This window comes from Gekko japonicus, unplaced genomic scaffold (assembly GCF_001447785.1).
Source record: "Gekko japonicus isolate JY-2015 unplaced genomic scaffold, Gekko_japonicus_V1.1 scaffold971, whole genome shotgun sequence".
Taxonomy (NCBI): domain Eukaryota; kingdom Metazoa; phylum Chordata; class Lepidosauria; order Squamata; family Gekkonidae; genus Gekko; species Gekko japonicus.
This window is the reverse complement of record NW_015173151.1, coordinates 472,899-544,987: the sequence shown is the minus strand read 5'-3', so window position 1 is coordinate 544,987 and position 72,089 is coordinate 472,899. Positions and strand designations below refer to the sequence as shown.

Sequence of the window (72,089 nt, the reverse complement as noted above, 5' to 3'; positions counted from 1 at the left end):
GTTCAGTATTGTCCCAAACAGTTCAATATTTCCATGGACTGTTCAGGACAAAATCTGAGAAAATACCAGATATAGAAATGCCCAGTACTTTTAGGGTCGAGAAGGAATTGGGCCTGGGAGGCACAGCCTTCAAGCAGTAATGGCAAAAGATGGCAAACTCTATCATCTGCTGGTACCTAGACCAGTCACAGAAGTAGAGTGTTCCACCTCCCTCCCCCTTCCTCCCTGTGCTTGCAAGTGAATGGAGGACTCATGGGAGGCTAAGAGCGTTCGCCAGAGGCTCTATTGCCAGCGCAAATAAAATAGGTGACAATGGGCAGCCCTGTCTTGTCCCCCTCCTTAATTCTATTGGTCTGCTTAACACGCTGTTTCTAAACATCCTGGCTGATGCGTTAGAGTATAATGCACGTATCGCATTTTGAAAATTTACACCAAAGTTCATCTTTATTAACACTTGTTGCAAGTAACTAACCTCCACACTGTCAAAAGCTTTTTCCAGACCCACCGTTAATATGATCGATTCTTGCTTTTGATGCTTACAGTATGATATTATGTTTAGTGTCCTGTGTATGTTGTCCATCATACTTCTGTGTGGGATGAAACCAGTCTGGTCAGGGTCGATGTATTCTGTTATAATTTTTTGCAATCTTTTGGCCAGCACCGTCAAAAATATTTTCGCATCACAGTTCAGTAGCGTGATCAGTCTGTAAGAGCCTGGGGATTCTTTATCTTTATTCTCCTTCGGGATGGTAATAATGAGTGCCCTACCCCATGAGGGCGGTATCTTTCCTTCTTGCAAGACGGCATTAAAGATTTTGGCCAGATGTCCTGACAAATCTGAACTGAAGACTTTGAAGAATTCCGGGGTGAAGCCTTCACAGCCTGGTGTGTTTGCTTTAAGATGTTTAATGGCTTCTGATATTTCCTTCAATGTGATGTCAGAGATGAGATTTCTTTGCACAGGTTCTTTTCCTTAAGGAGTCTTTGTATCTCTTGCACTGGAGGATTCTCTGTAACATGCTGGCAGAACAATATCTGGGAATGCTTTATTTATGGGCGTACCTCTTATAACTCTTCAGTCGTGCAATCAGAGAAATACCAAAAGTGGTTTCAGGCAGTATGGTTTCCTATTATTAGTTATTTAGAAAATAGTGAAACAGTTCCAAAAAACCCACTGTACAAGAAGTTGTTGTTCTTTTAACTGTTTGGTACTTAGTCTATACAAATGTTTGACTTTACTGTGATACTGTGGGAGTTATGTAAGAAAAGCTGTTTAATTGGCACAGCTGCTGGGGGTACCTAATGTCATGTCTTGTTCCTTAGTTGGGTGAGTGGTCAGAACCTGCTCCTGAGTGAATGAGGTGTGGCCTCCTCCTCCTCCTCCTCCTCCTCCTTTTTTTTTTTTTTTTGCTGCTGATCTTGTTGAGCTTTGCCTTTTGACCAGGATCCTTCTGGCTGGGAACTGAACCCACACCTCCACTTTGTCATATAGGCATTTTCGCTCAGTAGTGCGCTATTGACAGGACTGCCTTTTGTGAAGATGTAGTTGTGCTGCTGCTGCAGTGTCAGCATTCTCATCGTCTGGCAAAAGGCAGGTGTTCGTGAGCGCATCCTTCTCAAGAGCTGAACCCTGCCACTCATAGGTTAGGAATGGAATGATATGGAACATTAAAATGTTCTCCTACTGGGTTTTGAGCACTTCAGTTTTATTCTTTTGTGAAGGTATTGATCTGTTTGTCCAGTGTACAGAGGGAAAGTGCATTGCTGACACCAAAGATTGGCCCTGGAACTGACAATTTCAAACAGAGAAATATCAAAGGGAAATTGTGATGTGAGATTGCTGAACTCAAGTTAATTCATGAGTTCAGAACAATGGACTTCCCAGGGCTGAATAGGGACAGGATTTTAACCTCACTACAGATGCTAATTTTCTGCCCCCACTCCCATTTAATCACGACTTCCTTTCTCCAGAAGCGAAATCATCCTGGTTACTTAGAGACAAAGACAAACAAACTACCCTGCATGTGGCAAAATTTCTAGCAGCTGTTGTCAAATCAAACAACTTTTGCAGTAGCAACACTTAAAATCTTTCATGTTTTATTATGGGGTGAGGGTTTGCTATTTATCACTCCGGTCGCAAAAACAGTAAAGACAGTAAATAAACAATATTCTGCCCCCCCCGAATTTTTTTTGGGTGCTAATCAAGCTGATTACAATGTACATTGTACCTTTGCATCCTTTACAAACATCCTTTTCACCTTCTGGCTTGGATAAGAGCTCAGATCTCCACTTCTGTTCTACTGTGGCCCCGGTCACACGAGAGGTTTTGGCCTGGGAGAAGGACGGATCAGAGGCGGAGCAAACGGGCGTGAGCACACCGCAACATCTGGGAATTGGCGTGCACCCATCCCCGATCCGGCCCTTCAGGCCGAAAATGTGCATGGAAAAATAACAACCACCCCCAGAGGACTTACTAGATAAGCCGCAGCAAGCGCGGCCGTCAGATCGCTGGCGCACTCGTCTTCTGGAACAACCCAGGCTCCCGGCCGAACTGCGCTTGCTCACACATGCGCCGTTCGGCAGCCTCTCTCCCCCTTCCGTAGCTTCCCCCCGGCATCTGATCGTGCCGGGGAGAAACTGCGTAGCGGCTCAGGGGATCTATGTGATCCCGCCGCCGCGTGTTTCTTTTGGTGCGGCTTTAAAAAGCTGCACTTTGTCCATTCTTTTTCCCCACATGTGGCAGGGGCCTGTGTTTGACAAAAGGGACCTTTACTCTCCAAAGCTCATACCCTGAAAGTCTTGCTGGTCTCTGAGGTGCTACCAGAGTCCAATCTAACTGTTCTACTGCAGACCGACACAGCTACTCTCTGAAACAAAATATGACAATAAAAACAGGTGCAGAGGAGCCAATAAGCAGGTACAGATGAGTTGCAAAGAAAGCCAATCTCAACTCTTGACCTCTATTAAAAAGCAATTAATCTCATTTTTTTCTGCAGTTGTTTCAATTAACTGTCAAGGATTAAAATAACCTTAAGCAAATGGAGCTCACTGACAACTGAAGGGCGTGTGAACTCACAGTTAACATGCATAACCAGCCAGAAAAAGTGATGATGTAACCACATACCAGCGTTATACCCCTCTACCCATGACAAGCACACACGCAGCCCGGGTACTGCTTCTGCACCAAGCAGGGCTGGAGCAAGCATCACCAGCAAAGAAACCACTCATCTGAAGCAGGCAGGGGCAGCAGTATCTGCAACTTTCCAAGGGAAGGTCATTCCTTTGGCCATTTGCTGCCACTGCCACAGGAGGTGCCGCTCATAGAATCATAGAGTTGGAAGGGGCCTCCAGGGTCATCTAGTCCAACCTCCTGCACGATGCAGGAAATTCAGAAACACCTCCCCTTTGCAACCTTTGCGACCGCTGAGAAACATATAGGGGGCACTACCATTCAAGGGAAGTGCGGGGGGGGGAGTGCAGTCAAAGAAAAAATGAGAAGGAGGTCAGAGCCAGCTGCTGTGCTGGGCAAGAAGGCATGCACGCTGCATTCCAGGCAGGGCTGCAGCTTCAGCATTACTCATCCCTAGATGACCCTGGAGGCCCCTTCCAACTCTATGATTCTATGAGCGGCACCTCCTGTGGCAGTGGCAGCAAATGGCCAAAGGAATGACCTTCCCTTGGAAAGTTGCAGATACTGCTGCCCCTGCCTGCTTCAGATGAGTGGTTTCTTTGCTGGTGATGCTTGCTCCAGCCCTGCTTGGTGCAGAAGCAGTACCCGGGCTGCGTGTGTGCTTGTGCGGATTGGCTGGCTGACTTGCTATGCCCCACCTCCTCCTCCTCAGAGATGCAGTGTGAGTACAGCTCAGCCACAGGCAAGGAAGCGAAGGGAAAGGCTGCCGTAAACCTTGAAGAGGCCCTGACCCACTTCCTCGGGCTTTGCGACCTGCTTTTGGTCCCAAACAACAGGGTGAGAGACACTGCTCTAGATTTTGGGTGAATCCTAGAGCATCAGATCAATCCAATGGCATCATTTCCACTTTTGTGCCAGAAGTGGCACTGTGTGTTGGCACAGCACTGAATCACACATACCCCATCCCCCCCCCCTACATCCTGTTGACTAACAGTGGAGAATGGGAGGTGGGTGAGGTCAGGAGGTCTCCCACTACAGCAGGAGACCTGGCCTCTCTAGCTGCAGTCCAGTCCCCTCTCAAAATGTTGATCACGGGAGTCAGTAAACCTTCGGGAACGGAAGAGGAAGAAAAGATCTATGTCAGTTCCAGATGTCAGCACATTCAGTGGGGGCAGAAACTGCACCCTTTATATGCTCAGAGCCTTCTGTTTCATATATACCACAGCAGATCTCTGACACCAAAGACTGGTCCTGGATCTGAGCTCCGACTTTGATTAAGCATAACTATTCTTACACAATCCATGTGCAACAAACCTGAAGTCACTTAGGCGTTGGGATGGGCATTGTGGAAGTATTCTGGGGTGTGCACCCAAACCCCCAGGGTCTGAAAAGGCAGTGTGCGACTAGCCCGGAGATGGAATTCATCATGCTAACCTACTATTTATTGAACCTCATAAGAACATAAGAACATAAGAGATGCCAATGTTGGATCAGGCCAAAGGCCCATCCAGTCCAACACTCTGTATCACACAGTGGCCAGAAATACCAGGTGCCATCAGGAGGTCCACCAGTGGGACCAGGACATTAGAAGCCCTCCCACTGTTGACCCCCCCAAGCACCAAGATGACAGAGCATCACTTGCCCCAGAGTCCCTATCTATACCTTGTGGCTAATAGCCACTGATGGACCTCTGCTCCATATGCTTATCTAATTCCCTTTTGAAGCCGTCCATGCTTGTAGCCGCCACCACTTCCTGTGGCAGTGAATTCCAAGTGTTAATCACTCTTTGGGTGAAGAAGTACTTCCTTTTATCCGTTCTAACCCGACCGCTCAGCAATTTCATGGAGTGCGCATGAGTTCTTGTATTGTGAGAAAGGAAGAAAAGTACCTCTTTCTCTACCTGCTCTTTCCCATGCATAATCTTATAAACCTCAATCATGTCACCCCTCAGTTGTCGTTTCTCCAAGCTAAAGAGCCCTAAGCGCCTTAACCTTTCCTCATAGGGAAAGTTTTCCAACCCTTTTATCATTCGAGTTGCCCTTTTCTGCACTTTTTCCAAAGCTATAATATCCTTTTTAAGGTGTGGTGACCAGAACTGCACACAGTATTCCAGATGAGGTCGCACCATTGATTTATATAGCGGCATTATGATATTGGCTGATATGTTTACAATACCCTTCCTAATAATCCCCAGCATAGCATTGGCCTTCTTTATTGCAGTCACACACTGTCTCGACATCTTCAGTGAGTTATCTACTACAACTCCAAGATCTCTCTCTTGATCAGTCTCTGCCAGTTCAGACCCCATCAACGTGTATTTATATTTAGGATTTTTGGCTCCAATGTGCATCACCTTGCACTTGGCCACATTGAACCCCATTTGCCATGTTGACGCCCACTCGCCCATCCTTGACAGATCCCCTTGGAGTGCCTCACAATCCTCACTGGTTTTCACCACCCTGAACAACTTTGTATCATCCGCAAATTTAGCCACTTCACTGCTTACTCCCAACTCCAAATCATTAATGAACAAGTTAAAAAGCAGTGGACCAAGTACTGATCCCTGCGGTACCCCACTGCTTACCACCCTCCACTGAGAAAATTGCCCACCTACACTCACTCTCTGTTTTCTATGAACTAGCCAGTTTTTGATCCATAAAAGGACTTGTCCTTCTATCCCATGATTTTTGAGCTTACTTAGGAGCCTTTGATGAGGAACTTTATCAAAAGCTTTCTGGAAGTCAAGGTAAACAATATCTATTGGATCCCCCTTGTCCACATGTTTGTTCACCCCCTCAAAGAACATTAACAGGTTAGTGAGACAAGATCTTCCCTTACAGAACCCATGTTGAGTCTGCCTCAATAGGTTTTGTTCATCTATGTGCCTACTAATTCTTTCCTTAATAATGGTTTCCACCAATTTACCCGGTATCGACGTCAGACTGACAGGCCTGTAATTTCCCGGATCTCCTCTGGAACCCTTTTTAAAGATGGGAGTGACATTAGCTACCTTCCAATCCTCAGGAATGGAGGCAGATTTTAAGGAAAGATTACATATCTTTGTCAGGAGATCTACAAGTTCACATTTGAGTTCTTTCAGAACTCTCGGATGTATGCCATCTGGGCCTGGTGATTTATCAGTTTTTAAGTTGTCTATCAGTTTTAGGACCTCCTCTCTCGTCACCTCAATCTGACTCAGGTCTTTCAACACCCCTCCCGAACTCAGCGGCTCTGGAGTGGGCAAGCACCTCTCATCTTCCACAGTGAAGACGGAGGCAAAAAATGCATTTAGCTTCTCAGCCATTTCCCTATCATCCTTCAATACTCCTTTTACCCCTTGGTCGTCCAAGGGCCCCACTGCCTCCCTGGCTGGTTTCCTGCTTCTAATGTATTTGAAGAAAGTTTTATTGTTGGTTTTTACGTTTTTTGCTATATGCTCCTCATATTCCCTTTTTGCCTGCCTGACCTCAGACTTGCATTTTATTTGCCATAGCCTGTGTTCTGTTTTATCAGCCTCACTGTGACTAGCTTTCCACCGCTTAAAGGAATCCTTTTTACCTTTTACAGCTTCCATTACTTTGTTTGTTAACCATGTAGGCTTTTTCTTATACCTGTTTGTGCCTTTCCTAACCTGCGGAATATATTTTATTTGAGCTTCTAGAATTGTAGTTTTAAACAGTTTCCAAGCTTCCCCAATGGTTTTGACCCTTTCTACTTTTCCCTTCAGTTTCCTCCCCACATGTCCCCTCATATCAGAAAAATTACCCCTTTTAAAGTTAAAAGTGGTTGTGTGAGTCTTTTTGGCCAATTCCCTATTTGTACAAATGTTGAACTCAACAACATTATGATCACTGTTCCCAAGCGGTGCAATCACTTTTACATCTCTCACCAGGTCTTGAGTGTTACTTAGGACCAAATCAAGGATCGCCTCTCCCCTGGTAGGTTCCATGACCATCTGCTCCATAGCACAGTCATTTAGAGTGTCTAGAAACTCAATCTCTTTCTCTCGACTAGAACACATATTGACCCAATCAATGTGTGGGTAGTTAAAATCACCTATTACGACACAGTGTTTTTGTCTAGCTGCTATCTTTAATTCATTCATCATTTTATAATCCTCCTCTATCTTTTGATCCGGTGGGCGATAACAAACTCCCAGTGTTAAGTTTCCTTTTGGCCCCCCTATTTCAACCCACAGAACTTCAAGAAGCGAATCCAATTCTCTTAGCCTCTCGATCTTTCTGGACTTTATACCCTCTCTGACATACAGAGCCACCCCACCTCCAACCCTTCCCCCCCTATCCTTCCGATATAATATATAACCGGGAATCACCGTATCCCACTGATTTTCCTCATCCCACCAAGTTTCTGAAATACCCACAATGTCTATTTTTCCCTCTGACACCAAGCACTCCAACTCCCCGATTTTACCTCGGACACTTCGAGCATTTGTATAGAAACAGCTGTAATTTCCCATACTGGTTAAGCCTGCCACCTTCCTCTTGCAATCTCGAGACCTTGTCAGGCAGTCCATGTCACTAGCCATGGTCTCAGTGGACAATTTCAATCCACCTCCCTGTAGAAAAGCAACAGGTACCCCCTCATCTCTCTGAGATGAGCCAACCCGAACCAGAGACTTTTCATCTCCTGTCGGCTTTCCCCCAATATTCAGTTTAAAAACTGCTCTGCCACCTTTTTGATTTTAAGCGCCAGCAGCCTGGTTCCTTCTCGGGACAAGTGGAGACCGTCTCGCCTGTACAGCTCCCTCTTGTTCCAAAAAGAATCCCAGTGCCTAACAAACCTGAACCCTTCCCCTCTACACCATCGTCTCATCCACGCATTGAGACTCCTGATCTGTGCCTGTCTCTCCGGCCCTGCGCGTGGAACAGGTAGCACTTCTGAGAAGGCTACCTTGGAGGTCCTGGCCTTGAGTTTCCTGCCCAGCAGCCTAAATTTCTCCTCCAGGACCTCACGACTGCATTTCCCCACATCGTTGGTGCCGACATGCACCACGACCACTGGCTCCTCCCCAGCACTATCTACCAGCCTATCTAAAACACGCGTAATGTCCGCTACCTTTGCACCAGGCAGGCAAGTCACCATACGGTCAGTACGCGGGTTCGCCACCCAGCTGTCTACCTGCCTAAGGATCGAATCACCCACTACCAAGAGCCCCCCTCCCACCCTGCCCAGGGATGGTTCCTTGGTGCAAAAGGATAACCGCTCACCAGCTGGGGAAGAGGTCCCTTCTGAGGGCACATTCCCCTTATCCTCAGCACGGTGCCCTGTTTCCCCTAGACCCTCATGCTCCCTGACAGCAGCGGGGCTGCCAGATCCAGAGTGGGACGTAGCTAACAAGTCCCCGAGAGTCTTTTCTGTGCGCCTAGCTGACTGTCTCTGCTTCTCCAGGTCAGCCACCTTGGCCTCAAGGGAGCACACACGTTCCCTGAGAACCAGGAGCTCCTTGCACCGAGCACACACCCAAGACTTCTGCCCAGTGGGCAGATAGTCATACATGTGACACTCTGTGCAAAACACTGGATAGCCCCCAACCCCCTGCTGGCATTCTGGCTTCATAATTCTTTTAAAATAAGTAAATGTAATCCCCCTTTTAAATCCCTTTGTATTTATGTGTTTTTTTCTTGTCAAAGTCAAATTACTTTATGGGGAAAACAAGGAGCCTAGGGTTTTCACTTTCTGCCTCTTCTTGGGCGTCTCACAGAGCCCCTAGTCCAAGAGTCCCTGGGCTAAGAGCCACGGGCAAAGAGCCCTTTAGCTCGCCCTTCGGCTCGTGCCAGAGGCTCGTGCCTCTGGCAAGGTGCTTCCTTAAATAGAGGCCTCCCCCAGCAGAGTGCTGGCAGCAGCTATTCAAATGCACCCAGGCACTCAATCACATGCAAAACAATGCCCCTTCCTTTTCCTCTCAATTGCAGTCAATCACAGTCAAACAATGCCCTTTCCTCTCTCAAGCAGCCAGGAATCTGCAAAAACTCCAAGCGCTTCCACACACTCCCAGACCAGTTCTCCCACCAAAATCCTCAGCTGGATCCTCTCCGCTGAAAGCAAATAAAAAACCACTCACCCCTCTGTCTCCTGCTCCTGCTCCTGCTCAGAGCTCAGCTGGGTCTCCTCTGCCTCTGGCCAGGTGTTTCCTTAAATAGAGGGCCTTAACCTTTCCTCATAGGGAAAGTGTTCCAATCCTTTTATCATTCGAGTTGCCCTTTTCTGCACTTTTTCTAAAGCTATATCCTCAGCTGAATCCTCTCAGCTGAAAGCAAGTAAAAAACCACTCACCCCTCTGTCTCCTGCTCCTGCTCAGAGCTCAGCTGGGTCTCCTCTGCCTCTGGCAAGGTGCTTCCTTAAATAGAGGCCTCCCCCAGCAGAGGGCAGGCAGCAGCTATTCAAATGCACCCAGGCACTCAATCACATGCAAAACAATGCCCCTTCCTTTTCCTCTCAATTGCAGTCAATCACAGTCAAACAATGCCCTTTCCTCTCCCTCTCTCAAGCAGCCAGGAATCTGCAACAACTCCAAGTGCTTCCCCACATTCCCAGACCAGTTCTCCCACCAATATCCTCAGCTGAATCCTCTCAGCTGAAAGCAAGTAAAAAAACCACTCACCCCTCTGTCTCCTGCTCCTGCTCAGAGCTCAGCTGGGTCTCCCTCATAAAAAAGAAAAATAGAGTACAGACAACAAAATGGATCCAATATGTATTATAGTGCACTGGGGGGGGGGAACCCCTAAAAGAATGTTCACTGTCTGTTCACCAAAGTCTTCCCAAGAGGTATTGGTGAAGTAGCCCCGAACAGTGTAAGACCAGACAACATATCCTTCTGCTAACCTATAGGATTCAGTGCAAGATGCCACTCAGGTATGGGGTGGTCTCTGATAGAAACTTACTGATGGTAAAACTCCTTGTTCAGCTATGAACTTTTACCCAGATATATGTTTTTTCAGAGTCCTAGTTAGTATAGTGCCTCAGATTTTTAGACTGGGAGCTTGGAACGTGGAGGCCATGGAAGGCTCATGAACTCAAGCAAAGGTACATTCAAAGGGCAAGGCTTTAGCTTTCAAACATAGCTTAGAAACCAAGGACTTATGGGACCTCAGAACCAAGAAACCAAAGTCAATTATAACAAAACCTATGTAGCATAGATAAATAAAAAGGCCTTATGCTCAAACCCCAAATTCTGTCACAGGCATGAACCAAACCACAAAGCAAAATCCATGGTGAATTTTGCCCTGTTGATGGTTTCCGAACTGAAGTTCATGACAGGTCTACCATCACACAGTTCCATGAACTTTTAAGGCAGTTTGTGGCAGTTCATGCCAGTTCGTAGCTGGAGCAGAAAGCCTGAAAAGCAGCTTAGCAGTGGGGAGCGCTCCCCACCGCTCAGCTGTTTCAGGCTTTCTTGTTCAGTCACTTGAAAGTTTAAAGGGACTGCACAAGAAAATTCAGAACAGCTGAGCGGCGGGGAGTGCTCCCCACCACTCAGTTCTTTTTTAGGCTTTCTGCAAATACTGTTTAAAGGGCCTGCATTCCCTTTCAACTGAGTTTGCAGGGGTCATGAACCGGTTCAGTTTGCCAGATCCCCCAGTTTGTGGTTCGATTTGTGGTTCAGCCATGAACTGAAACGCAAAAATGCAGTTCATGCCCATCCCTCCTTAGGAGATCACAAAAGCAATTCTATTATGATCCCACTTACTTTGGTCTTCTCAAAGAGCCTTACTCCCAGGAAACTGTTTCTAGGATTGCACTCCACATCTCTGCCTGCTCATCTCCCTGAGAACTGCAGTCAAAATAGGCAGCAAATCTTGCAAAGTTCATTTTTATATATACTGATCGTGATATATATGATTTTAACTGTTGCTGCTTGTGCCATGCAGAGTAGAATTTTTCAAATGAAATCATAGGCATTTGAGGAAGCTGCAAGTTGTTTTAAAACATCACAAATGCAGTAAACAGAAAAGCCAGGCAGCTAGCGAAGCTAACCTTGATAAAGCTCCTCCCTCCCTGCTTCCACTGGCCCCTTCCCAGCATTTGCTTCCAGTCCCAACCTTTGGCCATGGCATTGACCTATGCAGGTGTCCCATCAGGACAAACTGCAGACAAAACACCCTGGCCTTGAGTATGTCGGTCTGTGTGAGGAATCTGCTCCTATTGAGTAGGATTGAGGATTGAGGCAACGTCTGCCTTCCCTTTCCCTTCCTTCGTGGGATCTCTGGGAAGAAGGCTGAGAGAAATGGCAGTGACCTTCCTTCTCCTGGCCAGTTTGGGGGGTAAGTGATCCTCCTGCTTTCAGCTAGGAACTAGAAAACATGTACTTTCTGCCCCTTCCTCCTCCTCCTGCTTCCACCTTATCTCACTGTTTCGTCGTTCCTTTTAAAGACCAGATCAGAGCCCTGCTGGGCAGCTTCAGGTGGATTTGCAAACAATATTGACAAAAGGTTGGACTTGATCCGATGCAGCCAGTCAGTTCTTTTGTTCTTTACCAACAGTATACTCAGGATCACAACATGGGGGTGGTCTTCGTGATTATGGGGCCCTAAGGAAAAGTTCAGGATGGCCCCCCCCATTGCCCGCCCCAGGGTCAAGCAAGAAGCAGCCTTCACTTCTTCTGAGATGGACGAGAGCTGTTGCTGGAAGCTGGCAGCCTCATACAGAGTATGTACAAGTGGATGCTCTGGTGAGCTGACTACCCAAGCCCCAGATGGGATGGGTACATGGCAAAGAAGGGAGCCTGCTCTTTTCTTTCTTTTCCCTCTTCCATCAGGGAGCCCAGCCATGGGCAGTTGGGAGTCGGGACAACCCCATCGGGGAGGCAGGACGTCCCTTTGCAGAAGCCATGCTGATTTTTCCTTAGCAGACTTTGTTTCTTGACATGCTTAAAAATTTTCTCTTTAATAACAGTCCGTACCCATTTACCTGGAGCAGATGTTAGGCTAACTGGCCTGCAATTTCCTGAATCCCCTCTGAACCCCTTTTTAAAGATTGGCGTGGCATGGAGGCTGATTATAGCAAGAACAGATACTTGTTAGTAGATCAATTACTTCACTTTTGAGTTCTTTGAGAACCCTTGGATGTATGTTGTCTGGATCTGCAGACTTTTTTTTTAGTTTTCAATCTGCCTGCTAATCCTAGTGTTGGAAATGCATGTGCTTACAAGGTCTGACAATCCAGTCATTATAGGGTTAACTTGTTTACCTAGTATTGCTATTGTTTAGACTGACCTGGAAGGGAAACCTGGCACAGAGCCAATGGGGAATTAGCCCGGGAAAAGTAACTTACATTGTGATACAGATTGGTTGTTTGTTTCAGCTGACTTCCTTTCTAGGGGTCGAGAAGAAGGACAGATTCTCCATTATCTGTGTGTAGTGTGTAACAATGATTTGAACTGTAAGCAGCTTAGAAAATGTAGCTCTTAGGAGTTTGTTATTTTGTAGGTTTCCTGTATACCTTTTACCCTTAGAAATAAAGGTTTTTCAATGCAAAGAAATCTCTTCTTTCCAATAGAGCAAGCTCCATTGATACTCTGAGTAATTTAAATACTTTTGACTATTTTACAACACCTAGAACTTCAGCTCTTGTCACCTCATTTTGACTCAGTTCTTCAGTGTTCCCTCTAAGCTGTGTTAGTGTGAGCTACTTCACAGTTTTTTAGCCTCCGGCTCACACATTTTTGTCTTGGCTCAGGAAGGATGGCTCAAGAGCAAACTAATTTATGCAGCAGCCAAATCACTTGCTCACAACTTTAGTGCTAGTAGCCTACAAGGTAGAATTTTTGCTCACAAGACTCCACACCTTATAGAGAGCATTGCTGTCATGCCCTATCCCTGAGCCAAGCCCTCAAATGTTGTTTTTTTAAAAAAAACCCTAAATCCTCCACCAAGGCACTCAGACTGAACTGGGGAGTCCCACTTCACCAACCCACCCTTCCCTTTATAACTCCCAGGACTCTCAGATGGGGTGTGGTGAAAGTATAGTATTGGAACCACCTGATCCTCACAGCGACAGAACTTATATCCACCAGGACATTCTCCCATATATTTATCTTATCTCTAGGCAGGTTGCAGTATTAAATGCAACACACATTTGACTCAGGAAAAAAACACAAAATAACAAGTTTATTTAACTGGCCAGAGTGTCTGATTCTTCTCCAAATCTCATCAGAGCTCAATGTCACAAAGTAAGAGAGAGCTGGGTCTTGAGAGTGTATGTTTTTACAATCTATATCCAGAGGTTGATTCGGGGGGGAACGTGGGGGATTGCCGTTCCCCCGGGTGAGGTGCAGGGGGCGGGGCACATGACGAAGCCCCGCCCCCTGCTTCCGGCCGCCCCGCTTCCGGCCCTCATTCAGCCAGGAGGAGGCAGGAGAAGAGGGAGGGTAAGTTGCTTCCTCCCCACCTCTGATGTCAGGGGGTGTGGCATATGCTAATGAGTTATGCTAATGAGTTCCCCTAGCTCTTTTTCTATGAAATGACCCCTGTCTATATCCTATTGGCCACCTGTGGCCCCCTTCTGCAGGCAGCTGAGTCTGTGAACTGGGGCCACAGGGAAGCCAAACAGATTTTTCAGCAAACTTGGGGCACTCCCCAGATTTTCAGGAAAAAAACTGAAATCTTTTAAAAACTCTGTTAGGGGGAGTAATTCCCCCAATCTCTCTCCAGAATTTGTTGGGAGCCTCACTGAGTCCAGTGGAGACGGTACAGCCAGGGAGTACTGCTGGGCCCAGCAGCAGTGGCTATGCAACCCAGGAGCCTTGCAGGGGATGCCACCACCCACAGCACATCCCATGAGTCACCCTGGGCCCAATGGTGGCTGCTGGGCCCGGTGCAAAAGGGGGGGTAGGAAATCCCCTGTGAGTCTTGCAACCCCACATTTGAGCAGCTCCCTAACGACACTGAGAGCAGGAGGGAGGAGAAAGCCTTGACAGGCCCATCCAGAACAGCTCTGGGAGAGCCGGTGAGACCAGAGAGTAGGTGAGGGAAGCCTCGAGAAGCCCATCCGAGGCACCTGCAGAGTGGTGGGGGGAGGTGGGGGGAGGTGGGGGGACTGGAGTCTGTAGGGGATCCTGAGGACCACATCAGGCCCCGTGAGAAAGTGTGGGGGGAGACGGGTTTCCCCCCACCCGAGTATTGCAGGCCCCCACTTGTTTAGTATATTTGAGAAGTTCAGGCTTGTAAAGGTAGAATACATATGAAACGAGCAAGAGACCAGTAGTACCTTAAAGACTAACAAAATATGTGGAAAACACTTTGCCAGAATCAAAGTATTTTCCTGGAGTGAACAATGATTCTCTACTGTTTAGGAAGGTCAATGTTTGTGTGGCTCTATCCTTCCACAGTGCAATAGCATTAAGCCTGTTGAGCTCCAAGATTAGAAGTGTAGTGTATCCAGCCTGACATGTCCGGACATGCCCGGACTGGCTCAGGCACAAACACCACTAGCTTCATGCCAAAAGACAATGGGCCAGTAGGATCCTAGCCAGGCCCAATGAAAGGGCTAGGTCCCCAGCTGGGAGTCCAATAGGTCTCTCGGTTACTGTAAATAGCCTATCAGGAGTGGGGTGTGTGTTTGGTGTGTTTGGTGGCGGGTTTTCTGAAGGAATATAAGCTGGCCTGCGAGCCAGCCAAGTGTCTTTGTTCCTGACTAAATAAAGGTATGCTTAGCTGAAATCACTCTCCGTCCGCATACTTTTCAAGAAAAAACCTGGAACCCAACAATCTATAAATCAATTGACTAAGGGAGGTTGGGCTTTCTGCTTAACCAGCCCAGAATCTGAGTGCTAAATGTAGGATGGGGGTGTTAAAATCCCTCCCCATGATATGAGATAGTTCAAGGGGACATTGAGGTTGGAGAACTAAGCCTGTCAATTGCCTGCCTGCAGCCGGCAACCCCGCACCCCACCTTCAGCCCCAATTTTCTTCCATTTAAAAACTGATGCACAGGTGACAAAATTCCAGAAAATGGCTTTGTCAAGGAGTCCAAGGCTGAACCCCATGGGTGGGAGCGGTGGCACAGGTGGTAAAACGCCTGCAGTAACATCAAGCAAGCAGCCGCTATGGCTGTTCGATACCCACCGTGGCTAGGGTGAGCTCCCGGCCCCAGTCCTAGCTTCCGCCCACCCAGCGGTTCGAAAGCAAAGTAAAGGAAAGCAAGTAGATAAATGGGTACCTACCCTTAGAAGGGGCACCCTCCTCCATCTGAGGTTGTGGTGGGAACATCAGCAGTGGCGGCAGCGGCAGCAACAGCGGCGACAGCAACAACAGCAACAACGGCATGGTGTGGCGATCCCTGGTGGCCAGAGAAACATCGACCAGTGGAGGTGAAAGGAGAGTCGTGGAGAGTTGCGGAGGAGCGCGGTGACGTAAAGGCGCAGGCTCGGCGGAGCCGGATGTGGATATAGCCGAGCCGGAACTGATACGGACCGTGCGCCAGAAACCTCCAAGCTAAGAAGACCTGCCCTGACACCAAGGAAATGCCGACCCCAAATGGACCGCTGGAGAAGCCAGAGCCGAAGAATAGCTACCCCCCACTTGGGTGCTGGTAGGCAGCCCCCACCCCCTATACTATGTGGCCTTAGTAAGGGACTTGAAACTTGCACTTGCAACCTGCCTGTAAACCGCTCTGAGACCTTCGGGTCAGAGTGGTATAAACTGAAACAAACAAACAAACAAATAAATAATGCTTTATTTAATTCCTGTCAAGACAAAAAGTTTAATCTATGAGGAACAGAACTCTCTAAAATCACATATCAAAAAACAAACAAGAAAACTAGCTTAACTATCTAACACATTTCAAGACCTGCATTAGATGCCACAAACCTTAAGTGCAAGAATCAAGGGCCACAGCTTATGCATTCTCTACAATGCTGTCTATTGCAATATAAGCATGGCATAGTCCAGGCCTTCAGTCCATCAGAATCCAAGCTAGCTTCTTTTCCCCCCCAAGCTCTTGACTCAATTATTTTTTTGACCAAGCAGCCTCAGATGATGATGACACCCAATCAGGACATGTTCTTGCTGGAACCCTGTATAAAATTACCTCATCACCCCTGATCCTTCCCTTCCCATCCTATGGGGCACAGATTCTCATGAGAAGCTAATTACCATATTTCCAATTCTGGCCTTGAAGGTGATAAGGCCTGTGTAGGCAGAGACACCAGTTAGCAGTACCTGCAGGATGGAACCAGCCCATTACTGTTCACATTAATCCTTGAGGGTGGTCAGGGGCAGTGTTCCCTCTAAGCTGAGTTAGTGTGAGCTAGCTCAAAGATTTTTAGCCTCCAGCTCACACATTTTTGTCTTAGCTCAGGAAGGATGGCTCCAGAGCAAACCAGTTTATCCAGCAGCCAAATCGCTCGCTCACACCTTTAATGCCAGTCGCTCACAAAGTAGAATTTTTGCTCACAAGACTCCACAGCTTAGAGGGAGCATTGGTCAGGGGTGCTTTTCCTCACAGGCTTCCATACTGCCACTCTAAGAATTTCCCCGTGTCTATATGGTCTTTGCCATAGGCATTAGGTGAAATCCCTATCATGTCACCTGGAAATAACATCACATCCTCCCCAAAGTCCACCCTCTCTAGACACCACCCTCAAAATATCTCAGAATTTGTTGAGGCAGTGTCGGCAATTTTGTGGGGAACACTTCTTTCTGACCACCATTTCTTGACTCTAATTGTGAAGAAGCTCAAGTATCGTCTTGTGTGGAAAGGGTGGAGAGATTAGAGGTTACTAAAATTATGGACAGAATGGAGAGAAGGGGGAATTTGTTTAGAATAGAAAGTTACTCTGTGAAGTTGACAGGCAATACATACATTCTCAACTGACAAAGAGATGAACCTCTTTTTTGTTTATTGTGTGTGTGTGTGTGTGTGTGTGTTTCTGTACCTTGCTTTTCTCCCCAGTGGGGACTCAAACCAGCTCAAAACATGGTTCTTCTACCTTCCATTTTATCCTTTGGCTGAGAGAGAGAGAGACTGGCCCCAGGTGGCCCAGTGAGCATCCATGACAAGATAGGAATTCTGACCTGGGCCTCAATGCACTACACTAGCCAAGGTCCTCTTCACACAAGCATAATTGTCAGATGTCTTCTTTAAAAGATGAGACAAACTACACATTCATGGAGGATGCTTGTTAATCATGATCGCTAACTGGAACCTTCAAGCACAGAGGCAATATCCCCTTAAATGCTAGATTCCTACAACAAAAAAATATGGAATGAGCAATTGTTGGGTTTTTTTGGTACCTCAGGCACTTACCTGCTGCTTATTGGGAAAAGAATGCTGGTTGAAAATAGATTGAGACAATTATGCCTACCCTTTATTTTGCTAATTACCTTTTTGTATTTGTGGTATTCTCAACTGATAATCTCACTCTCTGAACATTGATCTTCCTAGGTGTGGTTTGGAGCTTAGATACTGCAGACTCAGACACAGCTGAGATCAGGTTGGTGGATGGTTCAAGTCGCTGCAGTGGGAGAGTAGAAGTGCTCCATAATGGAACGTGGGGAACTGTTTGTGATGATAACTGGGGCTTCGAGGATGCCATAGTTGTGTGTAGGCAACTGGGCTGTCTAAGAGTGATAGCAGCCCCAGAAAAAGCACATTTTGGAGAAGGAACTGGACAAATATGGCTGGATGAAGTTCAGTGTAAAGGCACAGAATCATCTCTCAGTCAGTGCCTAGCAAATCCTTGGGGAGACGAGAACTGCAGCCATCGAGAAGATGCTAGTGTCATCTGTTCAGGTAAGTTCAAGACCTGAGGGCTTGATTCACACGTTACTTTTGACGTAACTAGGGTTGTAGCAGAAAAAAATATTACCTGGTCACCAGTCTTCCATCTTGGGTACCAGCCTCACTTAGGTTCACTGGGCTGGATGGGATCTAGCAGGACACCAAGTCTTGTTGGGATAAGAAGAGGACACAAGCATGGACACTATTTTATTGAACCTTAAGCAAAATAACAGAAAAGCTCAGAGCGTAGAACTTAAACACAGTGTACACTTGATAACAAGCTAAGAAAGAGAATTCTCTTGATTGCCATGCAGAGGGCCTTAAACCAGCCAGTCTGATTGACAGTAGTTTACAACGGAATATTGACCCTTTTTATACCTTTTTGCAAGATGAAAGACATACATCAAATGTCCTGTGGCAATGTCATGAGGTCATCAATAGCTAGACCCTTCCCCTTAATGACACCATAAAATCATAAACTTTGCCTCCCCAAGGGCTATCAGTTAGGTCAGAGCCTCCGGCCAGAGCCGGAGAGTTATAAACAAAAATATCCAGATATTCAGCCTTGAGGCTTAGTGCACTTGGATAAATGAATGTGATCTATGTGGGAAAAGGGCTCACGGTGTTCAAAGTCAGGCATCACTTTGCTGCTAGGAAGCAGCCATTGGACATACTGCAGTGCTTCATGGGAAGGGACCAAATTCTGCTTTTGCTACATCTATTCAATATACCTTATACATAAATGGCCAAGTCTCCCTTAATCCAAAATTCTGCCACAGTTGTCAACTAGCCAGGAAAAGTAGCATGGCCCAATCCTGTGCCTTTCGTTATCACAGTTTGATATGCAGGAATATGTATATGAAAATTTTCATGGCAAGCTAATGTCTCTGTATCAGTCAACTATTAAGGGCACTGGCCAGAAGCAGGCATGAAAAGCTTTCAAGAGAATGAAATCATTCAGAGATTGACAAGGTAAGATCCATTTGAAAATATTTCTGATCAATGTTCTTCCCAGTTTGATAAATGTTGATATTTACCACATTGGAGGAAGGCATTGTGAAGGAACAAACTACCCAAGGTGGTCAATACCAGTTTCCAGAGAAAACTCATCTCCTTGTGCTTGTTTCTGAATACGACTTTGGAGTCCGGTTGGCCACTGCCAAAGATAGAATGCTGATACCACTGGTCATGAATGAGGACATGAATGCTTATATTATATACTGAATTTTTATTTTTGTTTCTTTTGAAATCTGGAAGGTTTGCCATGAAGGACTGCTGCTTCAGCATTAATTGCACTAGTGGTAACATTCAATTTTTAAAATCTCTGAACAGAGGTAAAGCTGGTGAATGGTTCAACTCCGTGTGCTGGCCGGGTTGAGGTGCTCCATAACCAAGAATGGGGAACGGTATGTGAAAATGGCTGGGACATCAACGAAGCCCGTGTTGTGTGCCGGGAAGTGGGCTGTGGAGATGCTATAGTTGCATCAGGTGGAGCTCAGTTTGGACAAGGATCTGGTCCCACTTGGATTGATGAAGTCAACTGCACAGGAACAGAAGATTATCTAAGCAAATGCCCAGCAAAAAAATTGTCAAAACACAGCTGTGACCACAGCAAGGATGCTGGTGTAGTGTGTTCAGGTAATGGTCATAGAACCCATTGATATGAAAAGGGTCTGTGAAATTATAGAGCTCCTCACCCTGCCCTAAGCCGATCCCAAATAACTTCCTAGGTAAGGCTGGGACAATAGCACCAAGGCCAGGATTGATTAGGAGTAAACCACTGGTAATCTTTATACCAAATATACCCCCTTGGAAGGTTGTTTCCTGGTCTACTAGTTGGAAAACAAAGTGCCTCTTCATCTTCACTTTCCAAAAGTAGATGTTTTTCAGCCAAGAAGAAGGGGAATCATATTGATCACATTCAGTGGGACCTGATAACAAGGCAGAGGTCCAGGGATTGAAAGAAAAAATCCAAAAAGGAAGAGAACAGGACCACATCTAGCTGTAATCTAGTTAGTAATCTCAGAAGCAACTTGAAATCTGGATCCAGCAGAAGCACCCAAGATGGAGTAGATTCAAGCCTCTGCATAATAATATTGCACAGACAGTGAGCTATGGGCTTGGCAAGCAGAGCTAGTAGAGGTGGGCCCCTAGTTTTAAATAAGGTAAGAGAGAGGGGGGGTCCTGGTACAAAGGATGTGTGTTCAGGAGCAGGTTTAGCCTGATGATCAAAGTGGAGCTTTGATGAGGAAATCAAATGGAGAAAAATTGATCTGCAAAACATCGTTCTAGGTAGAGGTAAAATAGATCTGTATCCAAATATAGACATACATTCTGAGTCTGGAAATGATAACAGTGACAAAATCTGTGCACTATAGGCATTAATTACAGGGAGTTTTTATTGATTATCTGAAGGCCAATAAACTGGTCCATTGAAGGCAGAAGGGAATGGGAGCTCAGCTCTCAGGCATCTGCCTTGACCTAGCTTGATGCCACACCCCTCCTAATAAATACTTTATAACTTTTGGTGCTGGGAGTGGTTCTCTGTACCACATAGACCTCCACCATTTTGAACACGTTAATTTAAAATGGTCACCAGGGAGAAGGCAGGCAGCTGGCAAGTGGCTATTCCTCCAAGGGGATACCAGGCAGTAAACTCCCTGTGGTGACCAGGAGCTGGGCAGTGGGAGACACAGAGGCAAGGCCTCAGAACTTGGAAGGGAAGCTAGGAGTCCTGACCCTCCCAGTGGGCAATTCCTGCAAAGGCCAGAGAAAAATAAAAGCCTCTTCAGGTGTGGGGAAAACTTTGGACGGCAGGGTGGAACTAGGGCTGCCAAACTGCAGCGGGGGATCCGTGCGTCGTCACAGGATCGCTGCTGCGGGGGGACAGCGATACGCGTTGCACCGGCATCGCCAGGATGTGATGCTACGCGTCGCTCTGGCAACGGGACTCCAAACAGCCCTGTTGCCAGAGCAACGTGTAGTGTCACATCCTGGCGACGCCGGTGCAATGCGTATTGCTGTCCCTCCACAGCAGCGATCCTGCGACGACGCACAGATCCCCCGCCGCGGTTTGGCAGCCCTAGGTGGAACAGGGCCTGCAGGCCAGAGCATGCCTGTTCTGCCACACATGCTTAATCAACATCTGTGCTAGCACAGATACGAGGTGCCTTATATAAAGAAAGGATTTATACAGTAAAATAGCTCCAAAAATCTTCATTTGTGTTTATTTTCTTCTCAGAAGTACCTGAGATCAGATTAGTGAATGGCCTCAATCGATGTTCTGGGAGAGTTGAGATATTCCACAACAAACTTTGGGGAACTGTATGTGACGATGACTGGGACCTTGAAGATGCCAAAGTGGTGTGTCGTTACCTTGGGTGTGGAGCTGCTTTATCAGCCCCACGGGGTGCTCATTTTGGAGCAGGATCTGTGCCTATCTGGCTAGATGGTGTTAACTGCACAGGGACAGAGAAATCTATCAGTGAGTGCCCTGCAAATTACCAGGTGAAGAGTAACTGTTCCCACATTAAAGAAGCTGGTGTTGTATGCAGAGGTAAGGGGCACTCATGCAAATTTTAAAATGAAAACAGGAGTGTTGCACTTTCTTCTGATTCGGTTATTTTGAATTTCTGTTTCATACCAAAGTAAACTAATCAGGGATCCTGAAAAGACATCTACTTCAGTTCTTTTCTAAGAGAGTAGACCACTTCTCTATCATTTGTTCTCTTCTTCCAAACAAACATCTAAGAGCAACCCATATAGTCCGTATTAAGGCAGGCAGTGCTTCGCCAGGAGGGAATTTTATTTTTGTTTTATTTAGGGTTTTTTTTAATTTTAGCTTCAATATTTCTATATTTATCTTGTTTCTAATTCCCTCCCTTCTGCTTTTTAGAAGAGGAGGGGGAAAGTAAGGGTTTTAATAAGTAAGAAAGTGATTGTTTGATTTGCAATTTTATTACAGCCAGTATTAGAGGTTATACAAACATACCATGGAGTTTTCCTTGACTGGTTATGCTGTTGTCCTGCCAGCTTTCTGTTTGGCTTTGTTAGGGTTTCAACTGCTAGATAATCCACTGTTCTGTAACCTTTCTTTTTTCTTCTTCTTTTAATCTCTTTTTTAACTCACTTGGTGCATATGTGAGGTGGCAAAGATATTGGTTCTTGGTGGAGGTGAGGCAGAAGAGAACAATCTGTTTTTCTGCTGTGTTTGGTATTTATGTTATTTCTTTTTGTTGTTGTTATTTTAAGTTATTTTAAATTACTTCTGGAACTGAGCAGGTAATACAGATTACATTAGGGTACAATGAGAAACAAGCTGGCTGCCAAGAAATACCTACAGAGAAAATATCTTTAAATGCCACAAGCAAGCCAACTATATTGTAAGCTACAAATGAGATTGGAAAGGGAGGAAAATATCTAAATGTCATATGATGCAGAAGTGATTGAGCTGCATCCACTAGTCCATTTCCACAGATGGATTTCCAACCACGGGTCATGACTTTTTGTCTTTACCATCCTGCTGCAGTGCCCAATGCCCCCTGAAATGCTGTCTGTGGGGTTGCTATAGGATCACGTGCAATCACAATGCTTGATTATTGATGATGGCTGTTTTTGTTACTTCTTTCACTCTCTGTGGAGTGGGCATAGGATACTGACTACCAGCACCTCACTGTTATTGGAGATAGGTTGGCCTTGGGGTGCTTGCATTGGGCTGTTGATCTATTGTGAACAGAATGCATGTGTACCTTTGAATGTGATCTTTGATATTTTTCCTGACATATATGCTGACAACTGTCATTGTGCCTTCTCAAGAGTCTGATCATAATATATTTCTATTCAGATCCTAGCATTTGATAGAAGAGGTTTAGAATAGAAGGTATATCTTATGTTTGTATCTCCCTTTTGAAGATGTAAGGATTTAAGATTTGGTATTAATTGTTGGAGGCTTTTAGATTTAATTAGAGAGCAACAGAATGGAATGTGCATTTGCAAGTTGCAGGTTTCCCTGCTGAAAGGCACCCAAGGCCAGAGTCATGCGAAGGAAGCTATCTGAGTGTTCCCAAAATAATAACTTCCCTTGTAAAGCACAGCAGATGGTCCCAGGAAGTCTGCCAAGAGCTACGTTTAATGTGAATCATTGCACCTTATTAAGAACCTCCGCAGTTTTAGGCGGAGGCAAACAGTGTTCTTCGAAGTTTCTCATTGTCCTGAAACCAGATAAGCAGACGTAATCACTGACATTCCTGACCAGTATAGAGGCACACCAATAGAGAGGTGCAAAGTCAAATGATGCTCTGATGATGCTACCTGCCTGGTACCAATGAGGGATTTTTCTCTGTGTAAACTATAACTGATGTCATCTGAGGTATAAGACCGTCTGCCCTTCCTGGGGCAGAATACAGCTTGGTGTTGCTGGGTGCTAAGATATCCAGTCCTGTATTTCCTGTTTCTTGCAATAAACAGATAATATCTAACTCATTGGACTCCGACTGTGTGTTCCTCACCCGGCCCCGGGAGCACAAAGGCACAGATTTGTGCATCATATGCATGGATATTTCCCTGTCCCTTAACTGATTAAAGAGTAAACCATAAAAGAACAATCCCAATTTACTTGTATTTTAAAAGGAAAATCAGCAATTTCTACATTCACATACCATTTATAACTAATCTGATTCATATATGACTTGATATGAGGTACGCATACCACGAGGAGTGACCATTCACTGCCCTTTCCCAGTTCTGGTCCATCTTGTTCAAATTTCCACTCCATATGGTTAATGGATTTCATACGTGTTAGTATATGGGAATTTCCCTGGATCCGGGTATCTCACAGACATGTGTGTTTGTTTGTTTGTCTCATCAGAGGTCCGTCTAATGAATGGTTCAGATCGCTGCTCTGGGAGAGTTGAGGTGTATCGGAATGAACAGTGGGGAACTATATGTGATGATGGATGGGATCTACAAGATGCTCAAGTGGTGTGCGGAGCGATGAACTGTGGAAATGCCTTATCAGCATTAGGAGGAGCACACTATGGCCAAGGATCTGGAACCATCTGGCCCAAAACACTTAACTGCGTGGGAAATGAAACATTCCTCAAAGAATGCCCCAAAAGTCCTTGGGAAGAGCATAGCTGTGACCACACAAAGGATGCAAGCGTGAAATGCTCAAGTACTTTTATATTATGCCATGTAATTTAGGAACTCAATCCTAGGTTTTTTTCCTAGGGTCACTGAGATCACATTCAAGTTTTAGCTTAATTACAGTCAACTAATCTTCAAAGGCAAATTTTATGGACGAAATTTGCATGGTGTCAACTTTCTGAATGAAAAGATAGAGCCACAGGAACTGTGTAAAGTGCGCTCAATGTTTCTTTAATGATAGCAATAATGTTGTAAATATGAAAATTACAAAAGTGATACTAATACACTCAAATTGTAAATCCAGTTACATAAGATAGACGATAACAACGACGGCGGGACGTTGGTCTCCGGAATGTGATGCCGTTTCGACAAACGTCTTCTTCTGACCAAGAATCTATAAGTGGATGATGTATGGAAAGTTGCACTTCAATAGAAAAGCTACCCGATTCACATGGAGTTCAATAACAGTTTCACCTATTTCATTGCACAAGTAATGGAGGAAATTTCTCTCAGACGAAGTAAAGCTTATGTGTTTTCTCCATTACTTATTGAACTCCATGTGAATCGGGTAGCTTTTCTATTGAAGTGCAACTTTCCATACATCATCCACTTATAGATTCTTGGTCAGAAGAAGACGTTTGTCGAAACGGCATCACATTCCAGAGACCACCGTCCCGCCGTCGTTGTTATCGTCTATCTTATGTAACTGGATTTACAATTTGAGTGCATTAGTGTCACTTTTGTAATTTTAATATTTACAACATTATTGCTATCGTTAAAGAAACATTGAGTGCACTTTACGCAGTTCCTGTGGCTCTATCTTTTCATGTCTATGGACTGTGACCATATTTGTCTGTGTACAAACTTTCTGAATGAAACAGGTTGTTGACAACAAATGATGCCAGAGTCATCAGACAACCAGACACATCTCTTAATGGAGACTCAGGTCCTCAGTGTTCCCTCTAAGCTGAGTTAGTGTGAGCTAGCTCATAGTTTTTTAGCTTCTGACTCACACATTTTTGTCTTAGCTCAGGAAGGATGGCTCCAGAGCAAACTAATTTATGCCATAGATAAATCACTCACTCACAACTTTAATGCCAGTAGCTCACAAAGTAGAATTTTTGTTCATAAGTCTCCACAGCTTAGTGGGAGCATTCCCCAGTCTCCTTGCAGACTGATTCCTAAAACTGCCTATAATGAAACAGCCAGATCTGTTTGAAGATTTCTTCAGCTATCAACCCAGGTAGATGGATTATGACCTAGAACCCTCAGCCAATAGATTCCAGTGGTGGTTATTTAAGCAAGCATTTTCTAGGCATCAATGGCTGCTGTTGTTGTTGTTGTTCAGTCGCACAGTTGAGTCTGACTCTTTGTGACCCCATGGACCACATCATGCCAGGGCTCCCTGCCCTCCACCATCCACCGGAGCCTGCTCAACTTCATGTTCTTTGCATCGATAACACCAATGGCTATCACAGAAACATAGAAACCATTTTTTTTAAAAAAAAACAAACCAAAGACACAGCATCATTTATATGTCCAGCAGCGGGGGGGGCAGTGGTAGTGGCGGCCGGGAGCGCTCACGGAGGCGACGGGGCGGCAGCACACACTCCTTCCTGCCTGCCTGCTGGCCCCTACTCCCTCCTCCTCCTGCAGGCCAGCTGGGAGGTCTCCAGCCCCCCCGGGAGGTTGGCATCTGAGGGGGGTGCCGCTAGGCGGCTTCGCCTAGGGCACCCAAACCCCTCGAGCCGGCCTTGCCTCCAGGGGAACTGATCTTGATTTTCTTGAGATCAATTGTAATAGGGAGAGATCTCCAGGTGCCAGCTGGAGGTTGGCAACTCTGGCCTACGATTATGTAATCATTATATTTATTATTACAGCTTGCACTGAACAGTGGCCTATTAGAGAGGGCCTTTCTCTCTATTGCTTTCAATCAGTGAGCACAGGATTTGTGTCTGGGATGAACCCAGAGGCATTATTCTTTTTTGCCTTGAACTTTCACAATAGTCAGCTACTTATATGAGTAGCCATAGCTGACCAGATCCCTTCCCTCAAATATGAATGAGAGCTATTATTATTATTATTATTATTTTGCCTTGAACTTTCACAATAGTCAGCTACTTATATGAGTAGCCATAGCTGACCGGATCCCTTCCCTCAAATATGAATGAGAGCTAGAGAGGAAGAGGTGCTGGTTAGAATGGGTAAAGAAATAACAATTTTTCCCACTGTTCTAGGTCAACTCAGATTGATCAATGGTTCAAATAACTGCTCTGGGAGAGTCGAACTGCTCCACAACCACCAATGGAGAACTGTGTGTGATGATGGCTGGGATATACACAGTGCTAAAGTTGTGTGCAGGGAACTTGATTGTGGAGAAGCCCTGGAAGCCCTACATGGAGCTCAATTTGGGAAGGGAACTCATCCCATCTGGCAGTTTAATGTCCATTGTAATGGGACAGAAGCTACCCTCATGGACTGCCAGCTAATGCCTTGGGGACCAGTCAGATGCAGCCATGAAGAAGATTTCGGTGTAGTGTGCTCACGCAGTTGGCAGGCAGGTACTAGAAGGCACTAAACTGTAGTCCTGGAAACTGACCTCTGTACAGTCATTCCCAATAAATAAAAGTATTTCTACATTTAGTTAAGAGTTCATCCAGGATCTAGTCTCAAGAGCTACATTTTTAAAAAGCCACACGATGGCTGTGGTCACACACACTAAATAACCCACTTTCTAATGCACTTTCAGTGCACTTTCCAACTGTGTGAACGGACAAAATCCAGTTGGAAAAGGCATTAAAGTGGATTATTGTGTGTGACCACAGCCTATGGCTGAGTTCAGACTGGCAGTTTGAAGCGGGAGGGAGTCGTGGCAAAAAAGACCCGAAACAGTTTGATTGGTGCAGTGTGACCAGGTTTTCCCGGTCCCGACTGATGTGGGAACATACCGGGGAGGAGGTGCAAGGGAGCGTTCACACTGTTGGTTGGGATGCGTGGCTGTAAGCGGCTTTTTCTGGTAATCCGGTTATGTGCACTTATGCGCTCATGTGCATAAGCGCTCATGCACATAACCAGATTACCAGAAAAAGCCTCAGTCGATGTTCTGGGAGAGTTAAGATATTCCACAACAAACTTTGGGGAACTGTATGTGACGATGACTGGGACCTTGAAGTTGCCAGAGTAGTGTGTTGTTACCTTGGGTGTGGAGCTGCTTTATCAGCCCCACGGGGTGCTCATTTTGGAGCAGGATCTGTGCCTATCTGGCTAGATGGTGTTAACTGCACAGGGACAGAGAAATCTATCAGTGAGTGCCCTGCAAATTACCAGGTGAAGAGTAACTGTTCCCACATTAAAGAAGCTGGTGTTGTATGCAGAGGTAAGGGGCACTCATGCAAATTTTAAAATGAAAACAGGAGTGTTGCACTTTCTTCTGATTCAATTATTTTGAATTTCTGTTTCATACCAAAGTAAACTAATCAGGGATCCTGAAAAGACATCTACTTCAGTTCTTTTCTAAGAGAGTAGATCACTTCTCTATCATTTGTTCTCTTCTTCCAAACAAACATCTAAGAGCAACCCATATAGTCCGTATTAACGCAGGCAGTGCTTCGCCAGGAGGGAATTTTCTTTTTGTTTTATTTAGGTTTTTTTTAAATTTTAGCTTCAATATTTCTATATTTATCTTGTTTCTAATTCCCTCCCTTCTGCTTTTTAGAAGAGGAGGGGGAAAGTAAGGGTTTTAATAAGTAAGAAAGTGCATGTTTGATTTGCAATTTTATTACAGCCAGTATTAGAGGTTATACAAACATACAGTGGAGTTTTCCTTGACTGGTTATGCCATTGTCCTGCCAGCTGTCTGTTTTGCTTTGTTAGGGTTTCAACTGCTAGATAATTCACTGTTCTGTAACCTTTCTTATTTCTTCTTCTTTTAATCCCTTTTTAAACTCATGGTGCATATGTGAGGTGGCAAAGAAAGATATTGGTTCTTGGTGGAGGTGAGGCAGAAGAGAACAATCTGTTTTTCTGCTGTGTTTGGTATTTATGTTATTTCTTTTTGTTGTTGTTATTTTAAGTTATTTTAAATTACTTCTGGAACTGAGCAGGTAACACAGATTACATTAGGGTACAATGAGAAACAAGCTGGCTGCCAAGAAATACCTACAGAGAAAATATCTTTAAATGCCACAAGCAAGCCAACCCAAGGCCAGAGTCATGCGAAGGAAGCTATCTGAGTGTTCCCAAAATAATAACTTCCCTTGTAAATGCTCAAGTACTTTTATATTATGCCATGTAATTTAGGAACTCATCCTAGGTTTTGTTTCTAGGGTCACTGAGATAACATTCAAATTTTAGCTTAATTACAGTCAACTAATCTTCCAAGGCAAATTTTATGGACGAAATTTGCATGGTGTCCACTTTCTGAATGAAACAGGTTGTTGACAACAAATGATGCCAGAAACAGTCATCAGACAACCAGACACATCTCTTAATGGAGACTCGGGGCCTCAGTGTTCCCTGTAAGCTGAGTTAGTGTGAGCTAGCTCATAGTTTTTAGCTTCTGGCTCATACATTTTTGTCTTAGCTCAGGAAGGATGGCTCCAGAGCAAACTAATTTATGCCATAGACAAATCACTCGCTCACAACTTTAATGCCAGTAGCTCATAAAGTAGAATTTGTGTTCATAAGTCTCCACGGCTTAGTTGGAGCATTCCCCAGTCTCCTTGCAGACTGATTCCTAAAACTGCCTATGAATGAAACAGCCAAATCTGTTTGAAGATTTCTTCAGCTGTCACCCAGGTAGATGGATTATGGCCAAGAATCATCAGCCAATAGATTCCAGTGGTGGTTATTTAAGCAAGCATTTTCTAGGCATCAATGGCTATTGTTGTTGTTGTTGTTCAGTCGCACAGTTGAGTCTGACTCTTTGTGACCCCATGGACCACATCATGCCAGGGCCGCTCAACTTCATGTTCTTTGCATCGATAACACCAATGGCTATCACAGAAACATAGAAACCATTTTTTTTAAAAAAAAACAAACCAAAGACACAGCATCATTTATATGTCCAGCACATATGTTCAGATGCTGTCAGCAATTCTTTAAGGCAGTTTAATATGAGGCTGAGAAATAGTGGCATACCCAAGACAGGGTTGCCAGCTCTGGATTGGGAAATACCTGGAGATTTTGTGTAGCGACTAGGGTGAGTGGGGTTTGGGGAGGGGAGGGACCTCAGCATGGTATAATGCCATAGCGCCCACCCTCCAGACCAGCCATTTCCTCCAGCTTTGCCCGCTGCAAGAGGAGGACGCACGGCGGGGGGACGGTAGGTAGGGGCGGCGCTCCTCCCAGGCAGCTGCTGGTCAAGCACGCCGGCGGCCGCCCCCGCCGCTGCGCGTCCTCCTCCTGCAGCCAGCACAGCTCCTCCCAGCCTGGGACGAGCTTTGCCGGCTGCAAGAGGAGGACGCGCAGCGGGGGGGGCAGTGGTAGTGGCGGCCGGGAGCGCTCACGGAGGCGACGGGGCGGCAGCACACACTCCTTCCTGCCTGCCTGCTGGCCCCTACTCCCTCCTCCTCCTGCAGGCCAGCTGGGAGGTCTCCAGCCCCCCCGGGAGGTTGGCATCTGAGGGGGGTGCCGCTAGGCGGCTTCGCCTAGGGCACCCAAACCCCTCGAGCCGGCCTTGCCTCCAGGGGAACTGATCTTGATTTTCTTGAGATCAATTGTAATAGGGAGAGATCTCCAGGTGCCAGCTGGAGGTTGGCAACTCTGGCCTGAGACCATGTAATCATTATATTTATTATTACAGCTTGCACTGAACAGTGGCCTATTAGAGAGGGCCTTTCTCTCTATTGCTTTCAATCAGTGAGCACAGGATTTGTGTCTGGGATGAACCCAGAGGCATTATTCTTTTTTGCCTTGAACTTTCACAATAGTCAGCTACTTATATGAGTAGCCATAGCTGACCAGATCCCTTCCCTCAAATATGAATGAGAGCTAGAGAGGAAGTATGGATGGGTAAAGAAATAACAATTTTCCCCACTGTTCTAGGTCAACTCAGATTGATCAATGGTTCAAATAACTGCTCTGGGAGAGTCGAACTGCTCCACAACCACCAATGGAGAACTGTGTGTGATGATGGCTGGGATATACACAGTGCTAAAGTTGTGTGCAGGGAACTTGATTGTGGGGAAGCCCTACATGGAGCTCAGTTTGGGAAGGGAACTCATCCCATCTGGCAGTTTAATGTCCATTGTAATGGGACAGAAGCTACCCTCATGGACTTCCAGCTGAAGCCTTGGGGACCATTCAGATGCAACCATGAAGAAGATGTTGGTGTTGTGTGCTCATGTGCATAAGTGCTCATGCACATAAGTGCATCTTTACCAATCGCGGCTTTTCGCGTTCACACTTCCGGGAAGTGGGATGGACGTGGGATAATCGTGCTTCCAGGGTTTGATACCACTTTCACCTGGTATCTTTTAAGCTCGGGAGGGAAGCGTTACAAGGTGGGTTGAGTATGCCTGGGGAACGCCTGGAATTTGTGCCTGTGTGAACTGGCCCCTTTAATCCGTTTGTGAAACATTTCTGAAATGTGCCTCTATTGGGGCAAACTGCCAGTCTGAACTTGGCCTATGTATGTGCATTTTCTCCAATAACAATCTGATACTGTAGCCAACAGTAGAGTAATTACTGCATCGCTAACCCCTTTAAACAGGAGCTGCGGTGGCTCAAGTGGTTAAGACGCTGAACTGCAGGCTGTGGAAGGTTGGTAGAGACCCGAGTGTGCCGCATGACAAAGTGAGCTCCCGTCTCTAGTTCCAGCTCCTGCCAACCTAGCAGTTTGAAAGCAAGAAATTGCAAGTAGATAAATAGGTACCACTTCAGTGGGAAGGTAACAGCGTTCCGTGGGCCTTGGTGTTTAGTCATGCCGGCCACATGACCACGGAAATGTCTAAGGACAGCGCTGGCTCTTCGGCTTTGAAACGGAGATGAGCACCGCAACCCTAGAGCTGGATTCAACTGGCTTTCGAGCAAGGAAACCTTTACCTTTACCTTTAACCCCTTTAAAGTAACTAAAAAATAACAATACATGTGCTGTCATTTTATTACCCCACAACAAGGACACAGTCAATTATTTGAAGGAATCAAGTTCTAATGATCCTCAAGGTTTTTTTGTTCTTTTAATTTTAATTTTAAATCAACCCTCCAAACAGAAAAAAATTAAAAATATATGTAACAAAATATACCAACAATGTGGCAAGTTTACAGAGAAGCATCTATAAAAAGTTTCAAAATATCTACAAAATATGTCTATACACAGTTGTCATCGTGCATCATACATTCAAATGCTGATAAAGTTATCCATTAAATTACTGGAGGTTGGGCATATATCTTTCTGTTGTTGCAGTATAAGGCTTTTAGCAATGGTAAGGGCATGGTCAATTTTCGTTGACCATCAGTTAGCCTCCAGGAGTTAAACAAATAGTTTCAAAGTATGTAAGCATCCTCAAAGATCTTTACTTTATTTACAGTCCATGACCAGAATACAAATAAGTAAGAAAAAGAATGACCATAGCCTTGGTAAAATATAAAAATTAAGGTATACAAATATAAAAATGTATAAAAGTAATTAAAACTAATACAAATGCAGCAATTTCTAACCTAACTACATAAAAATATAGATATAAAATTCAGTCAGCTACTATCTTCCACATTAAATTGGGAAGTATATATAGAACGCAATTTAATCGCTTGTCCTCAAAGATCACTTAATATTCTAATACAAAATGAATATGAGTAATTACTTCCTCCAGTAAAGACAGAATAACTGGACTGAGCCAAATCATATGTCTAAGAAACACATCTTGTAAAAAGCAATGCCAGTAAATAGACACTTTACTTAGACCTCTATTTAAAACATCCTTTGGTGCCTGCTATAAGCTAAACATAATTTTTGCTGACTAAGTCATAGCTTGAGGTCCACAGAAACCACATGTATAAGATTTAGGACTATATCCCATTGCTTTGGCAAAATGGGACAATCTAACTCCTTATCCAATTCATTTCTGAGACTTTGCATATCATAGCTATTAACTGACATTAAAAAATTATAAACAAACATTGTAGGTTTCATTTTCTGTATTGATTCAATAAGACTTTCCAAGAGTAAGGAAGATTCTTGAACACTTAGTGCTGCAGGACCAAAAGATGTTGCAGTGTGTAAATATTGCTGTTCAACATAGGCTAACAAAGTAAAAATCCCACTCTTTGGCCAAGCCTTCCATGAAAAAGATTTCTTTACCATGTTTAAATTTAGATTGGCCCATAATGTTAATTTAGCATTTTAAAGTGGGTTAAATTGATATTGTTGTAACATTGGTCCCGTTCATACGAGGGGTTTTGGTCCAGGAGCGAGATAGAACGGGGGCGGAGCAAACGGGCGCGATCCCACGGCAACATCTGGGAATCATTGCCTGCCCGTCCCCGATCTGTCTCTTCCATGCGAAAACCCGCACTAAAAAGAACCACCTACCTGGGTGGTTTGTGTGAAATAGAGCGCCTCAAACCGGCCGTGGGATCGGCCGCGCGTCCTTGCGCCGGCACATCCCGGCCTCTGGCCGAACTGCGCATGGTTGAGCATGTGCGGTTCTGCAGCCTCCCCCTTGCCTCCGACTCTTCCTCCCCAGCATGTGATCGTGCTGGGGAGCAATGGCACGCGGTGCACGGGATCCGTGTGATCCCGCCCGCGCGTCTCTTTTTTGATGCGACTCTCTTTAGCCGCGCTTTGCCGGGTGTTTTCCCTTCCATGTGGCAGGGGCCATTATAGGCCAAAATTCTTTCACTGCAGAAACTGCAGGACGACCAGGATCTATTTTAGCATGAATAGATTGTAATGCATTCCATTTAAAGAGGAGCACCAGGCAAGAAGCCTCCAAAATAGCCCAAGATGGATAGTCCAATCCCAATAATTAGTACAAGTTAACATGCCTGATGATATAAACTAAGATTAGGAAACCCAAATTCACCTTCATTAAGAGAGAGCAATCCAAGGCTTTAAACCCCACATAAATTCCTGAAATAAAATATTAACATCATGGATATCACTAAAACAGAGGTGTCAAACATGTGGCCCATGCGCCAGATCCAACCCCTACTGGGCAGCTATCTGGCCCAGAAGGAACTGGCTCTCTGCTGCTTCCTGCTTCCTGCTTCCTGTTTCTGCTTTCTGTTCCCTGCATCACAGTTTTTTTCCCAGTCTCTCATATTTCTTGCTTCATAGAGGGGAGAAAGAAAGCCAAGTCTCCTCTCCCTCAAGTGGCTGAGGAGGGGGATGAAGGGGAGGGTGAGAAATGAAGTCCCGTGGCACTTTTAAGACCAACAATGTTTTATTCCAGGTATAAGCTTTTGTGTGCCTGCACACTTCTTCAGAGAGGAGGGAGGGAAAGTGTTAAGTCCGTGCTTAACAAAATAGCCAGAGAGTGATTTCAGCAAAACTCAGGTTTATTTCAGCTCGACGATCAACTTCTCTGACACGGTACAACTCTGATAGCCCGAACAGCTTTTACATTGCAGCTGCTCGGTATTTAAACATTCCGGGCTAATGTAGCCACACCTACTATACACATATCAACCTATCAGGTTGAGCGAATAACAGACCAATCATATGCGTTCCCGCTTACAGACAGTTCAAATGTGATTGGCCACAATGTCTTCGGCGCGAATCCCTGCCGAAGCCTGAAGCTTTGCATAGCTTCTCTATGGGATGATTCACGTTCATCCTAATGCATTCAGGGCAGCATCTGAATACATTACAGAAAGAGCCAAAGAGAGCATGCCAGAGGGAGAAGGAGTCCCATGGTACTTGGAGAGATCCCCCTTTCCAGTTCTAACAGATGGGGGGGGGAGAAACCTAACAGCACAGAATAGCATTCTTTATTAGTGGAAGGGAGCAAGAGTTCAGTAGCACCTTAACAACTAACAAAATTTGTGGCAGGACATGAGTTTTGATGAGTCACTACTCACTTCTTCAGATACAGCTAGAATGTGAGTCCATCTGACCATATGTCTTGGAGAGTGAAGTGATTTCAGACACCAAATGACAATAGCAAGCATTGGTAATGAGAGAAAAAACCTAGGTCTCAATTCAGTCCAGGAGGATGCATTGTCTTGAGCTTCGTTATCAGTTGCAATTCAGCAATGTCTCTTTCTAATCTCCTTTTGAAATTCCTTTGTAAGGTTCCTGCTACTCTTAGTTCAGCAACTGAGCGTCCCGGAAGGTTAAAATGTCCCCCCGCTGGTTTTTTAATGTTGTGGTTTCTAATAGCAGTAGAAAGAGTAAGAGTCCAGTAGCACCTTTAAAGGCTAACAAAGTTTGTGGTAGGGTATGTGCTTTCATAAGTCACTACTCACTTCTTCAGACTTATTTCCATTTATTCTTTGCATTCTCCTGGACTGAATCCTCCTGTACAAAATTGAGACCTAGGTTTCCTGTCTCATTACCAATGCTGATATCTCCATGCCTACTACCCCAGTCCATATCACACCTGATCCAATCATGCCTGCTATTGGCATTTGGCATCTGAAATAATCTTTATAAAGTTTATATCTCCTGTAACTCATATTACATTTTATGGCACACATGGTGTGGCTTGACAAAGTGACATTTAAATCAGATCCGGTCCTCTTAACAAAGGAATTCAACACCTCTGCCCTAAAAGGTAAATGAAAAGGAATTGCAAGTAAAACTTACACTCAAAATGAATATTGTACCCATGTAACTACCACATAAAGAAAAAATTAAGATTACTCATCTGTCCAAATCTAAGGATGTATCAGCAATTAACTTTTTAAAATTTAGTGTAATCACGTGCTTAGTATTTCTGGAAATCAATCGAAAAAGTCCATCAGCAAATACATTCTGTGATATATTGTCTCCCAATGGCTTCAATTCAGATTTTGTCCCATTTATCAACAAATCACAAAAAAGTATTAATCATAATTATTAATCATACAGGAAATGAAGACTGAGGTTCTGAGATAAACCATAAAAGATCATCTGCACAAAGAATAATTTAAATTAATAAAAATTAATTTATCTGAGAAACTAATAAAAATAAAAATTAATTAATTTACATTCCAAAGAGATATGTACAAAGCCATCAATGTTATTATTTTGACTGATAGTACAATCCAGAGGGTCTAAACATATATCCAAAAATAAGAGAAGAAAGGAGACTACTTTGTCTAGTATCTCTCTCAAGTGGGAATGGTGCAGGAATAGTCCTTTATTTGGTGTAGTGGTTAAGTGCGTGGACTCTAATCTGGGAGAACGGGGTTTGATTCCCCACTCCTCCACTTGCACCTGCTGGTGTGACCTTGGGTCAGTCACAATCTCTGGCACAGCTGTTCCTAAAAGAGCAGTTTGTGTCAGAGTTCTCTCAGCCCCAGCCACCTCACAGGGTGTCTGTTGTCGGGAGGGGAAGAGAAAGGAGTTTGTAAGCCGCTCTGAGACTCCAAGTGAAGGGCGGGGTATAAATCCAATCTCTTCTCTTCTTCTGCTTCTTAGAACCCTAGATCCTCAAGGATCACTGAGTGCAAAACATTATGAGCTAATGTAACAGCTCTGCCAGCATACATATTCTGTTAACAGTTTGATTAATGTTCAGGCAGGCCTTCTTCAAATTTTGACAGCAATAGAACACTTTGAGATAGCTGGATAGAAATTTCTTGGATTTCATAAATGCATCTTTTATGTCACTTCTAGAAATGTCTAGAGAGTGCAAAATCTTTTAGACAGAAACCACCCAAGTTCCTGAAAGGAAAATTGTTCAACAAAGGAAAAATGTTGTAACACTACGAAAGAAAGAGAGAGAGAGAGAGAGAGAGAGAGAGAGAGAGAGAGAGAGAGAGAGAGAGAGAGAGAGAGAGAGAGAGAGAGAGAAAGAAAGAAAGAAAGAAAGAAAGAAAGAAAGAAAGAAAGAAAGAAAGAAAGAAAGAAAGAAAGAAAGAAAGAAAGAAAGAAAGAAAGAAAGGCAAAGGTTCCAAAACTCCAAAAAGGGTAAAGTGCCCTAGAAACCAAAGTATTGTCAAACTTTTCAGTTTATAATATAGAATATTTAGAATATAGAATATAGCCTGAAAGAGCCACAATATCCTATAAGAATATAAGCGGGCTAAGAGAGAACCTCCTAAGAGTCAATACAGGGGAAACAGTTCTTACATTTCCTTATGAAAAAGAAACACCTGATATACACATGCTCAGCCCCCTTAGCCGCAAGAGGTGGGTCATTCAAATTCTTGCCAATAACGTTTCCTTGGTGTGCTGCATTCTTCAACACATTCCTTTCTTTCAGTACTCAGAGTGGTGAATGGCTCAAGTCGCTGCTCTGGGAGAGTGGAGCTGCTTCACAATGATCAATGGGGGACCATATGTGATGACCACTGGGGCATGAAAGAAGCTGAAGTTGTCTGCAGAGAAATAGGCTGTGGTGCTGCTTTGAAAGCCCATAAGAAAGCCTGGTTTGGTCAGGGATTAGGGCCCATCTGGAAGAATGACGTCAACTGTACTGGAACAGAAACCTCTCTCAGTGAATGCACATCAGGCCCCTGGGGTTCCAAAGACTGTCACCATGAAGATGATGTCGGTGTGGAGTGTGGAGGTAATCCTTATTTTGTGCTTTGTTTCCAGAAAAGAAATGTCTGTCTGTCTGTTTAGAAGCAATCAATTTTAATCTAACGCCCTTCCTCAAATCCCTGAGATGTGGCTGTTATATATTAGGTCTGGAACATTCCAGGACTATCAGAGATTGGCTGAGCTTGGAGCTCTGGAACAACAGCCCACCAGGACTCTGGAAGTGACCAATGAGAAACGCATGTTATGTAAATAGCCTATCATTGCGAGTTGGGTGTGGTTTTTTGCATGCTATTTAAACAGGGCCCTGGTGTTTTAGTCTTGTTCCTGAAATCACTTAATAAAGTAGAGCTGTTCACTGCAATGCATCTTGAACCCAGTATTTAATACTAGGATTCTTTCCTCTTAGTAAGGAGGGAAAGTTGCCATCTCAACCTGTTTTGGGACAGCTTTTTCTGTCCTTAACAGGGTTAATACGAATGATAGAAATATTTTAAATTAAAATATGGTAGAATTGCTTGTCCTGGAGGAAGGCCTCAATACTCTTCCTGGAAGAACAAATCTGCAGCTTGCCAGCATGGCTGGACCCAGGTCTTTCTTCTCTCCTGGATTCTCAGGTGTAGGCTGTAATAACGGGCTTCACTTTATATGCCAACGGTACCTGGCGCCTCCTAAAAAACCCTTGCTGTTCTTGTGCAAGCACTGATAATCTCTCAACTAGCCTCCTGTAGCACAATACATGTGGAGCTGTCTGTGAGGGCAGTTTGGGATCTTCAGTATGGACATAACATAGCTGACAAACCAGTGAGGACAAGACAAAAGGAAATCAGTCCTACAGGACTTTCATTTTGCCTCCAGGCTAGTAAAGTGCTGGTTTGTAGCTTTAAACCCATGCCCAAGATACCTGCAGGAGGGATGCCGTACTGCAGTTACCCAAATTCTGTCACCTGAATTTCTATATTATACCCACTGTCTGCTAATTCTACAACTCCGGAGCGTAGCTCTATTATTTTGCCAGCCGTGCACCCAAAACTTTGGAGTCTCATTGCTGGGGGTCAACAGTGAAGGGGCTTTGGCCTCCATACTCTGCTGGTAATTTGTCAAGGGCCATCTGGTTGCCCACTGTCTCAAACACAAAAGTAGACTGGATTGATTATATGGATCTGATGGATCAGGGCTGCTCTTACATAGCTCCTAGGCAAATAAAAATTTGGGGAAGGATCAGGGCAAGCTGATCCCACAAGAAGTTCTGGGAGATACCTGATTTTCCCCTCGCCAACTATTTTGTCCTTCTTTTCCCGGACAGCCCCCATAGCCTCTGGCCTTTCCTGCTTTCTTCTCTCTTTTCCACCTATCACCTAACCTACCTTTATGTTTGTCTTCAGGTTTCCTTCCTTCCCTCAAGAGACTCTGCACAGGAAACCGGCTATGGCCCAGTTGTGCAGTGCCAGCCAGTGGTCCAGGCCCACCTGCACGGTGGGGATCCTGCAAGGACTTGAAGGGAGCACCTCATTTCCCTTGTATCCCCCATACACACATATTTCCTCCTGGCACCTTGGATTGCCAGGCCTCACACTATGGAAGGACCTCCTGCCAATCGCTTTTGGTTCCCACCGCCACTTCAAGCTGTAACAGGAAAAATATTTTCCTTAAAAAAAACCTGCCAGCATCCTTTACTGAAAAGTACTGAGACTTACTAGTGATTTCAGCTCACATACTTTATTTCCAGTGTAGAACAAAGACAAACTTACCGGCTCACAGGCCGGTTTATAAAGGCACACAACCCACCCCCAAACACACCCCTACACCAGTGATACATTATTTACAGTGGCCGAGAGTTCCATAGGCTCTTGGCCGGGAGCCTAGCCCACCGATTGGTGCGGGCTAGGATCTGCTTGGCCCATTGTTCTTGGGAGTGAAGCTCGGTCGCTTCTCATGACCGCGTGGAGACCAAGCCTCGCATACGGTCGGAGATGGATACATTACATTTACATAAGTAGGTCACTTCTGGGTTGACAATGGGTAGCTCTAGGAATTGCCAGAAGTGACGTCATCACATTGGGGAGCGGAGGCTCCCGCCTCTCCCCAGGAGTGTTTAAAGAGTCACTTTAAACGCTGCTGGGAAGAGGTGAGGGGGAGGCAGCGCACACCTGCACACCGAGCCCCAAATTTGGGGCTTAGAGTGCAGGTGCAATGCCCCCGCCTCTCCCCAGCAACATTTAAAGACATCCTTTAAACACTACTGGGGATAAGTGGGGGGTGGCCACGTGTGCCTCTCCCCAACAGTGTTTAAACGCTGTTGGGAAGAGGTGGGGAGGAGGCTGGGTGGTCGCTCTTGGGGGCAGGGCTTCCCCCACACACTGACTGGCTGGTGGGTGGGAAGAAGCCCCTCCAAATTGGGAAACCCCCACCAAACCAGGGGGGTCTGGCAACCCTAGAATAGTGTCTTCAAATTCCCTCCCCTCCCTCCATTACTCACTCACAAGGGCTAGGGCTTTCTTTTAAAAATAAAAGCTGACAATGTGGGACCGCAATCTGAACAGTTACCAGGTAGCATGCCCAGAATATGGCCAACAAGGGCCCCTGCCACACGGGCAGGAAACTGCAGAGGAGAAGTGTGGCTGTTTGCCCCGGGGCAAACTAACATGCAGTAAAGCGATCAGACCTACTGTGGAGGTTCTGTGGAGGTACTGTGGAGGTTCCATGGCAAGGGAGAGGTGCCGATCACAACACACGCCTGCGCGCAATGAAGAAGCGCGCGGCGCGGCGAACTGGTTTTCTTTTTTTGTGTACACTACGAATGCGCATGCTCCGTTGGGTGCGTGTGCGCATCCACGGAGACGTGGGGGAAAAAAAACCCTTTTCCGCAAGGGGACATGGGCGGGCGCCGGAAACGCGATCAGACGTCCGCCCTTGCCCCGCAGTTTCTGGAAACTAGTACCTCCAAGGTACTAGTTTTTTGCTGCGCTTTTTCGGCAGGAAGCCTCAGTTGTGCCACGGAAGCACTACGCTTCCCAGATGTGCTGGTGAGATCGCGACCGGAAACTCCGCTTGTCTTCCGTATCTCTTGCGTGGCTAATGTTGCGTGTGACCGCAGCCAAGGCTAGTTTTTCAGCTGGTCTTTGAGTCAACACCTCCAAACTAGACAGCAGGTTATTCCTATGCTTGTATGTTTTATACCTGGACTAGTTTCAGAGAGACAACTTCTCAGCTGGATGATAGCCCTTACATTCCATGAGGCAAAATTCAGGGCTTTCTGAATTTCACAAGCCACCCTGACAGGCCAAAAACCCAACTGTAACTTAGTTAGTTAGTTTTATTATTACGGTCTTAAGACCAGCGTACAATACAAACATAGTATGAAAAAGAAGGAAAAAACAGAGATAATATACAGAATAAAATCTAAATTTAAAAACTTTTAAAATGCGACTCCCGCAATCTAAGAATCAATGCACAGAACTCAGCGACTGAATGCGTAATCTCTGCACTCTTATCTGATAGAAGCCAGTGAAGTCTTGCTTTGTTTGTATTGATGTGACCAGGTATCCTATCAACTAATAAGGTAATGATTTTAAGACGAGCCTCTCTGTAGAATGGTCAACTGAAAAACATATGATCTACTGATTCGACCTTGCATGAAGTGCATGCAGGTTAGGGTTTTTTATTATACCTGCCTTGAATAACTGCAGATGGAAGGGCAAAACATCTGGCTAGGGCGAATGCCCTAGAGTTCTTTCCCTCCACTGAAGTCAGATATGTAGCCAGCTCAATGGTGCTTTTGATATTTAGCAATACCCCAAGTTTTGAAGAACCCCACTGTAAAAGAAAGGAAGCAAAGAAATAATGGGCGTAAAAACAAAAGCAAAGAAACAATGTTCCTGAAACTCAGCATATTAACATCTGGACAGAGTTCTGCAGAATACTAAATTGCCTAAGGTAACATTTTTTTTAAAGACCCAAACACTCACATGAAGATGTCAACCCTCTGTTTTTCTCTCTCTTTCTTTGAAATGGGATCTTCCACGACTTTGCCTTTCATGAGACATGGTGATCAGTGCCCAAGACCTGAGCTTGCTAGATTAGAGGGAAGCATTTTTTTGTCCTAGCAGTGAATGGGATCATGTAGATATGCCATTATACAGGAGGGGGAAGCTCAAAAAAATATTTTCCAATCGTTATTGTCTGTCTTATTCTCAGAACCACTAGAGATCAGGTTGGTGAATGGCCCCAGTCGCTGTGCTGGAAGAGTCGAGATATACCATGATGCACTTTGGGGGACTGTATGTGATGACGGTTGGGACCTTGATGATGCCAACGTTGTGTGTCATTATCTTGGCTGTGGAAGAGCTCAGTCAGCCCCACGAAGATCTCACTTTGGAGCAGGATTTGGTCCTGCCTGGCTAGATAAAGTTAACTGCACAGGGACAGAAAATGCCATAAGCGAATGCCCTGCAAAACGATGGGGCAGCCATGACTGTTCCCGCATGGAACGTGCTGGTGTTATATGCACAGGTAAGATGTACTTACATAAATCTGAAACTGGATTCATTGACTTATGAAATGTATATTCCTCCTCTGCTTGAAGTAGACAACAAAGGAAAATAATGTCAAAAATAATGAAAACACCATTAATAGTTGATAGAAAAATAAAAAGCCAGGGATATAAAATCAGTATAAAACAACCTCTGGAAACTCTAGAACATATAAATAAAACAGTTAATGGACCAGAAGCAGACCTTAAAAAAATGAAAAAAGGATTGTAGTTATTAGCTAAAGCCTGGGTAGAAAGAAATCTTTTGGCACCAGGCAAGACTCAGGGGGGCAGGGCATTCCAAAGGCAAGATGCCACACCTGAAAATGTTGCCTGTCGTTGAAGGCAGGATACAGAGAGCAGAGTTTTGATGGCAGATATTTTCGGGGGGGGTGCATAATCCAGGAGGAGAGAGTCTGCCATGTAGGTCCTTAAAGTTATGTACCAGAAGCCTGAATTGTGCCCAGTTCAGGGGGTGGGGACTTACTGAGAGCAAAGAGAAGCCTAGACTGGCATTGCCAGAGATGCAGTAATGTCACTTCTGGGACACACTGGAAGTGACACCATCACATTGCTGGCAATGCAGGGATGTTCTGGTATTTGGGCAAAATCTCTATGGTAGATGTCATTTTTTACGATAGAGTTTTTGCCCAAATACCAGAGCATCCCTGTGTCACTGGCAATGTGATTATGTCATTTCTGGTGCATGCCAGAAGTGATGTTGCCACATTGTTGTCGACACAGACCTAGGCCTCCCTTTGCTCCCCATAAGTCCCTAGCTGGCCAGCAGATTGGCGCTGGGAGGTGGGACCCTAGAGTGTGGGCTCCCGTGCCCCCAGTAGGATCCTGGAAATCCTACCAGAAACAGTGGGGAGTCAGATGTAGATCTTTCAATTTAAGTTTTTCCACAGGTTTCCTAAACTTTTGGAGCCTTTCAATTCTCAGTCTGCTGTGTAGTTTTTAAATATACCAGAAAAACTATATAAGAGAACTTTAAATCAGTGTGGGCCATTCCAGGATACCATTGTAAACAGTCATCTCCCCCTGAAGAGACTGGAAATAGAGTTAAATGTCTTTGAAAATACTGTTGTTAATACTGAGGTGCTTAGGGGTCTTTTTCCAACAGCTAAATTTAAGATTTAAAAGTTATATTAGCATATCTGACTAAGTTCATAAAATTGTTAGCGTTTTAAGGGATGGCATTGTGTACAAGCTAATTTGATTATCTCCACTCTTGGGTTTTTAGTTAGTAGTGGTTATCTTTTCTTTCTCCTTAAATGTAGTTCCCCTCCCCTATTTTCATTGTAGTTTGTAGTCCTTATATAACATGCAATTTTAAAAATCCCCTTCGGGGGGCCAAAAAAAATATCTCTAACCTGCTTTAGAGATATCTGAACCCTATCCAAACAGAGATCAGTTGAACTACTTTCCCCCCTCTCTGCCTACTCACCCTCCTTCTCTCTTCAAAGACTGTCTGCAAGTACCTTAATTGGCCAATGGCTTTCTCTACCAAACCACCAGGGTAGAGGGACTGGCAAATATTAAAAAGGGGATGGACTTGACTCTGCCTCTCTTATGTCCCCTCTGATGCTAGGGTGTTGCCAGTTCTGTGGCCCGCTAGGACCTCTGGCAAGCTGTTTTGTTTTAAAAGGACCCATTAAAAGGGGGACAGAGCCAGCAGATCTTATAGCTGACCTAGGTGTTACCATGTGGAGTGTCCTCCCTTTGAAGCTCCAGCTTGAGGAATTCAATTTTTTTTAGTCAGGTATCCTGAACTTCTGATTTGTCATAGGGTCATAAAGGAGCAAGATATTAAAAGGCCATGGGGTCCAGTCAGGGTTGCTGTCCCCAGCTCTGAGCAGCAATGGGAGGGGGGGGAAATGGTTGTCAAGCCAACAATGACATGACTTCCAGAGAAAACCCAGAAGTAACTTCAGCCCTCTCTAGGAATTGCCAGAAACGTGATGGTTTTACCATAGATTTTCCAGTGATTCCAAGAGAGGCATGACCTCACTTCTAGCTTTTCACAGAAGTAATGTCATGCCATCACCAGCAGTTGCCCCCTGTTTCACCAAAATTCCTCCTGCTGGTTACCAGGCCCTTCCTAGCAACCCAAGTTCTAACCACATCCTTAGGGTCTAAATTTATTTATTTATTTGCATTAATTCATCCTCCATTTGCTTCTCTTTCTCTGTCACACACATATACGCACAGAACACATACAAGATCAATCTGTATGACTGAGTGATATTCAATTTACTTTTGTCTTCTGTGGTTGCCATCTTCCTGCTGGGGGTGGCAGTAGGAAGAAAAATGGGGGGGGCACAATTGGCATCCACATATTTCATCCATAGCATGATGATGTTGCTTCTGGCACAAGCCAGACAGCCCACAGTGACATCACTGTGATGGGTGATGCTCTAGCATTCACCCCAAACTTGTTAGACCATAGAGTTCTGGGTGAATGTTACAACATTACTCCCAGTGCAATGACATCACTTCTGGGTTGCCCTGGAAGTGAAATAATTGAAGCAAGGATAGTGATCACCCTGCCCCCCAAATCTGAAAGTCCCAGTCCCCATCTTCTGCCAGTTAACAGGCTGTGCCTGGCAACCCTAGTTTTGACCTGCAGCACATATATTCTTTCCTTGTCTTAGTCAAAAATTGTTTAAGAGTTCTCTCCACATAGTAACTGCATTTGTGAATCACCCCTACACCAGGTACTTCAACTGGATTCTCTCATCTCTACACAGAATAGGATATGCAGGGGAGTTCTTATTTGGCTTATTCCATGCATACATTACTACATTTAAATTTTTCTGTCTCATCAGAGATCCGTCTAATGAGTGGCTCAGATCGCTGCACAGGGAGAGTTGAAGTGTATCACAACAAGCAGTGGGGGACTGTTTGTGATGATGGCTGGGATTTACAGGATGCCCAAGTGGTGTGCCGAGAGATGAACTGTGGAAATGCCTTATTAGCTTTAGACAGAGCAACCTATGGCCAAGGATCTGGTACCATCTGGCTGGACAGAGTTAACTGCACTGGGAAAGAAACAGCCCTCAAAGAATGCCCCAAAAGTCCCTGGGGAGATCACAACTGTGACCATGGAAAAGATGCAAGTGTAGTATGCGCAGGTAATTTTGCATGACATTATTTAAATAGGGAATTGTTTCCAGAGTCAAGCTTCCCAAATCCCTGAGATCAAGATCAAGTTTGTGTTGCATTATAGTAAATCTGACTGCCAAGGAAAAACTGATGGGTAAAATAAATGGCGTTAGTCTTTTCAAGACAAAATATGGTTGTGTGCAAATAAATCTCAGAAAAATTGGCAGACGTACAGAAAAACAATGTTAGTATCTAAAACAGAAGCCATATATAGGGATGGTTATGAACCACAAAAATATAGTTCATTTTGGTTCATGGCTGAACCACAAACCAAACCACAAATGAAACTGGGAGTTCATGGTGAACCAAACCAATTCATGGCCCCAGCAAACCCTGTTGAAAGGGACCACAGTCCCTTTCAACGGGGTTTGCAGAAAGCAGCAGACACAGCTGAATGGCAGGGAGAAGCCTGCTCCCTGCTGCTCAGCTGTTTTTCAGGCTTTCTTCTGCAGCCCCTTTAAAAGGGACTGCAACCTCCCCCTCCAAAAAAGCTGAGTGGCGGGAAGCAGAAAGCAGGGGATAAAGGAACTCCAAGTCCCTTTAACCCTGTGCTTTCTGCTCTATCCACAAACCACCAAAAACTGCTTTTAAAGTTTGTGGAAGTTCATGACAGTAGACCCATCATGAACTTTGGTTTGCAAACCATGAACAGGGTGAATTTTGCTTTGTGGTTCAGTTTGTGCCCAGCCATAGCATTCATAATACCTTCTATCAAGACCAACTGGACTGATGCAGAACAAACCCTTTTTAGTTATTCTGGTTGTGCATCCTGAAAGCCCGACAACTGCACATATGGGGAAAATGTGCTACATGTGATCTTCTTAATAGGTACAATTGCAATTTTTTTCTGAAAGTGCCAACATTTTCAAAATCAGTACATGAGTACCAGAAAAAGGCAGCAAATAACCACGTTGCCCCTTTCAGTCAAAAGAGCAACCACAAATGGAGAACTACATATAGCTCTTGACAGGAGAGACAGAAACCTAGTGACTAAAAAGAGTTAAGCAGTGGAAGTTGTCAAATTCTGTGCAACTTTTCATGAAACTGGATGATTCCTAAAAGGGAGAGGGAGGAGATAAAGGGAACTCCTAGGTTTTTCTCCTGTTGTCAGCCACTTAGGGGGCCTGTGTGTTTGGCCTGGTATTACAGTGACATTGGATCAAGTGCTGTTTTTTTGTATTTTCAGTGGTCCACCTTCATATTTTGTTTCTTCTTCCAAGAAGGCCAAGGGTGCAAACTGACACCAGCATCATTGTAAATCTACATGCCAACTTAGCATTTCATCCAGGATGCTGGCAAAACAAAGCCTTAAGACCATGGCCAAGTCATAGAAGCATAGAATCATAGAGTTGGATGGGACCTCCAGGGCAGCCCCGTAGCTATGGAATTCTTTGGGAGGGAGCCAGCGGGGGGGGGGCGCCAGCTAATTAAATGAAAGTACAGTGCAGGTGGCAAGTTGGAGCACTTTGGGGGCAGGCCGGGAGGGAGGGGGCCCAGAAGAAACACGAGGGAGCCAGGCCCCGGGGCACCCATGTTAGCTACGGGAGTCCAGGGTCATCTAGTTAAATCCCCTGCACAATGCAAGAAATTCACAGATATCTCCCCCCACACCCCCATGTCCAGAAGATGACAAAAAAACCCTCCAGGATCTCCAGCCAAATTGGCCTGGAGAAAAATTGCTTTCTGACCCCAAAGTGGTGATCAGCATTTCCCTGGAGTGGTGATCAGTCCCCCCCCCCCATACCCTTTGTCTTAAACATCTAGCCTGATTAATAGACCTGGAGAACCTGAAAGCCACATAGTAGCTTTTAATAGGAACAACCAAAATGCCACCAGTGTGCAGGCTTCTGTTTTTGGATTTTGGTTTGGATCAACACTGCTGCCTGCAACCTCTTTCAGCATTTGAAAGAGCAATAGTTCCCACAGAAGTGAGATTATATCGCAAGAGCCCCCTCCCCAGGCTCTTTCTTTCCTGCCTGTTTTAAGAACTGGCTACACTGAAATAGCCAAATCTATTTTCTTCAGCTCCCACCTAGACAGATCACTATTGCTCATATCCCAGGAGTTATTAAAAACCACTGGTGGTCAGTTAAGCAAAAGTCTTCTAGTCATCAGTGGCTGTTTAAAAAGCATCTTTAGTTATCAGCTTTTTCTAAACCTAAAGACACAGCTCTTTCTACACTTTTAAAGAACATTGAAAAGATATTCTCAATTATTTCTACAGCAATGCTTTAAAGCAGAGCAGTATGAGGCTGAGAAATACCGGTTCAACTAAGATGTCATCTTCATCATTATAAATAGCTTGCATTGGATAACAGCCTTTCCCCAGAACTTTCAAGCAAAGATCACAGGAGTCTAGCCAGGTGTGATGGACTGTACTTTCAAAAGCTTAGAAGTGCTGTATAGCTAAAGAAATGTGAAGGGCTAATTCTTCACAGAAACAGAGAGCCTCAAGTGACAGGCTGCTCCAAGGGATCTGATTGGTTAACATTAGTTGAGCAGAGAGAGACTTAAGAGCTGAATGCTGAGGAGAGATTCAGTTTGATTTCTGCCCTAGCTGAGAAAAGTTGAGTGCTGATAGAGACTGAATTTAACCTTGACTGAGAGAAGTTTAACACAGATGGAATACTGGGACAGGTTGGCAGGGAAGAGTGGGTAGTCAGGTGAGGACTCCCATTTGCGTCAAGGAAAGGGAATAGATCTTCTAGAGAGAGAACTTCCCTACCCAGTCAAAACAGAGAGACAGCTCTGAAGAGTGGAGAGATCCCTGGTCTGGTGTAGCTAGAAACTGCCTTGTAAAATTAAAAGAGTCAGTTAAAACTCAAGAAGAGTACTGGTGTGTTTAGAGAAGGGGTTTGGGTACTGGATAGAGTGTCCCAGCCTTATGGAAACCCAAAGAGTCAGTGAATATTCAAAGAGTGTTTGGAAAACACTGAAACAAAAGTGTATCATTTTAAAGATCCTAAGTCACTGCAAAAAGCTGAAGGAACTCTCAATAGCTTGAAACATATGAAATGAAATCTGTGCGTGTACTGATTTACATCAGAGTTCTTATTACCTCAGAATTTTACCCCTGATTTCACCTGACCTTCCCCCTCTATGTTGAAGACATAGACATTGAAAACAAATATTTTGTTATTTTTGAATTTCAAAATGCCTCAAGTGCCATTTCAGGTGTTTAAGTTAAAGGGGGCTCTCAACCCTTCCCTTGGGTCCCTTGGCTGAACCAGCAGTAAAATATCATACTGTGACAGGGCAGAACAGCCCTAGTTTCTTCAGGAAAGACAAAAATAGAAAGGAAGAGAAAAGCAGAGGGAAGTCTTGCCTCTGAGGGAGGGAAGTGGATTTGGGGCATCATATCTGGGAATAGCCAGATGCATACTTTCTTTTTGCATTGCTTTCACAATAGTCATCTACCCATTTGAGTAGCCTCAGTTGAATGGATTGCCTCCCTCATCTGGGAATGAAAATAAGAGAGAACTGGGGACGGGGGGTGAATGAGGGAAGAAATTACAGTTAATTCCTTTAATTATTCCAGACACGAAGGAGATCAGATTGGTGAATGGTTCGAACAGGTGCTCTGGGAGACTTGAGGTACTCCACAATAATCAGTGGGGGACTGTGTGTGATGATGGCTGGGATATCAGCAGTGCTGAAGTCGTGTGCCATGAACTTGGCTGTGGAAGAGCAATATCAGCCCCACGTAGAGCCCATTTTGGAGAAGGAAAAGATCCCATCTGGCTGGATGCTGTGCAATGTAAAGGAACAGAATCTTCCCTCAAGGACTGCAGCCTGAAAGGCTGGGCAGAAAATTATTGCAACCATGAAGAAGATGCAGGAGTGGTGTGCTCAGGTAATGGGTGACCAGGTACTCAAGGGTTCTAAACTGTGGTTCTGGAAACTGACTGCCATGTTCTCAGAACAAAGTTTGAGTCCAGTGGCACCTTTAGGACCAACAATGTTTTATTCTGGGTTCAAGCTTCCGTGTGCACACACACTTCTGAAGGTAGCACTGGACTCAAACTTTGTTTTCAGTTTTCTTACAAGTTCACCAAATACTAATCCATGGAATAACTGGCAAACCTTGAAGTGCCCACATGAGGTCCAATCTAGATTGAGAAAGAATTACTACATCATCAGCATACAACTCGATGTTAGAGTCCACTAATTTGGGACAATGGGCAGGGCTCTTTAGAATGGGGATCAGCTCTCTTAAATAAAGGTTAAACAAACAAACAAAAAGCAAAAGTACAGTCTTATACATTTCTTGTAGCAGGGATTGAATAAGGGAGAGGCCCTTCATTAGCTGCGATTTGAACAGGTGAATTGGAGTCAAGATAGATTCTTAGAGTGAATTGTATCCTTTCTAGTATAGATTTTGCTAGTTTTATGCAGTCTCTTGTCTCCTTTCTAGTATAGATTTTGCTAGTTTTATGCAGTCTCTTGTCTCCTTTCTAGTATAGATTTTGCTAGTTTTATGCAGTCTCTTGTCTCCTTTCTAGTATAGATTTTGCTAGTTTTATGCAGTCTCTTTTCTCCTTTCTAGTATAGATTTTGTTAGTTTTATGCAGTCTCTTGAGACTACAGTACGAAGGAAAAAGGATAGCTTGTAATGTAATCCCCCCCTTTTTGTACATTTTTGCATAGAACGATGCACCTCATTAAATAGGGTCAATCAGTACTTTGATTCTTGTGCAAAGAAAATGGCCCTGTTCCTCTTTCAGACCACAATTCTGCTCCTCCATTTCACCTTTTCTTTTGAGGGAATGGCTGAATTGACTTCATTCATTTAGAAACTTTCCTAACTTCATTCTGTGATCTTCAGGGGTCATTTCATAGAAAAAGAGCTAGGGGAACTCATTAGCATAACTCATTAGCATATGCCACACCCCCTGACATCAGGGGCCCGGTGGTGGACCTGCAAGGCCAGCGGGAGTGCGAGGAAGCCCCGCCAATGCCCTACCTGGCCCCAGGCAGGCAGGGGTGGGGAGAGGCGGGGAGGAAGCAACTTACCCTCCCTCTTCTCCTGCCTTCTCCTGGCTGAATGAGGGCTGGAAGCCGGGCGGCCGGAAGCAGGGGGCGGGGCTTCGTCATGTGCCCCACCCCCTGCACCTCACCCGGGGGAACTGCGTTCCCCCGCGTCCCCCCCCGAAATGACCTCTGGTGATCTTAAAAATGAACTATTTTAACATCCCAAATACCTGGTTAATGACTCTAAACACACCAGAGACCGGACGCTCTTGTGAACTCATCCCTTGGTTCTCTATTTTATATTTACCACACCACATGACTCTTATTGCAAACTGTTTGGGGACCTGGAAAAAATGGCAAAAAAACACCCATTAAAATCCAAACTAAGCAAGTCTAGGAGGCAACAGAGAAAAATTGGTTGAGGCCCATAAAGTGCAAAATGATAAAAGTCTTGTGAGAACAGCCAATGTTCACTTCAAGTGACCACAGTTCACTGCAAATGCCCAAGGTCTCCTTGGAAATTAATTGTTAACGGTGGCCACAGTTTAAATTTAGAAAAAAACTACAGGGATAGTATCTCTGGCTTCATACATTGATTTACTTCCATAACCCTTTCTACCCCAGAATACACTGCAACACGAACTTTGGAACAGTTCTTTCCCAAACCACTTCAACTGCTCATTCTCATTTACTTGTGCCTCTCGGCTTGGATGTGGGAAAGGATAGCAGTGAAAGCCTGCCAAACACTGTTCTGCTCTGCATTGCTAACGGAGGAAGTCTTAAAAATCATTTGCCTCTGTTGCCTGGGATAAATATGGTAGTAACGGATTGCATTAGGGCCAAATGGGAAATCTTAGGGTTTGGACCCCTTGCTCACCATTCTGACCTTTGGAAAGAGGAAGGCATACTCTAGATTATTATTTTCCACTGTTGCTTCCATATTTGGAAACATGCACAGCTACAAGGACACCAGCAAATGTGGTCCACTATCTGTGCTACAAAGTTTTGCAGTGACTGAATCCATCATTGTACTTAGACCTTCTTGTAGTGGTGGTATTCATGCGGTATGCGGTTTTCTGATTTCACTAAATCAGCTCGGACCGTATGGTTGGAAAATTCATACACCCTCTCCTTGAGGTATATCATTACAGAGCCACTGAGATGGAAAAACTAAGGAAACAATATTCCCCAAGCAAGTTCCCCTGAGGGCTCAGACAGCTGAGCGTGGTACAGTGGCTGGAAGTAGCACCATATCTGTTCTACTCAAGAATCTTCTGAGTATTCTTCTGTGTATGAAACCATCCAGAGAGAATATCTAGGGGCTGGCAGCTTTCACCTTCGCTTCTGAAGAACACCTCCTATTCTACAGGATGTATGTCTGAAGGACAGAGGGAGTCTTAGTCTAAACTTTGGTCATGCCTTTTAGTCACAGATGGACAATGGATGAAATGGTATGAGAGAATATCTCCCTTCCTTCATAATGTTACAAGCAGTGTTTGGAGAGACATCCCAGTCATCAGTTTTGATCTCTGGGAAGGTTCCACCCATCTTCCTGAATCTAAGCCTTTCCTCTCCTAATGAAGGCTTGCAACAGATGTGCTTTCTGGGGATGACTCAGTGACTATTCTGTGGAACTGTGATCCTTCCCACCCAGATTATATACTTGTGAAATATGGAGCCCAACCCAGTGTGTTGCGGTAACTGTTCTCAAATAATTACACTCTGCAAAATGCAGGGATCAAAAAAAGAATGTTCTGGAAGCAGGTGGAATACATGGTGAGCAGGTATCTCCTTATTAAAAAGGAACACTTGATACACATATGCTCAGCCTCATTAGCTACAAGAGTGGAGGAATTCGAAATTCTTGCCAATAACTTCTTTCCTTGATGTGCTACATTCTTCAACACTTTCCTTTCTTTCAGTACTCAGAGTGGTGAATGGCTCAAGTCGCTGCTCTGGGAGAGTGGAGCTGCTTCACAATGATCAATGGGGGACCATATGTGATGACCACTGGGGCATGAAAGAAGCTGAAGTTGTCTGCAGAGAAATAGGCTGTGGTGCTGCTTTGAAAGCCCATAAGAAAGCCTGGTTTGGTCAGGGATTAGGGCCCATCTGGAAGAATGACGTCAACTGTACTGGAACAGAAACCTCTCTCAGTGAATGCACATCAGGCCCCTGGGGTTCCAAAGACTGTCACCATGAAGATGATGTCGGTGTGGAGTGTGGAGGTAATCCTTATTTTGTGCTTTGTTTCCAGAAAAGAAATGTCTGTCTGTCTGTTTAGAAGCAATCAATTTTAATCTAACGCCCTTCCTCAAATCCCTGAGATGTGGCTGTTATATATTAGGTCTGGAACATTCCAGACCTTTGGGGTCCCAGAGACTGTCACTATGAAGGCGATGTTAGTGTGGAGTGTGCAGATAACCCATACTTTGTGCTTCATTTCCAGAAAATAAATGTGTGTCTGTCTAAAAGCAATTTGTTGTCATCTGAAAGTCTTTCCTTGAATCCCTGAGGAGTGGGGTTCTTTCCTCTTAGTCAGTAATTAGGAATGGTAAAGTCGAAACATTGTAAAAAAGAAAAAGGAAATAAAGAACTTATCTGCAATAATAATAATGGTGGTGGTGGTGGTGATGATGTGGTATATTTATTGTATATATGTAATGGAACAGACTGCTCCTCCTCTAATATCTGTGACTTGGTCTGGTCCTTTTGGGTGCCGCTCTAGTTTCAGTTTCCAGTTTTTGTATGCTTGCTGAAGTTGTCTGTTGTTAGAGTTGTCTCCTTGCAAATGAATGTCTCATGTTTTGAGCCAGCTTCTCTCTGCTCAGTGGACCTGAGAACAGGTGCCTGAGTGAGTACTCCAATCTGGGAACACATAGTCAAAGGGGGAAGCTCAGTATATTAACATGTAGAATGATGTGTTGCAGAATGCTAATTTGCTTATGCCAACAAAAAGTCTGAAAATACACACACAACGATACCGACCCTTTGCTTTTCTCTCTCCTTCTTTGAACTGGGACCCTATATGACTTCACCTTTTATTGGCATTTCCACTGAGCTTTCCAAAACACTATTAAGGACAGTTACGCAGCCTGAGACCTCTGCTTGCTGGATCAGAAGAAAGCATTTTGTGACATAACAGCAAATGGGAGTGTGTAGATTAGCCTTTGTACAAAAGAAAACAGCTCAAGAAATGTGATTAATTTGACGGTGTTTTTCTTTTTCTAAGAAATACCTGAAATTAGATTAGCAAATGGCCCCAATCGCTGCTCTGGAAGAGTCGAGATATACCATGAGGGAATTTGGGGAACCATATGTGACGATGACTGGGATCTTGGAGATGCCAGTGTTGTGTGTCATTACCTTGGGTGTGGAAATGCTCTGTCAGCCCCACTGAGATCTCATTTTGGAGCAGGATCTGGTCGCATCTGGCTAGATAACGTCAACTGTACAGGAACAGAAAACGCCATCAGCAAATGCCTTGCAAAACCATGGGGGGAGAATGACTGTTCCCACAATGAAGATGCTAGTGTGGTATGTGGAGGTAAGAGCCGTTTGTATTAATACAAAACTTGTTCACATAAACGATCCCTTTTATGTCAGTTTATGCCATAGAATCCTAAAGGGACAAACCATCATAAAGCCATATGGTCCAACCACGTCAGGATAGGCTGGATTTATGGATTGACTAGAGGCTCCGCCCTGTTTGTTCTGCTTGCCAGCCCTTCACTTGCTGCAGATGCCATACTGAATGGCAGTTTGAAGTCTGAATGAGCAGTTCAGCCGCCTGATAAAAGAGTTGTGTCAGGACCTGTGGAAGCAACAGCCCAAGCCATCAACCTTTAGTGCGCTGTAGGCAGAGGTCATTTCGGAGGGGAACGCGGGGGATCGCAGTTCCCCCGGGTGAGGTGCGGGGGGCAGGGCACATGATGAAGCCCCACCCCCTGCTTCCGGCCGCCCCGCTTCCGGCCCTCATTCAGCCAGGAGGAGGCAGGAGAAGAGGGAGGGTAAGTTGCTTCCTCCCCGCCTCTCCCCACCCCTGCCTGCCTGGGGCCAGGGAGGGCCTTGGCGGGGCTTCCTCGCACTCCCGCCAGCCTTGCAGGTCCACCGCCGGGCCCCTGATGTCAGGGGGTGTGGCATATGCTAATGAGTTATGCTAATGAGTTCCCCTAGCTCTTTTTCTACGAAACGACCCCTGGTTGTAGGCAAAGTTGGGTTTATAACAAGGGTCATACCCCACCTTTCTCCCCAGTGGGGATGCAAAGTGACCTCCATTGTTTTCCTCTCCTCCATTTTATCTCCTCAAAAGAACCCTGTGTGGTAGGACTGGCCGAGAGTATGTGACTGGCCCAAACTCAGCCAGCAATCCTAGCGTTATTTCCTGATGAGCTATGCCTGCCACAAAGTACCTCAGCTTCTAACAGAAATAGCAATATTTATTGCAACAACCTGGGCTAGGATGCTCCGGTTCCCTTCATTTTTAGCTCTGCAGCTCCCACAGTCATCCTGAAGTTGGTGGCCAATTTTGAGGCTCCTAGCTGTATTTTTGGATGGATTATCCCTGCCACAGTCAACCATCGCTTCCAGTGCAAATAGTGGGGGCCGGGGGCTGGAGATAAGTGGACCAAGGTGTCCTAATGTTTGTCATTTTTGGCACTGCAGCTCCCATCATGATTGTGAACTTGATGTCCAATGTTCAAAGGCCCACCTTTCATTTTGAATGATTTATGCCAGCCACAGACAACCTTAGCTTCTAGAGTAAACAACAAAAAGGTGGATCTAGAGAGAATCTTGTCCAGGATGTTCTGATTCCCTTTGTTTTGGGCACAGCAATTCTCATCATCATGTGAGGCTAGAGGGCAATTTTCAAGTGCCTTTATTGTCTGATGAGCTGTGCCATCCAGACCAAGATGTTCTGATTCACCCCACATCGGGCACTAAAACTCCCATGACCATCTTGAAGTGGGAGGCCAATTTTGAAACTCTGTCCACAGAGAGTCACTGGGAAGCCAGCGCCTTAGTCCAAGCTTGGTCCTGAATAACATAGGTACCAAGGATCTTAGGAACACCAAGAGGATCCTTAGTCCAAGCTTGGTCCTGAATAACAAAGGGACCAAGGATCCTAGGAACACCAAGAGGATCCCTGGAGGGAAATTCAAACCCACCAGGAGGAAGAGGGGAGCAGACTAGGAATGGGCTGGGGACCCAATAAACACAGGACCTCGCAGCCTAGTTGTTGTTGTGTGTACGTGTGCCAATAAACTGAGCTGATCACCATGCTGAATCACTGAGTCTTCCTGCAACGAACCCAGGACACAACACTGAGCTTCATTTTCCAAGGAGTAATGTATGCTACAGTTGAACACAGAGATCGAATCTTTTATTTGTATAGATTTAGATTAATTGTAACCTGGCTTTCTCCAAAGGACTCATTCATCCACCAAGTGCATCTGCTCACAAACACACACACACACACACACAAGATGATCCCAGGTGATTCAGACAGAGAGAGATGCAAGTGGACAATGGATAAGTCACAAACCAGTAGCTGCAGAGCAAAGACTGCCTGGTGCAAGAAAGTGGACCAATCTACAAGTCAAGAACTACCACATCTCTGTATTTTAACAGAAACTCAGCTATTTGTGTACCATTGCTCTATCTGCAAGTGGTCCAATCTGCTTATGTTTTGACCTTTGGAAAAGACATCCTTCCCCAGTCTTGGCTAATGTGTGTTTGATAGTTTTCTCTATAGACTAATGGATTTTGGAGTGTGTCTATGAATGGGATAGAAAGAGAACTTGATGAGCTGGACACAAAAAAAGGGCTAAGCTGGTAGTCATGGGATCTGAATAGACAAAAGACAGGTTGGAGGATGTTCCACACTGAGAGAGATTGGGCAGGATTAAGTGAAAAAGCTGGCTGGCTCCAACCCATTGTTAGGTTTCTCCATGACTGCTCTATGTTTAACTCTTTCTGTCTCACCAGAGATCCGTCTAATAGGCCACTCAAATCGCTGTTTTGGGAGAGTAGAAGTGTATCGCAACAAGCAGTGGGGGACCATTTGTGACAATGGCTGGGATATACATGATGCCCAAGTAGTATGCCGAGAAATAAACTGTGGAAATGCCTTATCAGCATTGGGTGGAGAACACTATGAGCAAAGTTCTGGTACCATCTGGCCAGACAGAATTGACTGCATGGGAAATGAAACAGCCCTCAGAGAATGCCCCCAAAGTCCCCATGAAGACCAAAGCTGTGACCACAAAAGGGATGTCAGAGTGGAATGCTCAGGTAATTTTGTGTAGCTTGATTTTATTAGGGAAACCAATTGTAGGGCCAAGCTTTTTAGTTCCCTGAGAAAAGATCAAACTCATGTTTTGTTACACTAAGTCTGAATGCCAAGGGGAATTGTTTTGATAAACTGGATCATGTAAGTCTTCTGAAGGAAAAAGATAGTTGCACCAAATTATTCCAAGAATAATTGGCACCCACCCAGAAAAACAATGGTAGTATTTACAAAAGAAGCCTTTTTATTAAGACATAAGAGAAGCGAATGTTGGATCAGGCCAATGGCCCATCCAGTCCAACACTCTGCCACACAGTGGCCAAAAATACCAGGTGCAGTGGGGCCAAGACACTAGAAGCCCTCCCACTGTTGCCCCCCCAAGTACCAAGAATACAGAGAATCACTTGCCCCAGCCTGAAAGTTCCTATCTATTGTTGTTTGTTGTTGTTCAGTAGCATAGTCGAGTCCAACTCTCCACAACCCCATGGACCACATCACGCCATCACATCCTATCTATACCTTGTGGCTAATAGCCACTGATGGACTTCTGGTCCATATGCTTATCTAATTCCCTCTTGAAGCTGTCCATGCTTGTAGCCACCACCACCTCCTGTGGCAGTGAATTCCATGTGTAGAAGTACTTCCTTTTATCCGTTCTAACCCAACTGCTCAGCAATTTCATTAAGTGTCCATGAATTCTTGTATTGTGAGAAAGGGAGAAAAGTACTTCTTTCTCTCCCTGCTCTATCCCATGCTTAATCTTATAAACCTCAATAATGTCACCCCACAGCCATCGTTTCTCCAAGCTAAAGAGCCCCAAGCGTTGTAACCTTTCTTCATAGGGAAAGTGTTCTGACCCTTTTAGCATTCTAATTGCCCTTTTCTGCACTTTTTCCAATACTATAATATCCTTTTTGAGGTGTGGTGACGAGAACGGTACACAGTACTCCAAATGAGGTTGCACCATTGATTTATACAGGGGCATTATGATACTGACTGATTTGTTTTCAATACCCTTCCTAATAATCCCCAGCATAGCAATGGCTCTTTTTATTGCAGTTGCACACTGTCTAGACATTTTCATTGAGTTATCTACTATGACTCCAAGATCTCGCTCTTAGTCAATCTCTGCCAGTTCGGACCCCATCAATGTGCATTTATATTTAGGATTTTTGGCACCAATGTGCATCACTTTGCACTTGGCCACATTGAACCCCATTTGCCACGTTGATGCCCACTTGCCCATCCTTGACAGATCCCTTTGGAGTGCCTCACAATCCTTCCTGGTTCTCACTACCCTGAATGACTTCGTGTCATCTGCAAATTTAACCATTTCACTACTTACTCCCAACTCCAAATAATTAATAAACAAGTTAAAAAGCATCAGACCGAGTACTGAGCCCTGTGGAACCCCACTGCTTACCACCCTCCACTGAGAAAATTTCCCATTTATACTCGCTCTCTGTTTCCTATTAATTAGCCAGTTTTTGATCCAAAACCAACCAGACCAACACAAAATAAGCCCTTTCCACCCATTATGGCCATGTGTACTGGAAGCTTGGCGACCATAAGGATGGGAAGCACATGCTATACATAATCTTCTCAATATGGATGGCTACCATTTTGTCTGGAATTTTCAACTTCAGTGGAGGCTTACTAGAACCCTTGAGGTTCTGGTACATGTCTACCAAACAAAGTTATTTAGTCATGACCAATAAGGGCTATTGTGTGGAACCTTTCATGTTCTCCACAGCATTTCATCAGGATGTTTACAAGGGGAGGAGTGACTCCACATTTCTCCAGTGCTTGAAGGGACCCATGTGATTTGATCAACAGTTGTTTTTTGTATATTCAGTGGGATGTCTCCCCATTTTACTACTTCGTCCCAGAAGACTGACACCGGAACCGCTTCACATCTACATAGCTAAACATGGGCAGTATATTCAGGATAGACAAAAGGAAATACTTCTTTGCACAGAGAGTGATTAAAATGTGAACTTTGCTGCCAGAGAATGTAGTAATGGCCCCAGGAATAAACAGTTTTTAAAAGTCTCCTGGCTCCACCCCCAAAGTCCCCAAACATTTCCTAAGTTGGACCTGGCAACCCTAATGGATCTCCTTGTTCATCTAGTATTGAAAACAGAGAGAATGAGGAGCTGGGGCAGGGGGGAGGTGGGTGGAGAACTAACAAGGGGTGGGGCTTTTTGTTTGCTTTTTTTGCCATTGTCTCAGCTGATGTATGGCAACCATGTTGGATTTTCAGGGTAAAGGATGTTCAGGGGTGTTTTGCCATTGCTTGCCTCTGTTTAGCAATCTTGAACATCCTTGGTGGCTTCCCATCCAAATCCTAATCACGGGTGACTGTATCCAGGTCAGGGCAAACTAACAGTGAACTTCTTTAACTATTCCAGAGCCAGCGAAGATCAGACTTGTGAACGGTTTAAACAGGTGCTCTGGGAGAGTGGAGGTGCTCTACGAAGAGCAGTGGGGGACTGTGTGTGACGACGACTGGAATATAAAGAATGCCCAAGTTGTGTGCAGAGAACTTGGCTGTGGAAAGGCAATCTCAGCACCACAAGGAGCTCACTTTGGAGAGGGAAGTGGTCGCATTTGGCTGGATGATGTCAAATGTAAAGGGAGGGAACCTTCCCTCAGTAACTGCAAGCTAGGGGGTTGGGGAAGCCATAATTGTGACCATGACGAAGACGCTGGTGTGGTGTGCTCAGGTAATGATCAGGCAGGTGTCAGAGGGCCCTGAACTGTGGTGTTAGTTATTGGTCACAGTGAGAATAGCCATGGCTGTCTGTCTGCATTGGCTTTCTCAGAAATGTATTGCTGAGAACCATGACAAGAGGAGGCGGATCGTTTGAAAAGGTATCAATAAAAAACCAAAATTTTCTGTTTGGTGAGCCACTCTTTTCCCACTGGGAAAAGTATGAAGGTACTGATGGGTTACATGCAAGTTTCCCAAATAGGGCAAACAGCAGCTTCCCAAGGCCATTTCAGGCTGGGTAAAAGGCATTACAACTATATTTTATTATAGAATCAAGGAAAGTCCATTTTGGAAGATTTATGACCATGTGGATGCTCAGCTATATGTATGTATTAGCACCTGTATGCAGGATTGAATTATTGCTGGGTGAATTTTCCTGTAATGAATACTTGATATATTTCTTGTTAGGAGGTTGTATGTATGAAAAAGACGCCTCGAAACAAGTCTCAACTCTGGGGGAGTTCGTCCAATTCCATCCGTCTTCACCATCTGAAGTTTGGCTTTTGTTGTCTGTAAAACATATATGAATGTGTGGTTGAATATGTTACAATCTGCATTAATAGTAATGTGGTAATGCACAGTTTGCAGTGATTTGTCTTGTTTACATGGGTAAAAGGCACAAGCAGGAAGCTTAAGCCCGCTTTCCACTTGCATTGGAGTTTCAATCTATATTTATGCGATGCACCTTTTTTACTCGCACAGAGTGCCTACCACCCTCCACAACCTCTCTCCCAAAGGTTCAGGGTTATCAGTAAGTCAGGCCCAGGCCCGTAGCCAGCAGTGGGGCACTAAGGGTAGCACCACTATTGAATTTGCAGCATCCCCCCATGGCTCGTCCTCCGCGGCCGGGCCCCACCAGCCACGTGCACCCTCTCCCTAGCCTTGGCTCACTGCTCAGGTCTCACCAGGCGGGCTCCTTGTCCAGGCTGTGCTGTGGCAGCTTCCTCGCCATGCTGCACAGCTTATGCAGGCAGAGTGGTTGCCAGCTCGCTACCTCCACCGCCTCTTCTTTGTCCCGCAGCTGTGGGCTCTTCATGCTACCAGGCATTCAAACAAAGAGCAACTGTGAGCCAAAAGGGAGTGCCTAAGCATGGCTGCGTGAGTTGGAGGTCCCGATCCCTGCACGGCACTGCTCACCTGGGCAGCCATCACCCACTGCCTCTGAGTGATCAAGCTGCACTCCATGCACTGGTAGTCCTGCCACATGCAGAAGTGCTTGTGGCACTTCAGCAGCAAGGAGTAGCCATGGTTCCTGAAGTGTGCGCACTTGGGCAGCCGCGGTGACTTTTTGCCAGCCACTCTGGCACCCACAGCCTTGGCCAAATTGCCCAGCTTGCCCCTGCATGCTTCGACGAGGCTGAGGGCTTGCTGAAGGAGGCCTCATTGGGCATGGTTGCAGCAGGAGTCAAGGAGTGCAGCACCAGGCTAAGCCCCACAGCTTGGGGGGCTCACAGAGGAATGAACCAAGATGACACGGGGGGGAGAGGCCTGGGGAATGTAAGTGGTGCTCTCTCTGGTGCCTCAGCACCACCTCCAAAAAGGTTCCTGGCTACAGAGTTGGTCAGGCCCCTCACTCAGTCACTTCACTATTGGGTTTGAGGGCTCAAACACTATTTCAGTCACACAATACCACAATTTATTCACACACACACCCTGAGGTCTTAGCTTGTGTGAGTTAGTGTGTGTATGTTTTTCCCTGAGAGAACCAGCCACCAGGGTTGAACAAACAAGGAGCTAACTTTTATTTATGGTTTGAACATAACATTGGAGTAGATCAGGTAGAGGTTTCAAAGTTTCTTTTCAACTGAACTTCTGACATGTTTCCCTATTCCAATATTTGGGATCCTTTGTTACAAATTGACTGTTTTCAGTCATCTTTACACTGCTCTTCTCCAGAGCTTCAATCAGTTTCACACACTCTCCACTCCCTAACTGTTGTCTTCAACGCTTTTAAATGCTTGTTTTCAACTGTCCCTCTCACTAGCAATCTGTCAGCTCCCATTGGTCACTCTTGGGAAGAAGTGTAACCTAACTTGTCCATCACAATTGTGTTGCTAGGTGACCAGGAATTAAGTTCCAAGCATAGAACCCCCAGGGCATATCTGATCTACAGGCACATGTAAAATGTATTTAAGACCTCAGGTATGTGCTCCTGTGGCTGCTTGTATTGCTGCAGGAGATGGTGGCTGATTTCGCACTAGAGCTGCCTCGATGTTGCGCTGCCGTTTGCCCCGATACTATCTGTCAATTTCACACCCGAAGCCGCAGGGCTGCATTTGACCCGCGGCTTTGCCCAATTTCCTCTGCAGTTTCGTGATCCTCAAAAAACAGGATCACGAAACTGCGGGGGAAATCGGGCAAAGCCGCGAGTCAAAATGCAGCCCCGCAGCTTCGGGTGTAAAATTGACCAATAGTATCGGGGCAAACGACGGCGCAACATTGAGGCAGCTCTAGTGCAAAATCAGCCGGTGTCTGAGCTTCCTGCTGTTGTCTAAAATGTGCTGCTCCACTCACTGGACTTGCTGCTTTCGATACTTCAAAAAGGTAATGATTATGTTTGCTGCTTCTAGCTTAGCATGCAACAATGACTTCTGCCTACCAAGTGGTAGGTGAGTAGGAGCCACAATAGATGAACTGTGCTAAAGGGGGAAGAGGAAAAGAAACGTGAGGAGGGTGATGCTGCTGATATCCAGAAAGATAGTGGCCACTATTGTTGCACAGGCCTGGCCATGAAAGGCTCCAACAGTGTCACTCCAGGCTTCCAATTTTTGTTCCTCTCTCCTGAGTCCTGACAACCATGACCCCAGATTCATGCTTCACTCTTTCTGTATTGCTTTCATAAAGGCTAACTGTCCACTGAGTATCTTCAGTTGAATGGACACTCAGTCCCTCAGTGAGGAACAGTGAGGATGAGGAAGAACAGATCCAGAGAATATCTATACCTCCTGCATCCGCAATAAGATAAGCCATAAATGTGGGCTATCCAATAATGAGATTGAGTTATCAGGACCTATCACTTGGGAGAAATAAATTACATGCTAAGTTCTGATTGTCCTCACATAAAAAGAAGATTATCGATCTGGAAACAGTGCAATCAGAATGATCAGCACCATAATGCATCTGATGAAATCTCCTAGCTCCTCTTTTGCTATTTTTTGTATTGTGCTCTCTTTATTGATCTTTCAATATTTTAATATTGCTTTTAAATGGTTTTTGAGCTGCATTTGGGGCTCCTGATGGGGCTGAAAGGTGGCATATAAATCTGTGAAATAAAATAAATACGGCTGATCATATAAAGATATATATTAAATCCAAAGGGCAGCTACTTGGCTCTGTTGAGTTCATATGACAGCGCAAGACTTTCAGTTGATGCAATGTTTGTGCTTCAAAAAAGTTTATTTAAAAAACCAAATATCCCAACATGCTTCTTCCACTTCTGAAATTAAATCCTCTCCAAAAGTCCAACTGTCTTAGCTGATACCCCTTCTTATACTATTCCACATACAAATGCCAAGGTACATATGCTGCTACGAAGCACCCCCATATTATCCCTGTGTACTTGATTCCTTTTGTCTCAAAGCAAAGAGAGTTGTAATGGCTTGTAAAATGGGGACCAGTTTTCCTCTCTGACTGCATTTTTGACAAGCAGGATTCTTTGGGTGAGACCTAAAATCCCTCAGAATTTTTTCCTAACTAGATGTGGGGTGGGGGGAGAGAAAAGGTTAGGTCTGAAAATGTGTTTTACCTTTCATTGCCTCTGGAATAGATACTTAGGGGGGGTCAATTCCTTGGAGTAATGGGCACAGTCCCTGTGCATTAGTTCCAATAGGAGAGGAGAAGTTAATGACGGAAATTAGTTTCCTATTGACACCTATGGGAGTGACTAGCAAACTGATTAACTTACTAGAATGCTTGTCATTTTAATATTAATAAATCCAAGCAACTTTATTAACCTGATCTGAAACCAAACAAAATTTCTCTGTGTGTACCCAGTGACTACCTTGAATTATCTGGAAAACATAGTATGCACAACGAAACCACAAACTCCTCAAAAACCCCACAGTTAAGAGAACTATTGTTACTCACTTATGCAACACTCAACACATTTACCAACTATTGTGTTTTCAGCACTTTAAAAATGATCAGAAGTTCCTGTTAATGTGGACAGAACTGTGATTTGTGTTCCTGCCCTCCCATATGCTGTCTCATTTATACTCATGTTAGGTTTGTATTTTGGGAGGTGCTTGGATTTGTAGGCCGCAGCCATGGCATCACACTTACAGTGTGTGATACCAAGTGCCTCCTAGGGTTGCCAATTCCAGTTTGGAAAATTCTTGGAGACTTGGGAATGGAGCCTGGTTCGGAGAAGAGAGGGACCTCAGTGAAGTATAATGCCATATAGCCCCCCACACACACCAAAGCAGCAACTTTTTCAAGGTAAACTGACCTCTGTAGTCTGGAGATCATTCATAATTCCAGGAGATCCCCAGGGCTCTCCTGGAGGTTGGCAACTCTGCTCCTGATAGACAACAGCAAACATTGAGTTGTGCTTTCCCACTTACATACCCGTCTGAACACATGAAGCTGTCTTAAACTGAATTGGCCCTGCTGGTCTATCCAGTCAAGAAAGGTCTGCTCTGGCAGGCAGTAGGTCTCCAAAAGCTCATGTAGAGCGTTCCCCTTGCCCCGCTTTAAAAACAAATAGAAATGGGAACTGGACCTGGGAGAGCCATTAAGACTGCGGTCACACGGTTGTTTTGATTGGGTTTCACTGCTGTTCCCTCTCGCATTTAAATTTGCTGATCAGACGGGCCAATCCGCTTCCCGCTCTGAAGCGGGCTCACTCGTGCAATCCTCCCAGTTCTCTACTGTGTTTTCCTGCACCGGGAAGATCAAGTACTTTCCAGGTACTTGTGCTTTGAATCCGCAATTTCGCTGATCTGGACAGCCATCTCTCGCAATGATTGCTATTAGGGTTGTCTGACTGTTCTTTGTGCAATGAGGGTTTTTCCCCCCAGCTTCCATCTTTGAGCACTTGAGCAATCCCACGCTGAATAAATTCTATATTTAAATGTCCAAGCGCACATCCAGCGCAGAGCTCGTGGTCCTGCCTGCCCCAGGAGTCCCTGAGGTGGCGCTATGAGGGAGGGAGGGAGCCCCCAGGGCCAGAGAGCTCGCCCAGCTTGCTAGCAGCGTTGGGCAGCAGGAGGCGGCATGAAAAGTTGCTGGGGGAGGAAGCCAGTGGGTGGGGAAGAAAGTGATGGGCAGGCTGGCAGCCTGCCCCAGGAGTCCCCGATGTAGCATTATGAGGGAGGGAGGGAGCCCCCGGCACCAGGGAGTGAGCCCAGTTTGCCAGCAGTGTCAGGCCGGCGACGTGAAAAGTTGCTGGGGAGGGGAGGTGAGCGGGCGGGGAAGGAAGTGCCGGGTGGGCTGGCAGGAGAGCAGGTGGTAGACAGAGGGGCCGGCTGCATCTAGATGGTGCCCAGAGCCTCCTCACGGAATGCTTGCGGTTCAGGGAGGGATGTGTGATCATCCCAACCCGAAACAAAATAGTCCTGATTAAAATTTATACTGGGAACAAATCGCAATTACTTTGCCTGATGACCACGGCCCAAGATTAGAGATGTAAAATTTTTGGAAATTTTGAAGCTCAGAAAAAAAACCTATTTTTTTCCGGGGGGAATGGAAATTTTCGGAAAAATTGAAAAAAATGCTACATTAGAAGAAGAAGAAGAAGAGATTGGATTTATCCCCCGCCCTTCACTTGGAGTCGCAAAGCGGCTTACAAACTCCTTTCCCTTCCCCTCCCCACAACAGACACCCTGTGAGGTGGGTGGGGCTGAGAGAACTCTGACACAAAGTGCTCTTTTTCAAGGACAGCTGTGCCAGAGCTTGTGACTGACCCAAGGTCACATCAGCAGGTGTGAGTGGAGGAGTGGGGAATCAAACCCGGTTCTCCCAGATTAGAGTCCGTGCACTTAACCACTACACCAAACTGGTCCTTTCTAGATTGAAAGTCATTCTGTTACTTTAGGAACATAAAATATGACTATGGACATTTTACTTGGCATGAAATTATCACAACTAGCATATTAAAAATATAGTGTATCCAAACAATTATTACAAACAGAATACCCACCCACATGCAAAAACAAAACTGAAACTTTTTTATTTTCTTCTGACAATTGCACCTCCTAAAGAAAGAAATGCATCTTGTTCTTGCATTGGAGAGTTCAGTTTGTAACCTAGGACTTGCTTGTCCTCAGTGCACAGAAATTAAATCAGTCTGATACCACACACACACATATATATATTAGAAATGATTTGGAAAATATTTGAACACCTTGTCCTAAAATATTTTATTCATCATGTTAAAATAAAACGTTCCATAATCAATTTTTTTTCTTTTCTTTTTTCAATTTTTCCAATATTTTGGGGGGGGAAACCCAAAAGGCTTCAGGAAAAAAATGGGAAAAACCATTTTTCCCCCAAATTTTTCTGTTTTTTTCCCGGGCCTTCACATCTCTAACCAAGATACACACTACAGAAAGAAAATGTGGGCAGGGGGGAGGACTGGACAAGCTGTCACTGGGGGATATCGATTAGCACCTCAAGCCTGGGCTAGAAAAAGAGGCCAAGTCACTTCCTGTTAGAGATTTAGGCAATGTGTTGAGGGACACCCATTGGGGGGAAAACTGAGTAAGTTATAACAAAAGGATTCATTTTTTTCAGGGCCCCCCAAAAACAGGACCCATGAATCCCAGAACCTTGTCTAGCCAGGGAGCATCTCCACCAGTGAACCCCCATTTCCTCCCTTTCTTCTTTTGTCCTCTTATTCACCTTGTGACAGGGAATACCTGGGGAAAATGGTTTCTTTGTAACAAATCGTTTCTGAATTTAAATAGTGTCCCTCTCTTCTCTTGATGCTGTGGGGTACAGGTCTGAACCAGGGTTGCCAAGTGTCTGGTATTGTCCCAAATAGTTCGGTGTTTTCATGGATTTTCCAGGGGGGGAAATCTGAGGAAATACCAGACATCTATATATCTAATACCGAAGGCGCCCCCTGCGTGCGGATACTTATTTCCGCACATCGGTGAAGGACCCGGGGGGGAAGAGACCGGCGAGGCCCGGCGGCTGCAAACCACTTGGGCCTTGGATCGGAGCCGGGGGGGTGGAGGAGACGGGGGGAACTGGCGGGATGGGGGGGAACTTACCTCCTCCTCCTGCTTCCTCCTCTGCCTCATAAGTGTGGAGGTCCCTCCCCCCCACGAGTATCGCGGGTCCCGCCCCTTGTTTATATATATATTTTTAAACTGAGAATAAATTGGGCCTGGGAGACGTAGCCTGCGGGTAGCCACGTCAGCAGGTCCATCATCTGCGAGGGCCTGGGCCAGTCACAGAAGTATAGGAGAGTAGTGTTCTCCCCTCTGTCCCCCGCTCTGTGAATGCAAGGCCCATCGAAGGCCTGAAGTAGCCAGCCACTGCCTTTCCTCCAGCATGATGACACTGCAGCTACTACTACTGTGTGCTCAGAAGCACACGAGTGTGTATCCCATGTGCCATCACCTTGTTCAGGAGTCCGTATTTGGCATCAAATGTTCTTGCCTGAAGAAAGAAACTGAAGCAGCTCCAGTTCTGCCATGACCTCTCTGCTACAGTACATGGCTACCTCCGGCCATTCCTGTGGCCTCCGCTGCCTGATCCTGCAGTTGACCTGTAAGTACAGGTTCCTTCCACCTGCAGGGGAGGTAATTCTGAGGAGCCTTCTGGAAAATTCCATTTGCAGGGCTGTTTCTCCCAAGGATGCTTAAATCTATGAACAATTCAGAGGTGGCTGGTAAATTTCTGCAGCTTGACCATACCCAATAATAAAAGGAATAAACTACATGTAGATTTATACCAAATGTAACTGAGCTGGCGTTTCCAAGAAACCCTGGAAGTAGTAGTTTTGCAAGGCCCTCTTTGCAGAGGACAATTGCCAAGAGCAGTTAAACACTCTCCTTTTAATCCATGTTCACTGCAGTGTCCTCCAAGCAATTCTACACTAAAATCGAATTCATCCTTCTTTTTAATCCAGTTTTTCCGCCCCATTCTGCACTAAAATCGAGTACAACCTCCATTTTATATTCCCCACTCTGCCATGGAAGCTCGCTGGGTGGCCTTTGGCCAGGCACTCCTTCTCAGCCTAACCTACTTCACTCAGAGAGGAAGTCTCTATAGGTCTACTCAGAAGTAAGTTTTAGAAGTTAGAGCGTGTGTGTGTGTGGGGGGGGTAAGGTTGTGTCCAGTAGGGCTGCCACATCCCCCATGGCCACCAGTGGGGGATGTGGAGGCATAGGGTTGCCAGATTCAAGTTGGGAAACCCCTGGAGATTTGGGGATGGAGTCTGAGGAGGACAGGGGCCTCAGTGGGGTACAATGCCACAGAGTCCATCCTCCAAAGCATCCATTTTCTCCAGGGAAGCTGATCTCTATTGTCTGCAGATGAGCTGTAATTCTGGGGAAGCTGACACTGGCTGATTCTGCACCCATCTGTTTCCTTGCAGTTTTTCCACAGCCACGTCAGGAGATTAATCTCCCACTACACTGCATACCGCTTACATTTTCTTTGTTCATCGGGTTTTATGGTACCTTCTGCATACATTTTATGGCTGTTCAGAGGTGACTTCGCAGTCAATACCATGTTGCCCCAGTATATCTGGTTTTGAGAGGCACTTTTTCCTTCCTCCACTTCTGATTCAAAGGGAACAATAAGCAGACAACTTGACATGGCTTCATTGATCTTCGTCAGTTCCCCTGCCCCTATTTCCCCCTCTATATTTATCACCTCACCATGAATTACTTGGCTCAGGTGGCTAATGACCGCTGAAGCAAGTACTGACACAGGAAAACCTGAATACCAATGCAGGAGCGAGCATTGAAAACGAAATAGATGGCAAGCTGACCCTAGCCAATGCAGAAACCAGGATCTGAGGCTATCAATGAAAACAGATATTCCGAGGCAAGGGGGAAACCAGGTTGAGTACTGAGAAAATGTGGAGCGAATGCCAGATGCAGAATGGACCACTGTCCACTATTTTTGTTGACACCATCTAGAAATCCCAGTTTGAAGTGATTTGTGGCATAGCGTTCCACATTGTGCTGGAGACTGTTGGGGGGAGCAACAGAGAGAAGATTACTAACCAGTGCTCTAATTGTGGAAATGAGAGATGCCAGAATTCCATTTGCCTGCATAGAAACCCATCTCCTAACACCAGGTAAGTGCACACGGGAGAAAAAGATATTGTGCACATACCCATTGTACTCTTCTCAATGCAGGTGTTGAGACCAGGGCTTTGCTTGAATTTATTCAGATTCCTCAAATTTTTACTGATGCTGTGGGACTTCAGCCTACCTGGAAATCATGGCCACCTCATTGTCTGGCCATGTATAATGGAATATTTGGAAATTGGATTTTTTTTCCCCCCTGTAGTGATAGCTCTGGCATCTAAGTCTGCCCAAGCTTTTTGCTGTTTCCAAAACTTTAGCACTGTCATGGTACTCTCTCTTCCCCAGACCAATCCAGGAATGGAAAGAGAAAGACTCATTTGACTGAAACGATAAATTACACAAGAACCCAGGAGAGGTAGTCTCTCTGGATTTACAGACACAGCCACCAGAACCTTTCAACTACAGTCCCTTCCAGTCCAGAGCAAGGTTCACACTCTTAACTGGCCTCTGGGACTTGATACCATAAAGTAGCTTAACTGGGAGAGCGGTTTCAGGTAACAGGATTTAAGCTTGGAGTCAAATGTACATCAATCAGACACAAGTTATAAACAGAATAGAGTTTATTTATCAGATACTTGCCACCAGACTAGAAAAGATTATAAAATAACACCCTGGCAATGTTTTGCCTGACTACACGATACAGCATATTTACCAACAGCAAGGAGGGTCAATAGTCCATAGTAAGAGTCCAATATCTTGAGAAAGAATAGCTTCATCCTTGTGGGCACAGAGCCATGTGCATCAGCTCACAAAGAATCCTTTGTTCTGTCTCATCCCATGGCAGAGACAGCATCCCAGGGTACATGCAGGGAGAGAGCAAGCCAAAAAAGTGAGCTCCTCTCTAAGGGTTAGCCAATTTGAACCCCAATCTCATTATGACCGGCCCTGGCCAGTAGCCAACCACAATGAGACAGGTACTTTCCAAATGGGTGGGGATAGGTTGGGTCCAGAGACCATCCTCTGCAGTAAGATGATACCTGACCCCCTCCCATCCAGGAGGCTACGTGCATCTCTGCCATGCTTCAGCAGAGGCATTTGGTTTATGGGGGCAATTTGAACAAATGGTCAGCCACCTGGCTTACATAGGAAGTCAGAACAACAGGGGGTACATCCCAAGGGGGGGAAACATGAAGCCTACAGACATTCTAAGGGAGACATGAGGCCCATAGGAATCCATATTCCTATACAAGCACTAATACGGCATTTTGAGGTGAGATGAAGCCAGGGACTTGGCAGAGGGTTTTTTGTTGTTGAGTCTAAGTTTTTTTAAAAAATCATTCTACACATGCTCAGAGACATGCATTCTCTCCCACAGATAAGTTGCAGCAAAGGAACTTTTGTTGTGTACGCAGACCACCTCCAGGGGTCCACAGCTAAAGCAGGAGCTTGGTCCCCAAACACAAAGGGGACCTGGGATCCTGGTCCACCTGGAGTCCACCAATAGCACTCTTGGTGGGAGATTCAAACCCTCCAATGGGGACAGAGGTGTGCCGGGTGGAGTGTGTATAGTTGGCCTTGCAGGGCCGTTTTGTGAGTCTTGTTGTGAAGTACAATAAACGCATCTGAATGCATGTCATGGTCCGAGTCCTCCATGCTTTGAACCCAGTACTTTACAACTTTCAATTAATTATTAAAAAGAGATAGGCTGAGTAATCCAGGAAACTCAATTTGCTTCTCCTGCCCACCCACCCCCATAGCCCAACCTATTCCTAAGGGAACTTTCCTATTGCAAACAAATGTTCTGCTCACTGTTCTTGTCACTGAAGAAGACAAAGGAGAGGAGGTTATAGAGCAGGCTCAGAGCCATTTAAACCAAACGGCTGAGTGGTGGGGAGCTGTTTTTTTATGAAGAGCAGAAAGCAGGGCTTTAAATGGCTCAGAGTCATTTAAAACTCTGTGTGACGACCTCTTCTCTGGGGAGGTCTAGTTTTACTTTAAACGTGTTCTTATGTTTTATTTTCCTATGGGTATCTGGCTGCCACCAGGAAAATTTTAGGCTTTCCAAACCTTTATACTTTCTGTTTCTAGTTTTGGTATTGTGACCCAGGGTCTTACCTTTCGAGGAACTATGTGTTTCCTGAGGAATAATGGATCAGGCTTCTGGGATAAACTTTAATAAAAAGGATTTATTTGAAGAGGAACAAAACTAAAGGTTGGATATTATGTAACTGGCTGGGAATAAGGTTCTTGTAACTATATTTGTCAACTGTATCACACACACTGTCAGTTTTAGTGCTGACAGGAATCTCTGACTTAGGCAACCACACAGTTTAATCTCTTTGTAAATTTAACTGCTTTCAGAACTTTAAAGATTCCTTATTGAAGATATATGCTGCGCTCTCTCTCAGATATCACACAGAACAAATTCATCCCACACAGGAATGCTTCTCTCTCAGAGACCTCAGAACAAAACCCCTATCAACTGCTTTTACACAGCACTCTCTGCTGACTGACTAACTGTTTTTTTCTGTTCTCATCAACTGTCATATCTCCAATAGTCACCCCTGATAGACATTCCAATCATCCACACAGCGTCCATTCCAAAACCCCTCCCCCTCTCTGTCACTCACCAATCACACCACTTGACTGTTTCAACCACACTAGACTTTCACACAGCAATGTAAACCAAACTTTTAAAGACACACACACAAATAAACATGAAATCGTTACACTGCTTTGTGCTCTTCATGAACCGCCATGAACTGCCATGAACTGCATCAAAATTCATGGAAGTTCATGATGACTCTTCAGTTTGCGAACATGGCTTCACAAACCATGTACCAGCCACAATTCGTGACAAACTTTAGTTTCTGAGCCCATTTGTGCCCGTCCCTAAGGAGGAACCAAGGGGGAGAATTTGAGCATATTTTTGAAGAAGAACATTTTCCTTTTGGGGGTCAAATTTTAATGAAAAGGTCCTAGAAAATATTTACAGGCCAAAGGTGACTTTACCTTAAAAATGGTTTTAATAGAGATGTTGAAGTTTCTTTCAGAGTTTAAATATATAAGAGCATTTATACAACTTGCAAGGGAAATCACAGATATCTCAATAGAAAATCAGGAGGTACAAGTGTTACAGATTTAACCTAAATAACTCAGGGGGGGGAGAACGACAACAAAAAAAAAGAACTCAGATTCTTAACTACTTGCTTAGAAGAACCTATATGCTATTATACAATTATGCTTGGATTGGCTAGTGGCAAAAGGAAACCTGGCTGCCATAGAACACAATGGCTAGACACCATAAACTTTGACACCAGCCTGAGCATGGAATGACTCAAAGAAACAGTACAAGATCAGAAAATGTGAAGAGAGCTGGCCCATAGAATCACCAAGAGTCAGACACAACTGAATAGCTAACAACAACAACAATATATATTACAAATGGGGAACACCCATTAAAATCATTATTGGGCTTAAATCCTGATGGATAATAACATAAACCCAGGGCTATTTTTGGGCAGGAACGCACAGGAACGGAGTTCTGGCTGGCTCCTGAGTTGGCCGCACCCAGCAGGAACACATTAGCATAATAGGCCACACCCAACAGCAGAAACTCATTAGAATTGGCTATATTAGGGGTGTGTGGCCTAACATGCAAAGGAGTTCCTGCTACAAAAAAAACCCCTCTGGGTTTTGACAACAAAGTAAACAGAATAAGAAGCAAAAGGTGGGTGTGGCTGGATGACCACACTTCTGGTAACATGGGGGTGCAGCCTAATATGCTAATGTGCTGTGCTGTCAAGGATGTGGTCTAATATGCTAATGAGTGTCTGTTGTTGGGTGTGGCCTATTATGCGAATGAGTTCCTGCTGGGCTTTTTCTACAAAAAAAGCCCTGCATAAACCAAATTGGAGGCAGAGACATTCATTAAGGAAAATCTGAACTCTCCTCAAGTGGAAGCAACAGCCTTAAATGTTTCATTCATTCATACAATTTATACCCCACCCTCCCCACCAAGGCAGGCTCAGGGCAGCTTACATAAAATTAATATAAATACACTAAAAACAGTTGACAGATAACATCCTCATAAAATAACATGTGATGGACAAAGAATTAAGCCAGGATTCCAGACACACAACTTCTTCGATATATTTACTTTTGGCTCAAACTTCCTCTGGTGCACTGGGAAATCTTAAATCAACCCTTACTTTGCCCAGGGGAGAAATGAAATATTACTCAGAAAGCTTCAGATACTGAATTGGACCTTCCTGATCAATAGAGTGGCTGAGTGGCTCAGGCTGAGCCGGTTGAAGCTAAACCCAGCGAAGACGGAGGTCCTTGGCCTGAGCCGGAACGGTTTGGGGTTGGGGCTCCCTCTCCCGACCTTCGATGGGGTACCTTTGGTGCCTGCGTCGGAGGTTAGGAGTTTGGGAGTGCTCCTGGACTCCTCCTTAACGATGGAGGCCCAGGTAGCAGCCACTGCCAGGTCTGCATTTTTCCATCT

General features: G+C 45.0%; 1 protein-coding gene and 1 pseudogene across 1 annotated transcript; both read left to right on the top strand.

Annotated features, from left to right (window-relative positions):
• Nucleotides 1-17,860: 17,860 nt before the first annotated feature.
• Nucleotides 17,861-33,364, top strand: LOC107119783 (deleted in malignant brain tumors 1 protein-like). Its single transcript, XM_015422376.1, has 6 exons — nt 17,861-17,881; nt 19,204-19,513; nt 21,111-21,425; nt 22,976-22,989; nt 23,738-24,041; nt 33,291-33,364. Exons 1-6 carry the CDS (start codon nt 17,861-17,863, stop codon nt 33,362-33,364), a joined length of 1,038 nt encoding a protein of 345 aa, XP_015277862.1.
• Nucleotides 33,365-36,458: 3,094 nt separating this feature from the next.
• Nucleotides 36,459-55,619, top strand: LOC107119782 (annotated as a pseudogene).
• The last annotated feature ends 16,470 nt before the right edge of the window (nt 55,620-72,089 follow it).

Bases quoted from the DNA above. Each gene is read 5' to 3' on its own strand.
- LOC107119783 (XM_015422376.1), top strand. From the start codon at position 17,861: ATGCTAGTGTCATCTGTTCAG. The intron at 19,514-21,110 runs GTCATAGAACCC...TTTTCTTCTCAG, and splicing joins TGTAGTGTGTTCAGGTAATG to AAGTACCTGAGATCAGATTA. The intron at 24,042-33,290 runs GTACTTTTATAT...CTTGCTTCATAG, and splicing joins TGCAAGCGTGAAATGCTCAA to AGGGGAGAAAGAAAGCCAAG.